We start from the raw sequence: 72,089 nt of genomic DNA on the forward strand, positions 1-72,089 counted from the left end.
TTCTGGGTTGTGGACTTCATAAGTGCTGGAAATAAATTGCTGTCAGGTAGAGATAAATTATTCACTCTGGTGCGAGTGTCCAGCTCAATAGCGGAAAACTGTAAAATTAGAGATATCACATTCAGTGATGAGTGAGGAATCAGTTTCTCACACAGAGGGTAGCAGAAATCTGGAACTCTCTTCCCTACTACGCTTTTGAGGCTGAGAGTCAAATTACAATTTCAAAATACAGATTTGTAGATTTTTGTTCGGAGAGAATATTAAAATTTATGGAATTATCACGGGCAAATCACATATATCAGCCGTGATATACTTAAATGGCAGAACAGGCCCTCCTGTTTCTAATTGCCTATAACTGTAATATGATAGAAATATAAACAGCTGCAAATAAACATTGCATTTTATTCATATTTAACAGCAAAAAATCCGTGCCATCCGCAACAAATCTATGGTCAGAGGCAAATTCTCGAAGCAGCTGTGTGATCTTCTTGTGGTTCCCTTGATTCACTCTCCAATTCCTCCCACACGTTGACATTTTTTAACCTTGTTTTAAATCTGCTGCTCTGGGCTAGTGCTTTCCACAGTTTGTATAAAAACGGTTTTACAGCTTGAAACCTGTATTTATCATTTATGAATCAGCAAAAGGTGCAAAGATAGAGCTTCTGTCGTCAAATAAAGAGGATTCAGTAAAGCATTTGGCATCATCGTGTCGATTTGAACAGAATTGAATCGAAATCTTTCAAGATGAAATATTTTATTTACTGAATCACAATAAACAATATATTTTTACAAATGTTGGGAAATTAGTTCCACTACGTCAGAGGAGGAATTGTGTGATCCCCACTTTTTATTCATGTCGGACCCAAACTCAGGTATCCATTCCGGATCCATTCAGAGATTGACACAGAGATAAAAGCAGCGAGTGATACAGCCAGCATCAGCACAAATGGCGGATTAGACCAGAGAGATGCATTGATGTAAAAACGGTTTCAGAATTCAACCGGTAATGACAGGCATCTGATAGATGTCAGTATCTGGAGGCGATGCATCAAAAGCATGATTTTGACTCTATGACTTAACAGGTTAAAGCGCCTGTCGAGCCAATTAAAGATCCAGGCATCGATTTCTAAAGGGCCTGCTCTTTTCTCTCCTTATATCCCACGATATGCGAATTTCTGACTGTGTGAATGGGCTACAATCATTTTAAATGTAACTACGGCTGCATTAGTTCACATTCTGGATTAACGCTCCAGTCGCTGCGGTGCGTGGGTCGGATCCCACTGCTGCGATCATTTCTGGCGAGGCTCATTCAGGCCTATTCAAAAAAATCGCTGTTTTTTTAATGTTTTGTGAGACTTTGCTCTGTTCAGAGCAGAGTTTCAGTAGATGATATGTGGCGCAGTGATCGTATAGTGGTTCGTAATCTGCATCGTATTCTGCCGCAGCAACCTTGGTTTGAATCCGAGTTACAGCACAGGTTACTTTATAACTTTTGTTCACTGTGGAATCTGCTGATAGAATTCAACGAAATATTTGTCATTACTGCATTAAACAAATACTATTTTGTTGGTGTTGAAAACCTATTTGCTCCTTTAAACCCGCCTCACCTCACAGCTTTTTCTGCCTTCCACAATCAGTAACCCTTTACTCACAATTCGCTCCACAACAATACTTCTGGCGACGGCAGCGGCCGCCTGGCCAAAAGGATAAAGCGCCTGACTTCGATACTAATGAAAAACTGTCGTCGTAATTTAACTCACCCATCAAAAATGTTTCTTCTCTTTTCTGATTCTGTCTCAAAACCGGCCATTTGTGATGCTCCCTCACCTGAAGTAACGGAAGGCCTTTTACTTACAGAAGCTGGTTGCAGATTTTCAATATTGTCGATCAAGGTGCACGGACTGGACAAGCGGAGAAGGAGACTTTGCCACAGCTAATTTAGTTTAGATGCAAAAAGCAAGAAACGGGGTGGCTAATCAAATTTAGCACGGAGAGGAATAGGTTGAGACGTCAAGGCGATAAACTATAAATCATTGTGCTCTGCACGGGTGGCTTCAATTCCCATTTTCGTCATTATTGCATCAAAAATTCGATACCTGTCGTATTTTGTCATTCACCTTAAACCTCATATCCAAATTCACCTTTATATCCCAAGCATGCTACATTCCACTCATATCAAGTTATTAATATTTACATTCAAGGGATAACCTTTTTTGGACCAAGTGGTGTGGGACTCTCAGAGAGCCAGCACAGGTACGATGGGCTGAATAACATATTGCAGCTTCTTCAGAATCTGACATTTCAATCCGTGGTTGCTTTGCTTTATGGGCATGATTCTGTCTTTCTGGATTTCACAGCTGAGTTTCAAACAGTCCCGAATTCAAACCCCGGACGAACGAGGCTCAATTTTATTCAAAAATTAGCTTTTCAAATCCGATCGACATTCCAGAAAACATAAATATTTTAAATTAAATTTACGTGATCTCGTGCGATTTTCCCACGTCGACTGAAGTCCCACATCTGAAGAGGAGCGATATGAAATTCAACTTACTAAGTATGGTTAAATGTTTCCAGCTGTATTCGACTCTGTGTCTCATTGAATGTCTTATACCCATTTTCGATTCCGGCCAAAGCAGCACCTTGACATTTGGCTTTCTGTATTCATGAGCTCGCTGATTTGGGAGAAACTTACATTTAGCTTCAACCCTCTATCTTCACGAAACACCGACTGCCCAGAATTTCTGTCAGGCTGTTTTTTTCTAGCGCTGAAAAGATGTGAGAAGTTGACTGTTGTATTGATCCCATGATGCCGAATACATACCGTACAGGGTTCTATATTGGCCAGGAATCAAACCGGCTTGACCAGGCTTCCTGTACTGAGTAAATGGGTTGCGGACCATATCTTTCCATTCGGCACTTTACAACCTTCCGGTCTCAACAGAAATTTAAATAAATCGTAGCTTAACCTGTACTCCCACACTCGGGCAGCAGATGCAGAAAATATTCTGCTGTTCCCACTAACACCTTCTCTGGAGCAACTTTAGTTTCTTTACTGCCCTATTACCATCCATGTTAGTGCGCATTAAATGCAGGAATATTGAGAATATAAATCTCTCCCATAACAGTAAAGTCAATATTGGGCATCGGCCCAATATGTTGGAAATATAACAGGTACCGAATAATACCAATATTGTCACAAGAGAAATCCCTCCCATCTGAAAAATGAATCAATATCTGGTCATGGGCTGTGCATGTTGGAATGTGAATGTTTACTGAGTGTTCAGCAATTATATTCATAGAATGAAACCATCCCATGTTGGGAAATGTGCTGTGTATCTTGGAACTTCAGTGGGCACTGTGTGTTAGAGAGCACATGTAGAGGAAAAATCTCTCATGCATCAGTAAAGTATCAGAATTGATTATGGGTTAGTTATATTGGAAATATAAAGGTTACTGATGTACAACATGTAATACAAATATTTTTAGCACATAAACTGCCATTCGGTCAATCAGGTCAGTGTCTATGTTTGTGTCCTGCAATGGCCTGCTTCCTCCTATCTGCATCTAACCCCTTCAATGTCAGCAGTCGTATGCGTATATGTACTTCCTTGAATGCATTTATGTGTTTCGGTCTTCCCCTGTTTGTCTTCTCTTAGGCACTCGCTCAGATTCGAGGATGACTTGCTTTCTCACTAATATTTTTTCTCAGGTGAGTGATGAGAAAATGCGAGAACTGCAGTCTTTGTCACCAGTTGGGCAGGCGGTGGTAGAAAGGACGGAATGGTGTGGTCGTTGGGTTGTCGTGGGCTTCTTCCCCTGTTTGCGTTTGTCTTCCGTGTGATTCAAGCGAAGAGACATGAGGTGTTTGGCGCCTTCCCAAATGTTTCTGCCTCACTTTGAGCAGTCTTGGTCCAAAGATTTCCAGATGTCGGTGGGAATGTAGCAATTTTTCAAGGATGTTTTGAGAATGTCCTTGAAGAGTTTCTTCTGCCACCATGGACTTGCTTGCCCTTTTGGTGCTCTGAGTAGAGCACCTTATTTTGGCAGATTAATATCGGATATGAGGACGAAGTCACCTGTCCATCATAGCTGGTGGAGTGTGGTCAATGCTTCCATGCTGGAGATGTTTGCCTGAGCGAATATACTGACATTGGTGTTCCTATGCTGCCAATGTATTTGCAGGAAATTGCCGAGGAAGCATTGTTGCTACTTCTCCAGTGTTTTGAAGGGCCTGCTCTATAAAGGCTATGCCTGTGAAGCATGGAGGAGGGGGAACATTACCGCTGCCCAGGAGGCATTGAGCTTGGTGCCGGGCTTCAGATCCTGCTCATTGAAAACTCACTTCCTCAGGCAACAGAACGTTGCACTGGCACACTGAAGGCGGTGTTGGACTTTGTCTTCGTCGTCTTCCCTTGTTGATATTAGCCTTCCGAGGCATGCAAAATAGTCCACGTTGTCCAAGGCCTCGACATGGTTCTTGATAATAAGATGGCCGTATTGTATGGCGGTGCAGGTTGGTCAAAAACCTTTGTCTTATGGATGGTTAATGTAAGGCCCATGCTATCGTACGCTTCGCTGCTGGTATTGACGAAGGTATGGAGTTCGACCTTCCACTGTGCACAGACGCAAGCATCCTCTGCATACTATAATTAAATCGCAGATGGAGGGACGACCTTGGATCTGGACTGGAGGAGACGCAGTTTGAACAATTTTACACTTATTCTGTAGATTAGCTCAAAAGTAGAGGAGAGCATATTGAGAGTGAGATGGATCATTGCAGAAAGGAAGATCCAGAAGAGCGTTGGTATAATGACTCAGCCTTGCTTGACCCCGGTTCGCACGTGTGTGGTGGATCCGTTGTTCAGCATCATGGCTTGCATGTCATCGTGAAGCAGGTGGTGGATAATGAAAACAATTTGAGAGCAGCTGAAATTGAAGAGGACACTCCATAATCCCTCACCTGTGACGGTGTCGAAGATCTTTTTGAGGTCAAAGTAGGTCCTGTCCAGTGTTCGATGCTGCTCCCTGCGTTATTCTTTAATTTTGCACTAAGTGAAGCTCAAGACCACTGTGCCGCTTAGTGGGCTGAATCTGCACCAAGAATCAACGAATCTTCAGTCACTTGGAGAATTTGATTGAGGAGGATTCTTCGGATGACTTTCCCTTGGGCAGACAGCAGGGAAACGCTTCTGTAATTTCCGCAATAGGACTTTTCACCTCTCTTGAGGATGGCCATGATTACAACGTCTCCTAGATCCCATGGCATGCTCTCCGCATTGCAAATGACAGAAATTATTTCATGCATTCGCACCAGCAGTCATTCCCCGCCATTCTTTAGTGTTGCAGCTGGTTTACCACATGCTCACGATACCTTGTTGTTCTTCAATTGTCGGATGGACTTTGGAACCTCATGCCGGGCTGTGGTTATGCTGAGTTCCTGGTGGGTAGGATGCTGTCGGATGGAATCGAGGACACTTATTTTGAAGAGAGAGTCTCTGATAGAGATCTCGAAATACGGCTTCCAACGGGCACTGACTGCTTCTCTGTCCTTGATTGGGTACGGTTCCGATCCTGACACTCATTGGGGTGCAAACTTCACTGCTTGGATCGTAGTTGGTCTTGACTGCGCCAATGAATCCATGCACACCGTGTTCATCAGCAAGTTGCTGGATCTCCTGTGTTATTTCCCTTCTTCATCTGTTCATTACTTCGCTAGTTTTATCTTGGACCTCGGCCTCCAGATGTCTAAATAACTGCTTTCTTGCTCTCTAATTTTGCTGCTGCTACCAGTTGAAGAATGCCTTGCATTTGTGGGGTGGATTATTAGCTCCTGGATTACCTGCTTATTCTTGTCGAACCAGTCTTGATGTTTCCTGGTGGATTTAGCAAGCGTCTCGACACAGGTGCGAACTTTCGAGGCCTTGAACGCAGACCAGACACTTCGGACACTTTGTGCCTCCAGTTACTGGAATTCCTGAAGTTGGTTGTGGGACATTGTCTGAATAGGGCTTCCTTAGTAGAGTATTTGAGTGCTCAAGCTTTGGTTTTCCTGGGCCAGCGTTTCTGTTCACGCTGCTGTTTTGAGTCTACATTAATTTAAGTAACAGAGTGGATTAGCTGTGGCCCATCCAGCAGTCACCAGCTCCTGTCATGGCGTGGGTGATGTGGACGTCGATGCGATCCATCGTCCAGACGATGACATAGTCATCTTGTTGGAACCATAAACCACCAACCCGGTGAAAGAATTGAATGACAGAATGCCCAGCTTCGGAATCGAGTTATGCCGATTGGTCAAAAGCGGATTTTAAAATATATTCTTTTGCTGAATTGAGCAATTATGGCAGTCAGCTTTCATAAGATCGACAACTAAACTGTTTCAGAATGAACATAGGCCCAGTTTGGCCGATATATGCAGCACCGGGATTACATCGCAAATGGAGCAGCGTCACAGATCGTGATATGACGGGCTGAAACCCATAAATGAGAGTTTTCTTTGCAAAGTGCTTCATGTAACTTTTTAAATGCAATTTGTTTATTGAAATTCATTAGTAAAACCAGGGATCGGGATTGACCTGGAATCGGACGCGCGTCTTCTCTGCTCCATTTTAAATAGCTGCTCCTCACTGCACCCTCCTATAGACATGTTCTGAGGGAGCATCATGGACCTGAAACATAAACTATGTTTTTCTCCCCACAGATATTGCCTGACCGTCTGTGAATTGCCAGCATGTCCTGTTTATACCCTTCTTATAAATGCGATTGCACTTGTCGGCTTTGGAACTTGTGCTGCAATGGTAGTGATTCTGATTCCAGATCAGTCAGTGGGTTTCAATCACGTCTGCATCGCACGTTTTCATTGGGCCAGCATCACTTTGAAAAAAGAGCTATCCAATTTTGCTAAAATAAATATTCTCAGAATCAAGTGATCTGTTCCTATCGATTTTCACACAGTTATTTTTAATTTATAGTTTATATTTCAACAATATATAAGGCATGTGTTACGTTTATTGTTTGCACAATAACGATGTCTCCCGCGTGTCAGGCGAGTATTCTTCCCCTGAATCAGCAAAGCATAGCTTGTTTTTGTCGTGTACAGAAGAACTCCACGAGTCTGATGACAGGGAGCTAAACTTAGTGTGTCCTTAGACTTCTTTATTACAATTCCAGTGTGCGTAAGCAACATGCCAGACAACATTTTATACTGGCCCTGCACGTGTGTGCAGGGGACCATGAGGACTTCAAAATTCGCGCCCTCTGGTGGCAAGTATTACATCGTTTTATGCATAACATCACTCCCACCTTCGGTACAAGTTATTTACAAGTTGAGGCGATCCAGAGCATTTCGCCCCCTGGTTTATAATCTAAGTTAAAACCCTGGACGTGTGAGTTGGACGGATCATTTCTGCGCTGCAACACGGCTGCACTGACCGGACTGTCAGGAACGGTGGATTCATCCTCGTGATTGCCAACGAGTTCGATTACTGGTTGTGTGTGTTTTGGTGGATCGTCGATGGTGATGTCCTCTTCAAGTCGTACCTGGCTGTCAGTAAATCGCAAATTGGTCTGATCTAAATACTTTCTGCACGTTTCGGCATTTAACAGTTTGAGTATAAACACCCTATTGCCTTCCTTGGCAAAAAACAGTGCCAGCAATCCACTTGGAACCATGACCGGAATTCAGGACAAATCGAGGGGCGTTACCATCAATGTCACGTGAATCAGCCACGTGTTCGTGGTACATGTTCTGCCGGTGTCGCCGTGTTTGCACGTGTTAAATTGATCCAGATGGACGAGAGACAGCCTGTTTTTCTTTGCTTTCTTCATTAACTATTCTTTATTGCAACTCCAAAGTGCCTAAACAGCATGGTAGCCAATCTTGTATACTGGCCCTGCCCTTGTCTGCAGATGACCACTTTGTATCCAGCAGTCGTGTCCTCTGATGGCAAGTATAACATAGTTACATACATAGCAGCTTTTTTATTTAATCTTCAAGCCAGCGCAATTAATCATTGCATTAGTTTTAACACAAAGTGAAGCAAAATTATGCACAGCAAAGTACTTCAGATGCTAAAAAAGAATTTCTTCAGCAACTGCTCGAAAACCTCACAGGTCGGGAACTAGGCACTGCAACTCAGCTCTGCTCCTGCTTTGTAAACAGCCGCTCCTCTCTGCTCCCGCTCTGTAACCAGCCGATCCTCTCTGCTCCCGCTCTTTGAACTTCCGCCCATCATGCTCTGCCTCTTCACACCTCCCACGTGTGTAACACATCCAATGAGACACAGAGCCGCAGACACGCGGAATCCAATAACTTTAGTCAATTGGTTTGTTTTAACATTGCTTCTGTGAAGCTGTGTGATTTCGGACGATGTACAAAATACGTGCAAATTCATACATCTTAATTTAAATTCTTAATCTGTTCTGCAGTGGCTTTCGGCTGTGAAAATGTGATTTTTGACTAAACCCTTGAGACAATAGTCAGGGAATTGCACCCAGGATCTGTCTCATTTCAAAGCTGAAAATCCCATAAGCAAGAATCAAATCGGTAAACCAACGAGCCTCCGATAAAAAGAAATAACGCAACTCATTACGTATTCAAATTTCATATTCTGTCTGTAAAGATTTAAATTTAAAGCGCATCCTGCCTGTGCTGTGTCTATGACAGAGCTATCAAATTAGTCCCACTCCCCATAATTCTACATTTTTTTTCCTTTTACTATAAATATTAGTAATTTGTGAAATGACATGAGCTGAGTATAGCATATTTGGAGCAACAGGTGAATTTGGACATTAAGCTTCAGCGATTAACAAAGGAAACTGAAGCATTAAATGTTGAAGGCAATAACAACGAGGATTATATTCGCATCGGCGAATGTAGCCGCACAATGCATTAGCAGACCTTTGCCTGAACCAGTCGGCCACAACATTTTGCTGCAAGATTGTAATCAGTCTCTCAGGTTTCTGGTTTTTGCATTCAAACAGCAATCCCTAGCGAAAAACGGAACTCAACGCTTGTCCTGCCCATGCAGCAAGTTGCAACAATGTTGAAAGAGTACAATTAGCGTCTGTCAGTAAAAGGCCTTTTCTTGCTTCAGGTGAGGCAGCCTCAGAAATGTTACGTAGTGCAACAGTTTCAATGCAGAGAAAAAGAAACGATTGACCGGGGGAATTAAATTCCCACGACAGAACTTCTTTGGTGTTGAATTCAGGCGCCTTTTCCATTCACCCACGCAGCCACTGCTGCCGCCATTACAGTTATTGAAGGGAGCATTTTAAGGAAAGGTCTATTGTTTCTGGAAGGCAGAAAAAGCTGAGAAAACAGGTCCGTTTGAAAGGGTATACATGTTTCTACTGGCAACAAAATAATACATGTTTATGAAAGTAAAGATTGTTGTGCTGCTGTGTTCTATCAGCAGTTGCCGGAGAGGACAAAAGATAAAAAGTAAACTGTACCATAACTCCGATTTGAACCGAAGTTGCTGCGGCTACAACGGAGAGTACTAACGAGTACACGATCAGAGAACCCTACATCAATTACTGCAAGTATGCTCTGAAAAAACAAATTAATTATCAGCACTGCTGGATTATATTGGTCAAGCAAAAATTAGCCCCACCAGAAATTATGGCACCGGTAGAATTCCACCGACACTCTGCAGCGATTATTGTGTCAATCCAGAATGGAAACTGGTGCAGCGGTAGTTATATTTAAAAACCCTTTCACGCGGGAAAAATAACGGCCATTGTGCGTAGTGAAAAAAATTTAGGGCGCATTGAAGGTTGAACCCAAGACTGTCGTGTTAATTATACAAGTGTTTTGACTACTTAAGCCACGGAGCCAAACCACAACTTTACCAGCTTGCCTTCACTGACTAATTTCAGTCAGCTACCTGTCACTACCTTTTGGATTCGGAGGCTGTTTTGGATCTAACCATCTCTCTTGTCTATTCTGCCATCTGACTCGATTCTGCAGCTACCTCTCGCTGCGTTTATCTCAGTTGCAATCTGTGGTTTGATGCTGAAGGAATTCCAAAGTTTCTATCGAACATGAACAAAATGAGAACGTACGAACATAAGAAATTAGGGCAGGAATAGTCCATTTCGCGACTCCAGCCAGCTCCGACATTCAATACGATCATGGCTGCTCTGCTCATGGACTCAGCTCCTCTTCCTGCCCTCTCTCCATAATCCTTTAAACCCTTAACACTCAAAAATCTGTTGATTCCCCATTTAATATATTCAATGACCAAGCCTCCACAGCTCTCTGGGGAAGCGAATTCCTCAGATCCACTACCCACTGAAATAAGACGTTTCTCCTCACCTCAGTTTTAAATGGGCGGCCTCTGATTCTCAGATTATGCCGTCTAGATCTAGTCTGCCCTATCAGTGGAAACATCCTCTCTGCTTCGACCTTGCCAAGCCTCCACTTAATATCATACGTTTCGATAAGCTTACCTTTCATTCTTCTGAATTCCAATTAGTAGAGGCCCACACGACTCAAATTTTCCACATTTTACAATCTCTTCATCTCTGGAATCAACCTTTTGAAACGTATCTGAACTGCCTCCAAAACGAGTATATCCTTTCGTAAATATGGAAAACAAAACTGCACGCATTATTCCAGGTGTGGCCTCACAAATGCCCTGTACTACTGTAGCAAGACATCCCAGCTTTTATACTCCAATCGCCTTTGCAAGAAAGGCCAAGATTCCATTGGCCTTCCTGATCACTTGCTGTGCATGCACACTACTCTTTTTGTGTTTCAAGCATAAGTACCCCTATTTCCGGCTGTACAGCAGCACTTTGCAATAATTCTACATTTAAATAATAAATAGCTCTTAATGTTGCTGCTCTCATACTTTCCAACATTATACTCCATCTGCCCACTCACTTAGCCTGTCTATTTCCTTTTGCAGATTTTGTGTGTGCTCTTCACGCACTGCTTTTCCTCCCATCTTTGTATCGTCGGCAAACTTAGCTACGTTACACTCGTTACTTTCCTCCAAGTCGTTAATATAGATTGTAAATAGTTTGAGCCCAGCACTGACCCGTGCAGCAGGCCCCTGGTTACAGATTGCCATCATGAGAATGAACCATTTATTTCTACTCTGTGTTTTCTGTTCATTAGGAAATCCTCTATCAATGCTAGTATATTACCGCCGAACACGTGAACCTTTATCTTGTGCAGTAATATTTTATGTCGCACGTTGTCAAAGGCTTTCTAGAAGTCCAGATACACCACATCCACTGGATCCCTTTCATCCACCCTGTTCCTTACGTCCTCAAAGGATGTGCCAAAAATGAATTCCCCTGCATGAATCCATGCTGACTCTGCCTGGCCTAATTTTGCTTCTCCAAGTTTCCTGCTGCTGCTTCTTTAATAATGGACTTCAACATCTTCCCATCCACAGAAGTTAGGATAACTGGTCTATATTTATTTGCGTTTTTATCGGCCTCCTTTTTGAAATAGGGGTGTTACATTTGCTGTATTCCAATCTGCAGGGACCATCCCAGGATCCAGGGACTGTTGGTAAATTACAACCAAAGCATCCACTATTCCTGTCGCTACTTCTCTTAATACGCTAGGATGCAAGCCATAGGGTGCAGAGGACTTTTTTGCCTTTAGTCCATTAGCTTACTTAGTGCCACAACGATAGTGATGTTGATTGTGTTCAGTTCCTTCCCCCCTATAGCCCCTTGACTATCCATTGTTGGCATATTTTTAGTGTCCTCGACCGTAAATAATAAAACACAATATTGTTCAGAGTTTCTGCCATCTCCTTGTTTCCCATTACTAATTCTCCAGTCTCGTCCTCTTAAGAACCAACATTTAACCTAGCCACAATTTTCATTTTTATATATCTATAGAAACTCTTGCTATGTGTTTTTATATTTCGGGTTAGTTTACTTTCATAGTCGAGCTTCCCATTCTTAATCATTTTTTTAAATTCTTTGTTGGCTTTTAAACGCTTTCCAATCTTCTGCCTCCCACTAGTTTTGGCCATATTGTCTGTCTTTGTTTTTAATTTGATACCGTCCTTTGTTTCATTAGTTAGACATGGAAGGCTATCTTTTCTTTTTCGCAGTTTCCTCCTCAGTGGAATATATTTTTCTTGAGAGTTGTGAAATATCTCATTTTATGTACACCGCTATTCATCAACCGTTCATCAACCTAATGATTGGACATGCAGTTTGGTTTTATAAAGTTAAAATATAATTAACTAGCGCATCTAGGGCAAGACTCGAACCTGCAAACTTTTGATAACATTCTGATTTACACAAGAATCACACACTTATTATTTAAGTCACATCGTATCTGCAATTAACATTCATGAAATGACGATAATGATAGATTAAAGCCCCTGATTGTATTTATTTCAGTTCCATTATGTACACTCCAACAGCGGAAGTGAACCATTCACTGATTGAAATACGAGAAGTCGAGAAGTCGAACCACAATCAAAGCGTTTCCTCACCGCCTCCTTTCCTGCTTTTCTCCTGCCCTCGGGATATCTATTTTAAACATGACTCCACATAAAACCTTCTAATTCAATTAAATTAATCCACAGCTGAGGCTCTTAATCTAAGCCGCTGAAGGCATTTCACCAAGTCACTCCCCTGTCAGTGCCAATCATTTGACCCGAACTGTCTCCTTGAGGAGTGTCCCCATCCGCAACATCGCCCGACACCGCCGCTACCGTCACCCATCAGCTGCTGAAATCGTGACCATGCCTTCGTTATCTCTGACTTGTCAACTCCACCGCACTCCTTACTGACATCCCACGATCTACCCTATTTAAACTTGAGGTTGTCGCCAAACTCTCTGGCTGTATACAAACTCGCATCAATCCCATTCAGACAGCACCCTGATGGTCGCTCACCGATATTGGCTCGCGCTGAAGCAATGCTTGGATTTCAAAATTCTCATTGTTGTTTTCACATCTCGTCATGGCCTCGCCCCTCCCAATGCCATTAATATCCTCCATCCCCATAACCACTGAAGATATCGGCACTCTTCTAATTCTGCCATCTTGCGTATCCCTGATTATAATCGTTCAACAATCGCTGCTCGTCCCTTCAGCTGCCTGAGTCCTAATCGCTGGAATTCCTAGCTGAAACTCTCCACCTCGCTCCACTACTTTAGGACGCTTAGAATCCTAGCTCTGTGACAAAGCATTTGCTCATCTATTCTTATATCTCCTGATGTGGCTCGATATCAAATTATCGTTTATATCATAAGAACATAAAAAAAGGAGAAGAAGTAGGCCATTTGGCCCCTCGAGCCAACTCTGTCAATGTGTTTGATCATGGCTCATCTGATCAAGGACGAAGCTGTACTTCCCATCACGCACATTGTAATCCTTTGCTCTCTTATCGCTCATAAATGTGTCCATCCCCGCCTTAAATATATATGATGACCAAACCTTCACAGTTCTCTCGGCAGAGAATTCCATAGATTTACAACTCTCTGAGAAAAAAAAAATATAATCTCAGTTTTAAATGGGAGGTCCTTTATTCTGAGACTATGTCCCCTCGTTTTAGTTTCCCTGATGAGTCGAAATATCCCTTCTGCATCACCTTTCGAGCCCATTCATTTTCTTACACATTTCAATATCATCACCTCCCATTCTTCTGAACTGCAATCAGTTTCGGTCCAACCTACTCAGCCTATCTTCATATGTCAACGTTCGCATCTCCGAAATCACTCTGGTGAACCTTCTCTGTATAGCCTCCAATGCAAGTATATCTTTGTAACTAAGGATACCAAAACTCTATGCAGTACTCCTGGTGTAGCCTCACTAATACCTTGCAAATGTGTAGCGGGAACTCTCTGCTTTTATACTTCATCCTTCTTGCAATAAAGGCCAACATTCCATTTGTGCTCCTGATTAATTGCTATATCTGAATACTAAGTTTTTGTGTTTCATGCACACGGTTCTCCAGGTCTCTCCGTACTGCAGCACGTTGCAATTTTTCTCAATTTAAATTATAATTTACTTACCTAGTATTTCTGCCAAATTGGATAATCTCACAATATCCCAAATGATTCGGCACCTGCCAAAGGTTTGCCCATTCATTAGCCTGTCTTTCTCCCTTTGCAGATGTTTTATGTCCTCCTCACAATTTGCGTTCCCAACCATCTTGGTATCATCAGCAAACTTGGCTAAATTACACTCGGTCTCTTCATCTAAGTCATTAATACAGACTGTAAATAGTTGAAGACTCAGTACCCTGCCCCTGCGGCACCCCACTAGTCGGTTTTGCCAACCGTACAATGTCCATTTATTCCGACTCTCTGTTTTTTGTTATTTAGCCAATGCTAATACATTACCGCCAAATCCATGAACTTCTATCTTGTACAGCAAACTATTATGTGTCAGCTTATCGAATGCCTTCTAGAAATCTAATTACACCACGTGCAGTGGTTCCTCCATAACCATCTTCTCGGTACATCCGCAAAGAACTCCTGCAAAATGGCAAGCATGTATTCCCTTTCAGAAAACCATGCCCTCTCTGCTTTATTGCATCACGCTATTCCAAACGTTCCAGTAGGTGGGAACAGGTAAGACAAGGGGAGAAAAATAGAGCTGAGACAGGGAGACATCAGTTCCATGGGGCGCAAACAGACTGAAGCGATTGTTGTATTTTGCTGCGTGAGTTTGGGGAACTATGAGCTTAGCGGCCATGTGGGAAGATCCCCAGATGAGCTGAGATCAGTGACCTTCTTGGTAACGGTGACCTGATGTTCGCTCGTGGGCCATGGTCCAGAGTGAGCAAGGATGAAGTGTGAGACTAATGCGAACAATTAATGACTAAACACCGTGTTAGTTTTTATTTCCACTTATTTCAAAAATACATAAGAATTAGGAGCAGGAGCCAGCCTTTCGGCCCCTCGAGTTTGCTGCGAAATTCAATGTGATTATGGCTGATATTCTACCTCAAATCTACATTCCTGCACTGTCCCATATCCCTTAATGCTCTTAATATCCCCTAATCTTTCGATCGCTGTCATTTATATACTCAAATACGGAGCCTCCACAGTCCTCTGTGGTATATAATTCAAAAGATTCACCACCCTCTGATTGCAAACGTTTCTCCTGATTTCAGTCCTAAAGAGCAGATCTTTTATTCTGAGACAGTGCCCCCTAGTTCTAGACTCTCATGATAGAGCAAACGTCCTCTCTGCATTTGTGCTGTCATGTACTATAAGAATGTCGTATATTTCAATGAGTTCACCTCACATTATTCTAAACTCGAGCGAATATTTTCCTGGTCTACTCAATTTCTTCTCATCGAACAATCGCAACATCCCAGGAATCAGTCTGGTGACCCTTCCTACCTCCCTCTCTATCCTTGGATAGGTTAGGTGAGTGGGCAAATGCATGGCAGATGAAGTATAATGTGGATAAATGTGAGGTTATCCACTTTGGTGATAAAAACAGAGAGACAGACTATTATCTGAATGGTGACAGATTAGGAAAAGGGGAGGTGCAAAGAGACCTGGGTGTCATGGTACATCAGTCATTGAAGGTTGGCATTCAGGTGCAGCAGGCGGTTAAGAAAGCAAATGGCATGTTGGCCTTCATAGCAAGGGGATTTGAGTACAGGGGCAGGGAGGTGTTGCTGCAGTTGTACAGGGCATTGGTGAGGCCACACCTGGAGAATTGTGTACAGTTTTGGTCTCCTAACCTGAGGAAGGACATTCTTGCTATTGAGGGAGTGCAGCGGAGGTTCAACAGACAGATTCCCGGGATAGCGGGACCGACCTATCAAGAAAGACTGGATCAACTGGGCTTGTATTCACTAGAGTTCATAAGAATGAGAGCGGACCTCATAGAAACATTTAAAATTCTGACGGGGTTAGACAGGTTAGATGCAGGAAGAATGTTCCCAATGTTGGGGAAGTCCAGAACCAGAGGTCACAGTCTAAGGATAAGGGATAAGCCATTTAGGACCGAGATGCGGAGAAACTTCTTCACCCAGATTGTGGTGAACCTGTGGAATTCTCTACCACAGAAAGTAGTTGAGGCCAAGTCACTAAATATATTCAAAAAGGAGTTAGATGAGGTCCTTACTACTAGGGGGATCAAGATGTATGGCGAGAAATCAGGAATGGGGTACTGAAGTTAAATGTTCAGATATGAACTCATTGAATGGCGGTGCAGGCTAGAAGGGCCGAATGGCCGACTCCTGCACCTATTTTCTATGTTTCTATGTTTCTATGTTTCCTGAGGGTATGAGACCCCAACTGTACACATTCCTTGCACTGCAAAAAAATCAACGGCTGTGGAACATTCACTGATTGAGAAACGAGAATTCCAAAGTTAATCTCCATTCCAAGCACTTCCTCCTCGACAGCTTTTCTGCTGCCGTCATGGAGTTTCTTTGCTTCTTGAATTCCTTCCAAATCCTCCTCAATCCCATAACTTAAATCATAGTCCATTAAACTAAATCGCTGATTGCATGCAACCAAATCCTTCCTCGTGGCTGCCAAACTTTTACCTCTGAGTTATGGAGTATCCCTCGTGCGTAACATCAGCCGTCTCAACCCTTGCCTTAGCGCATCTGCTGCTGAAATCCTTATCCATACATTTGTTGCCTCTGGACTGGACTATTCCAATGCACTCCTGGGTGGCCACCCACGTTCTACACTATGAAAACTTGTGCTCATCCAGAAAATAGACTGCCTGTGTACTAACTGGCACCAAGCCCGTTCACCCATCGCCCCTGTTCTCACAGACCTACATTCACTCCCAATTAAACAACTCATCGATTATAACATCTCATCCTTGCTTTCAAACCGCTCCATTTCCTCGCCCCTCCCTATCTCTGTCTGCTCCTCCAGCTCCATAAATCCCTGACAAATCTTCACTCCTCTAATCCTGTCTCGTTGAGCACCGCTGATTAATCACTCAACCATTCGTGGACGTATCTTCAGCTGCCTGGGCTGTTAGCTCTGGAATTCCCTGACGAAATCTCTGAACCTTTCTAACACTTTCTCCTGATAGAATAATAAAAATAATACAGCACTGAGGGAAGCCATTTGTCTCATTGTGTCTCTGCCCGCCGAGAAATAGCTAACCAGCCTAACCCGACACCCAACATGAGGACCGTAGGCCTGTAGGATACGGTTCTTTAAGTGCACTTCCAAGTACATTATAAATAATGGTGATGTTTTCTGCGTCTACCATCCTTTCAGCTAATGAGGACCAGACACCCATCATCATCTGGATAAGTTTATTCCCCTTATCTCCGCTCTAATCATAATACCAACTAATTGCATTGATGCGCCTGCTTTTTGACCACTCACCTAAGGCAAATATTCTTTCTAATGTTATTGCTATCCATTCTATCTCAGGCCCTCATTTTTCATGCAGTTCAATTCAATCTTTCATCAGCCTCCTCAATTCCAATCAAAGTAAAACATAGTTCATCCAATCTTTCCTCTTAGCTTCAATTTTCCACTCTATGCAACATCCTCGTAATGTCCACTGTACCCTCTCGAGTGCAAGCTAATATTTGCTGTAATGTAGTGAGCAGAACTGCAGCAGTACTCGAGCTGTGCCTTAACTATTGTTTTGCAGTTGTTCCATAACTTCCCTGCTCTTAGATTCTGTCCCTCGGCTAATAAATTAAAGGATTTCATAGGCCTTTTGAGCTACATAATCGACCTGTCCTTTAAATTTAATGATCTGAGGGCATACACTCGAAGGTCCCTTTGTTCTTCCACACCTCTCAGTATCCTGCTATTTTGTGTGTATTCCCTTGCCTTGTTGCACCTCGCAGATTATATTAGCTCACACTTCCCTGGATTGATTGCCATATTTCTCTTTTCTACACAACTGACTGGTCAATCGATATGTTCTTGCAGTCTAAACTTCCTTCCTCACTGTCAAACCCACAGACATTTTTTGTATATTTTGTCAACTTCTTTACCATGCTCCCTGCATTTATATGTAAATCATTAATGTGAACTACAGAATACAAAATACCGAGAACTGAACGCTACGAACCTCACTGGAAATAGCCTTCTATTCGCAAAAACATACGTGAAACATTTCCTTCCTCCCACTGAGCCAATTGTCGATCCGATTTGCCACACTCACTTAAATGCAATGGGCTTTTAATTTTTTGATCAATCTGCCATGTGAGACTTTGTCAAAAGGCTTGTTAAAATCTATGTGGATTACTTCAAATGCACTGCCCGTATCGGACGTCTTTGTTACCTGTTCAAAAAATTCAATGAAATAAGTCAGGCACGACCTTACCTTAACAGTTCGATGCTGACTGTTCTTTTGAATCAATGTCTTTCAAAATGGAGATTTAAACTGTCTCTCAGCGTTGATTGCAATAATTTACCGATCACCAGGATTAAACTAACTGTCTTTAATTATTTGCTGCTTCAATTTCTCCCTTGTTAAATAATGGTAGAACGTTAACAGTTATCCAATGCTTTTTTTTCCTCTCCTGCACTAGGGAGGTTGCTCAAATGATCGTCAGAGCCTCCGCAATTTCGCCACTTGCTTATTGTAATAGCCTAGGATATATTTCACTGCGTCCTGGTGATTTATTTACATTTGTAGATGCCAAACCCCTAAATCGTTGCTCCCTTGCTATGTTTATCCAATCCAATATTACATTCTCTTCTTCCTTACCTTTAAGGCTGGCATCGTCGCCCTCCTTTATTAAACCCTGCAATACATTCATTAAGTACCATTCCCACATACTCCACATCCACACAAAGATTACCATTTTGGTCGCTAAATGCCATATTCTGCCCGTCGTTATCCTCTTTTTATTTATGCAATTGTGAAATATCTCTGCCTTTTCTTTGATTCAACGTGCCAGTATTTTTCATGTTTACTCTTTTCTTTCCAAAACTCATTTTTAATTTCACCTCGAGGCTTTCTGCAGTACTGGGTTCTCGATTGCTGAAAAAACTTCCTCTCTTTGCCTTATCTTTCACTGTATGCACCTTGTTATCCAGGCAGCTGTAGATGTGGCACGGTTGCTGTATTGCTTTCGAGGAACATGTTGACACTGAACTGGTATCTACTTCTTGAATGTCTCCCACTGCTCTGACACTGATTTACCTTCAATGAGCTGTTTCTCGTCCACTTTTTCTATTCATCGAATCATGGAATCACAGAAAATTACAGCACAGAAGGAGGCCATTTCTGCCCGTCGCGTTTGCACCATCCAATAAAGAGTTATCAAGCCTAATTCCACTTTCTACCTCTTGATCCACAGCCCTGTAGTTTACGCACTTCAAATACACGTCCGAATACTTTCGAAATTTGATGACCGTTTTTGCACTTACCACCCTTTCAGGCAGTGCGATCCAGGACAATTCCCCTCTCACGATCCCTTCCCCAATCAGCACCACCATAATCTGAGTGATGAAAGTTTCTCTCACTCCCCACTAAACCACCTACCAATTACTTTACAGCTATGCCTCCTCGTTATTGACCTCCTCTGCTAAGGGAAAAAGATCGTTCCGATCCACTTTATCTAGGCACCTCCGTTTTAAACACCTTAACAACTTCTCCCCTCAGACTCCTATGGTCCAGAGAAAATAAACCCAGCATGTCTAATCATTCTCCATAGCTAAAATTCCCAATTCGAAGCCACGTCCTGGTAAATCTCCTATGTACGCTGTTTCGTGAAATCACGTGTTTCCTGTAATATGGTGACCAGAACTTCACGCAGTACTCCAGCTGTTGCCTAACTGTTTTATACAGTTCACGTATAACCTCCCTGCTCTTATATTCTATGCCTCGGCAATTAAGGAATGTATTCCGGATGCCTTCTTCACGCCCTTTTCCGCCTGTGCTGCAACATTCATGTGTATGTGGACATACATTAAACATTCCCTTTGTTAGTGCACACTTCTCATTGGACTACCATTTAATGTGTATTCCTTGCAGTGTCAGCCATCCCCAAATATATTACCTAATACTTCCCCGGATTGAATTCCATTCACCACGATTCTGCCCACGTGACCACTTCATTGATAACTAGCTGCATTCAAGAACGTTCTTCTTCATTATAATCCACACAGCCAATGGTTGTGTCATTAGAATACGTTTTAATCATAGCCTCTTTATTCACATCTAAATCATTGATGTATACATCAAAAAGCAAGGAGCCACGAGGAGCCCCACTCGAACAGCCTTCCAGTTGCGAAAACACGTATTACCCTTTGCTTGCTGCCCCAGGATCATTTTGGATACAACTTGCCAATTCGCATTGGATTTCATGGGATTTTACTTTCCTGAGCAGTCTGCCATATGAAACCTTGTCGAAAGCATTGCTAAGATCCATATACACTACCTCAAAAGCGCTACGCTTATGCCAGGAAATGTAATCAATTTAGTCATGCAGGACCTTCCATGAAAACATCTATGCTGACTTTCCTTGACCAAACCGAGACTTTCTGAAAGAATATTTATCCTTTTCCTCAGAATTTTTTCTAATAAACTTTTCATAACCGAGGTGAGGCTGATTGGTCTGTAATCGATCATCGATCCATTTCTCCCTTTTTGAACAAAGATACGACAATAGCAGTCCTCCAGTCCTCTGGCACCACACCTGCAGCCAGAGAGTATTATTATGGTCAGACCCTCTCTATTTCCTATTTTCCTTCTCTTAACAGCCTGGGTACATTCCACGTGGCCCTGTGGATTTTTCCACTTTCAAAGCTGTTAAAGCGCAGAAGACATCCACTCTTATTATGTTTATTTCATTTAATATTTTACGTTCCTCCCCCCCTCCCCCCGATTGAAACATCTGCATCGCCGCTCTATTTTATGAAATCAAATGCAAAGTATTCATTCAGAATCATAAACAAATATTCCACCTCCGCACATAGATTACTTTACGGTCTCTAATGAGCTCTACCCATTCTTTAGATATCATCTTGCTCTTAATATATTTATAAAAATTTGGGTTTTCGTTGATTTTACTTGCCAAAATATTTTCATGCACTCACTTTGCTTTCCGAATTTCCTTTTTAATTTCACGTTTGAAATTCCTATAATCTTCTCGTCTTTCTGACGCATTGATGCATCGCTATGGCATGAGCCCCCATATTTTCCTTTATTCTACCCTGTATTCCCCTTGGTTGCAAGGCTGCTCTGGATTTGCTAGTCCAACCCTCTTTCTTTGAGGGAAGGTACTTGCTCGGAAACATTAGGAACTGCTCCTTGACTGCCTCCAATACTCTGGCACCGTTTTGGCTTCAAATATCTGTTTCCAGTCAACGTTGGCTGAATCCTATCTCTGCTTAACAGAATTGTCTTTTCCCCAATTGAGATTATTTATTCCTTGTGAAAACTTGTATTTTTCCATAACTACACTAAATCTAACTGAATTATGAACTTATGATCACTAGTACCAAAATGCTCTCCGACTTGATACCCCTTCCACCCGTTCAGCTTCATTAACTAAAACTAAGTCAGAATCGCCCCTCCTTTCTTTGGCTTGCAACACAATGGCAAATAAAGATCTGCTGAATGCATTTTAGGAATTCTGCCCCTATATGTAATTCGCACTAATTCTATCCCAGTTAAGATTAGTGTAATTGAAATCGACTTCTATTCCTCCACTATAATTTTGCCAACAATTTTGCTCTTCTCTCTCATTCTGACTGGTAGCGGTCGAAATACCCTCCCAGTAGTGTGATCGCCGCGGTTATGTTGTGGAATTGATCCCATCTGTCTAGAATTGATGATCTATCAAGCATATTATCTCTCCTCAGCTGCAATTGTTTATTTAATCAACAATTGGAAGCATCCCCTCCCCTAGTTTTTGTCCCACTCTCTCTCCCGCCTAAAAATCATATCAGCAGAAATGTTGACCTACCTACCTGCCCTTATTTCAGCCATATCTCTGTAATAGGTATAAAATCATACTCACCACTGGCACGTGGCGTTGGGAGTAATCCGGAAATTACTACATTTGGTGTCCTGCTCTCTCCTTGCTCTCTACAATCTACCTGCAGTGCCTGATACATCTTTCTCCCGATATCATTGGTACAATATGGACCACAGCCTTTGATTGGTCACTCACTCCCCCGAGTATCCCCTGCAGCCGCTCAGTTAAAATCTTGACTCTGCACCATGCAGGCAACATACCATACAGGAATGACGTCTGTGGCCTGTCTGTTCCACTGACAATCGAATCTTTTACTATTACTGCGCTTACACTCTTCTCCCCAAAACACCGCCCCCCTGTGCAGTGGTACTGTGGAATTAGCTATCACTGCATTCTCATGAACCATCGCCCCACCAGTACTGAGAACAGAATGGTGCTAGGGGAGCGAGATACACTCGGGGGACTTCTATAATACCTGGCTGCTCCTCACCTTCTGCCTGATGACCACACATCCATTTCCTGCCTGCACTCTCTTAAGCTGTCTAGTGATCATCTCATGAAACGTGCTATCCAAGAAGGTCTCGGTCTTGCGGAGTCACTGCAGTGATTCTTCCATTGATACCCCTTTCACCTGCATAGGTTCGTTGCCTAAAATGAAGTAAAGAATCGCCCTCTTCCTTGTTGGGCTTGCTACATACAGGCTAAAAAATGTTCTCCTGAATGCAACTTAGGAATTCTATGCTGTCTATACCTTTTACACTGAATGTATCCCAGTTAATATTACAATAAATGAAATCATCCAATATTACTGCAATATGCATCTGTCAGATATTTGCCAACACATTGCTTTATCTATCACCCTCGGATTTTTGGGGGGTCTACTGTACACGCCCAGCAATGTAGTTGTTCCGATTCTTCATAAAGCATCATTTGAAAATAATTCTAACATATCACCCCTTCTCATAGCTGCAATATTTTTAGGAATCAACATTGCCAACGCATCCTTCTTAATACCATCTCTATGTTGTTTGAAATACCAATAACAAGGAATGTTGAGAAGCAAATTCTGCCCCTCTTTATGCCATGTTTCAGTAATTGCGAAGATATCATGCTTCAACATAACAATCTGTGCCGTCAGCTCCGCTGCCGTATTCACCATACTCCTTGCATTTAGGAATATGCCATTGTGCACAGCCAAACTTATGTATTGTCTATTTTCCAACATTGTTTGCTCTGTCTTTCGAACTGCCACACTAATCTTCGACCTTCCAGCTCTAGCTGTGCTTTCCACCTTTCTGATTCTATGCTCATCTTCTAAAGAAGAAGTGACTGGAAGGAAGTTTCCATGGAATTCCGCCGGCCTCAGTAGTAGGTACCTTGCGTTTAGTGCGATATATCAATGCTTCAGACATAAATGTAGGGTTATGATAAAAACGTTTTTAGATTATACTAAAATCGGCTGTGTGGTTGATGATGAAGAGGAAAGCCAGAGATTGTTGGGCAGAACAGTAGAAACATGAATTCAATCATGAGGAGTCTGAAGTAATTTACTTGGGGAGGGCTATCAAGGCAAGGGAATACGCAATCAATGGTAGGGCACTCAGATGTATAAGGGAGCAGGGGGTCCTTGGAGTGAAGTTTCACAGATCCATGAATGTGGAACGACAGTTGTTTAAGAAGGCATACGGAATAATTATTTATTGGGTGAGGCATATTCTATAAGCAGAGAGGTTATGCTTCTACTGGATAAAACAATATTTGGGCCACAGCCAGAGTACTGCTTGCAGTTCTGTTCACCACATTACAGGAAAGATGTGATTGTACGAGAGAGGCAACTTATCAGATTGATGAGTATGCGAGCATCCCACTGCTGAAGCACCAATGTTCGGATTTATACTCAATTTTACTTTCCAAACTCTGCAACTTATATGCAATCATTTTATTTCATATTTGAGCGGGGGACACCTCAGCAACATAAAACGCAATTTGCAGCAGATGCTATATGGAATTGTTCAATAAATAATAGAAACACTCAGCAGGTCAGTGAACATAGTTGGAGAGAGAAACACTGGGTTTACCTCTCAGGCCAATGAGCTCTCGGCAGATCGAAAGTTTTGCGGTATTACTTCAAAGCATTGTGTGAGTTTCCTTTCAAACTATTAAGCAGCTTAAAAACAAGAATAATATACTAGCAACCCCACAAAAAATGTTATCAGCCATATGGGGGTCGAGCCCATGAACAGGGCGTCAGCAACATCACACTGCAGCCAACTGTGGTAAATTTCAGTACTGTGAGCAGCTAAATTCAACACACTTTTGTGCATTCGGCTGAAATTTCAGCGACGATTCAATTCCTTGAACCATCCTTCAAGGACCTGCACGAATCTCTCTGCATACAGCCTGTAATTATCAATCATTCACTCTCCTATCGGCAATTAGGGTGCATATGTTACTGAGTGCCACAAATCGTCACGGCATCAGCGCAGTTCTATGTGCCTGGTCTGCTGTGGATTAAATAGTCATATGCAGACAACGTTCGTGCCTATCTTTAGATGTGGGACGAATCATTGGTGTTGATAGCTTTGCGTTCTGAGAGCAGTGATGTGAGCGGTTTGTGTTCTGTTCCGATCTCGAACCGTGGACCAAATAGTTATTTGTGCATTTTCTTATCGCCATATGCACAAGCCAGCGCTTCTTTCTCCACCATACTATAGTCTCTTTCAGCCTTGGACAAATTTCTGGTTTCAGATGCAACTGGTTGCAGTTTGCGTGACACATTTGCTTGCTGTAACACATAACCGACCGTGTAAAACTACACGTCACTTGCTGGTACCAAACGTTTACATAGTCATGCAATACACGTAATTTCTTGGAGCAGAGCATGTGTCTTGCCTTCTGAAATGCTGTTTCTTGAGATTTACCCCAAACCCAGTAGTCACCCGTGCGTAGCATCTAATGCAAAGGCTCCAGCAAAGTACTCAACCCCGGTAGAAAGTTGACAACGTAGTTGAGGAGTCCAAGGAACGAACGCATCTCCGTCACGTTTTGTGGTCTGCGTGCTTTCTTGAAGGCCTCCATCGTGGAGTCCGTGGGACTGATGCCGTTCATCACAATTTGTTTCACCAGAAAATCGACCTCTTGCACCTGGAAAACATATTTGAATCGTTTCAGCCTGCGTCCCACTCGGTCCAGTCGCTTTCGAACCTCTTCCAGGTTGTGCAATTGATCGGTGGTGTTTCGACCAGTGATCAAGATGTCGTCCTCGAACACCACTATAATAGAAGCGATTTCAGCAGAATCTTCTTGTTCCTCTGAAAGAAGGCCGCTGCCAAGCGAATCCCAGAGGGGCATCTGTGATTCACGAACAATCCTTTGTGCATGTTGATGCACGTCAAATTCTTCGACGGTTCAGCAAGCTCTTGCTTCAGTTAAGTGGAGGTGTGGTCCAGCTTGGTGAACGACCTTCCCGCTGCTAGCGTTCCGAATAAGTCCTTCGCTTTTGGTAGTGGATACTGATCCTGCAACGAGACTCGGTTGATAATCACCTTGCAGTATACTCAGATTCTGACCGACACATCGCGTTTAGCACCGGCACAATTGGACTGGCCCACTCGTTAAACGCGACTTGCGATATGATTCCCTCTGGTTGAAGTCTGTCCACCACGATTTCGACTTTCTCTCGCATCATATGTGGGACTGCACCGACGTTGTGGTGAACGGGCCAATGCCCAGGAAAAAGGTGGATCTCCACTGTGAAGTTGCCGATGCCTGGCTCAAATAGTGCCGGTAATTTCTTTGGCATGTGGGCGCACGGGGTGTCATCCGCCAAGGACACGTCTTTGAAGTCACCCCAGTTGTACTGGAACTTGCCGATCCTGCTCCTGCCGAACAGCGTAGGGCCATCGACTGGTGCAAACCATTGTGGTAAATCATGCACCATTCCGTCATTCGATACTTCCACTGCCGCACTGCCTGTGATAGGTATGAGTTATTTGGTGTAAATGCAAAGTGTAGTGTGAACCGCGCTCAGTTTTGGCCTCCATGCGTTGTTACTCCACAGTTTAGCAAAGGCCATTTTGCTGATTATCGATTGGCTTGCTCCCCTACCCAGTTTCATGGAGACTGGATTGCTGATAAGTTTGACTTTTATCATTATCGGAAGGCTTTTGGTGGTGAAGATATGTTCCCCATGCACATCCTTCTCATCCTCCAGCTGAGTTGCCTCTACTGCTCGTTCAGCGTGGTCTGCACTGGATCCGTCGCTCTCTGCTGATTGTGCCACATTGTGAGTCCAAGGTCGCTTGCACAATCGCTGAAGGTGCCCCATTGTCCAACAGCGACGACACACATTGTGCTCAAAACGACATTGATGGGCTCTGCGACTGTCCCCGTAGCAGCAGTATGGCGTTAATGGATTCACATTAGTGTTCCCCAGCGGGCTTTGAGTCACCCTAGCCCTTTCGTGTACAGTCCTGCCTGCTGAAGGCATTATTTTATGCACAGTACTTTCCGCTTACCTCGATTGTGTGAAGATATCTGCTTCGTATTGTCGCTATTGGATATGAAGGCCTGGGCTATCATGATGGCCTTGCTCAGTTCCAGGAATTTGGCAGACAGCAGCTTGCGAAGGATGCCTTCGTGGCAAATTCTAAGTATGAAAAAACCCGCAACATTTCACTCAAGGATCCTGCAAATTCGCACTGCCCCAGAAGGCGTTTAAGGTCGACGATTAAACTCAACACGGTGCGGCCAACGGAGCGATCGTGCGTGTAAAAGCCATACCTGGCCATCAGGATGCTCTACTTGGGCTTGAGGTGATCCTTAGCAAGCGTGCAGAGCAATGTGTACGATTTATCCGTTAATTTGGCCGGTGCCTGCCAGTTCTTACTGAGGCCATATACCAGTGACCGACATATGGTGAGGAGAATCGGCCTGCGCTTGATCCCTGTTTCAGGCGTGACCTATTTTTTGCCACAAAGTACTGGTCGAGGCGCTCAACGAAGGCGTCCCAATCATCATCCTCACTAAATCACAAAAGAATACCAACGGCAGCCATTTCCGCGTGAAAGTTCGTGGTTGCAACTCGTCGCCAGTTGTTATGTTTGGAATATATCCACGAGGCTGTGTTGTAGATTTAAACCAGTGCGACCTTGGTCTGTTTAATATAACCCCAAAGTGAGGCAGCAACGTGGTGGACTGCCTTTTAATGCCCGGTTAATGCCAGGTCACACACACTTGACTCATAGGTCTTCCACAGGTGTGCCCTCTGGTGGCAAGTCTTACACACAAGTAAGGTCCACATACATAACAATAACCATCACATAATCCCCCACCACCAAGCTTCTCGGGGGCTACCATTCACAACAAACATAACTGGACAATCATCATTTTAGTTAGCCCTCGAAATTCGAGGAAGACTTGCTTCCACTCTAAAAGTGAGTTATTTGGTGACTGAACAGTCCAATAAGGGAATTACACTCTCTGTCACAGGTCGGACAGTCATTCGTTGAAGGTAAAAATTGGTAGTGATTCTGGTTTGCCACACGTTCCATCCACTGCCTCCGCTTGCTTGCTGCATGCACTCGGCGACGAGACTCGAGTTGCTCAGCGCCCTCCCGGATGCTCTGCATTCAATTGGGGTGGTCTTTCGCCAGGGACTACCAGGTTTCGGTGGAGAAGTATCATTTTATCAAGAGGCTTAATGGGTGTCCTTGAAATGATTTATATGCACAACTGTGCTTCGCTTGCCATGTAGGATTTCCGAGATGAGCGCTTGCTTTGGGAGTCTTGCATCAGCCATGTGAAAATGAGGCCTGCTCAATGGAGCTGGTTGATTGTGGTCAGTGCTTAGATGCTGGGGATGTCGGCCTGATCACGGACACGCATGTTGGTGCGTCTGTCCTGGATCATTTGAAGGATCTTGCTGACACACCGTTGGTGGTATGTCTCCAGCGATTTGTGCCGTAAAATGTAACTATTCACAGAAGCAGAAGCTATTTCAGGAGGATAAAGTGGACCATGAATGCCGGCATGGAATGCTTGGGCCAAATGGCCTGTCTCTGTGTCATTGATAATGATGCAGAAAGCTGCAAACTGCAGTAAGAAACCAGTGCCCTTATCAGGTGGGCAGATCATTGGCAAATAGAAACATAGAAACAGAAAATAGGTGCAGGAGTAGGACATTCGGCCATTCGAGCCTGCACCGCCATTCAATGAGTTCATGGCTGAACATATAAGTTCAGTACCCCACTCCAGCTTTCTCGCCATACCCGTTGATTCCCCTAGTAGTAAGGACTACATCTAACTACTTTTTGAATGAATTTAATGAATTGGCCTCAACAATATTCTGTGGTAGAGAATTCCACAGGTTCACTACTCATGGGTGAAGACCTTTCTCCTCATCTCGGTCCTAAATGGCTTACCCCTTACCATTAGACTGTGAACCCTGGTTCTGGACTTCCCCAACATTGGGAACATTCATGATGCATCTAACCTATCTAAAGCCGTCAGAATTGTAAACGTTTCTATACGATCCCCTCTCATTCTTCTGAACTCCAGTGAATATAAGCCACGTTGATGCGAGAGGTCGTGATGAGGAGCAGCAACAAAAGGCCAGCGTGTGTCGGGGAGGCATAGTGGAAGGTAGAGATGCGGACCGGCAGTGTCCCAGGCCTACAAAAGGCCAGCCTGAGTCGGGGAGGCCCATCTGGAGGTCGAGAGGCGGAGCTGCCGAGTCCGAGGCCTACAAAAAGCCAGCGTGAGTCGCAGAGCCTCAGCGGGAGGTCGAGAGGTGGAGCGGCAGCGTCCCAGGCCTACAAAAGGCGAGCGTGAGTCGGGGAGGCACAGCGGGAGGACGAGAAGCAGCGCGGCAGCGTGCCAGGCCTACAAAAGGCGTGCTTGTGCATCTACAGCGGGGCGAGAAAAAAAAAAAGAGTGGAAAGTAATCAAAAGTTGGTAAGTAATAGCTTATCTTTATCTTTTTAAATCTGTAAATAAACTGTTCACATTGTTGTCGCCAAATTAAGTTCATCTCAGGTTTAATTCATGGCAGGAGATCTCGGACACGTGATATACTCCTCCTGTACTATGTGGAATGTGAAGGACACATCCGGTGTACCTGACAACTACATCTGTGGAAATATATCCACGTCCAGCTCCTGACGGGCCACGTTGCACAATTGGAGCTGAAGGTGGATCCACTCTGGAGCATCCACGATGCTGAGAATGACGTGAATAGCACTTGTAGCGAGTTTGTCTTACTGCTGGGAAAGGGTCCACAACCAGATAGGGAATGGAAGACCAACAGGAAGAGCAGTGCAAGGAAGATAGTGCAGTGGTGTACTGCGGTCATCCCCCTGCAAATCAGATACACTGCTTTGAGTACTGTTGAGGGGGATGACTCATCAGGAGAGGGCAACAGCAGCCAAGTTCATGGCACCGTGGCTGGCTCTGCTGCACAGGAGGGCAGGAAAAAGTTTGGGAGAGCGAAAGTGATAGATGATTCAATTGTAAGGGGAATAGACAGGCGTTTCTGCGGCCGCAAAAGAGACTCCAGGATGGTATGTTTCCTCCCTGGTGCAAGGGTCCAAAATGTCTCGGAGCGGGTGCAGTACATTCGAAAAAGGGAGGGTGAACAGATAGTTATCGTGGTGCAAATTGGTCCAAAAGAAAAAGGTAAAAAACGGAATGAGGTCCTACGAGACGAATTTAAGGAGCTTTTGCAAAATCAAAATGCAGGACCACAAAATTAGTAATCTCAGGATTGCTACCAGTGCCATGTGCTAGTCAGCGTAGGAATCGCAGGATAGCTCAGATGAATACGTGGCTTGAGCAGTGGTGCAGGAGGGAGGGTTTCAAATTCCTGGGACATTGCAACCGTTTCTGGGGGAGGTGGGACCAGTACAAACCGAGGCAGGACGGGAACTAATGTCCTCGCAGGAGTGTTTGCTAGTGCTCTTGGGGATGAGTTGAACGAATATGGCAGGGAAATGGGAACCAATGCAGGGAGACGGAGGGAAACAACATGGCCACGTTGCAGCAAAATTCTAAAGTGTCAAAGTGTGTTAAAAAGGCAACCCTTAAGGCTCTGCTCCTCAATACGAGGAGTATTCGGAATGACGTGGACGAATTACCTGTGCAGATAGCAGTTAACGGATATGATGTGGTTGGCACCATGGAGACATCGTTCCAGGATGACAAAGGCTGGAAAGTCAACATTCAAGGGTACTCAGCATTGAGGAAGGATAAAGAGAAAGGAAAAGGAGGCGCGGTGGCATTGCTGGTTAAAGAGGAAATAATGCAATTGTAAGGAAAGTCATTTGCTTGGATGATGTGGAATCTATATGGGTAGAGCTGCCGAATACCAAAGGGCAAAAAACGTTAGTGGGAGTTGTGTACAGACCTCAAAACAGTAGTAGTGATGTTGGGGAGGGCATCAAACATGAAATTAGGGGTGCGTGCAATAAAGGTACAGCAGTTATAATGGGTGACTTTAATATGCGCACGGATTGGGTTAACCAAACTGGAAGCAATACGGTGGAGGATGATTTCCTGGAGTGCATAAGGGATGGTTTTTTAGACCAATATGTCGAGGAACCAACTAGGGGGGAGGCCATCTTACACTGGGTGTTGTGTAATGGGAGAGGATTAATTAGCAATCTCATTGTGCGAGGCCCCTTGGGGAAGAGTGACCATAATATGGTGCAATTCTGCATTAGGATGGAGAATGAAATAGTTAATTCTGAGACCATGGTCCAGAACTTAAAGAAGGGTAAATTTGAAGGTATGAGGCGTGAATTGGCTCGGATAGATTGGCGAATGAGATTGAAGGGGTTAACTGTGGATGGACAATGGCAGACATTTAGAGACCGCATGGATGAACTACAACAATTGTGCATTCCTGTCTGGCGTAAAAATAAAACAGGGAAGATGGCTCAACCGTGGCTATCAAGGGAAATCAGGGATAGCATGAAAAGCAAAGAAGTGGCATACAAATTGGCCAGAAATAGCAGCGAACCCGGGGACTTGGAGAAATTTAGAACTCAGCAGAGGAGTACAAAGGGTTTGATTCGGGCACGTAAAATGGAGTAGGAGAGGAAGCTTGCAGGGAACATTAAGACGGATTGCAAATTTTCTATCGACATGTAAAGAGAAAAAGGTTAGTAAAGACAAACGTAGATCCACTGTAGTCAGAATCATGGGAAGTCATAACGGGGAACAAAGAAATGGCGGTCCAATTGAACAAGTACTTTGGTTCGGTATTCACTGAGGAGGACACAAACAACCTTCCGAATATAAAAGGGTTCGGAGGGTCGAGTAAGGAGGAGGAACTGAGAGAAATCCTTATTATTCGGGAAATTGTGTTGGGGAAATTGATCGGATTGAAGGCCGATAAATCCCCAGGTCCTGATGGACTGCATCCCAGAGTACTTAAGGAGGTGGCCTTGGAAATAGTGGATGCATTGACAGTCATTTTCCAACATTCCATTGACTCTGGATCAGGTCCAATGGAGTGGAGGGTAGCCAATGTAACCCCACTTTTTAAAAAAGGAGGGAGAGAGTAAACAGGTAATGATTGACCGGTCATCCTGACACAGGTAGTGGGTAAAATGATGGAATCAATTATTAAGGATGTCATAGCAGTGCATTTGGAGAGAGGTGATATGATATGTCCAAGTCAGCATGGATTTGTGAAAGGGAAATCATGCTTGACAAATCTTCTGGAATTTTTTGAAGATGTTTCCAGTAGAGTGGACAAGGGAGAACCAGTTGATATGGTATATTTGGACTTTCAGAAGGCTTTCGACAAGGTCGCACACAAGAGGTTAATGTGCAAAGTTAAAGCACATGGGATTGGGAGTAGTGTGCTGACATGGATTGAGAACTGGTTGTCAGACAGGAAGCAAAGAGTAGGATAAATTGTGACTTTTCAGAATGGCAGGCAGTGACTAGTGGGGATCGAAAGGTTCTGTGCTGGGGCCCCAGCTGTTTACACTGTACACTAATGATTTAGAAGAGGGGATTCAATGTAGTATCTCCAAATTTGCGGATGGCACTAAGTTGGGTGGCAGTGTGAGCTGCGAGGAGGATGCTTTGAGGCTGCAGAGCGACTTGGATAGGTTAGGTGAGTGCGCAAATGCATGGCAGATGAAGTATGATGTGGATAAATGTGAGGTTATCCACTTTGGTGGTAAAAACAGAGAGACAGACAATTATCTGAATAGTGACAGATTAGGAAAAGGGGAGGTGCAACGGGACCTGGGTGTCATGGTACACCAGACATTGAAGGTTGGCATGCAGGTAGAGCAGGCGGTTAAGAAAGCAAATGGCAGGTTGGCCTTCATAGCGAGGGGAATTGAGTACAGGGGCAGGGAGGTGTTGCTACAGTTGTACAGGGCCTTGGTGAGGCCACACATGGAGTATTGCGTACAGTTTGGTCTCCTAATCTGAGGAAGGACATTCTTGCTATTGAGGGAGTGCAGCGAATGTTCTCCAGACTGATTCGCGGGATGGCGGGACCGACCTATCAAGAAAGACTGGATCAACTGGGCTTGTATTCACTGGAGTTCAGAAGAATGAGAGGAGACCTCATAGAAACGTTTAAAATTCTGATGGGGTTAGGCAGGTTAGATGCAGGAAGAATGTTCCCAATGTTGGGGAAGTCCAAAACCAGGGGACACAGTCTAAGGATAAGGGGGAAGCCAGTTAGGACCGAGATAAGGAGGAATTTCTTCACCCAGAGAGTGGTGAACCTGTGGAATTCTCTAGCACAGAAAGTTGTTGAGGCCAATTCACAAAATATATTCAAAAATGAGTTAGATGAAGTCCTTACTACTAGGGGAATCATGGTGAGAAAGCAGGAATGGGGTACTGAAGTTGCATGTTCAGCCATGAACTCATTGAATGGCGGTGCAGGCTAGAAGGGCCGAATGGCCTACTCCTGCAACCTATTTTCTATGTTTCTATGTTTATTTAAGAGAGGATTGATTATCAATATAATTGTGCGAGGCCCCTTGGGGAAGAGTGAGCATAATATGGTGGAATTCTACATTAGGTTGAAGAAAGAAACAGTTAATTCAGAGACCATGGTCCAGAACATAAAGATGGGTAACTTCGAAGGCATGAGGCATGAATTGGCGAGGATAGATTGGAGAATGATACTTCAGGAGTTGACAGTGGATGGGCAATGGCAGACATTTAGAGACCGCGTGTATGAACTCCAACAATTGTACATCCCTGTCTGGCATAAACAATAAAAAAGGGAATGTGGCTCAACCGTGGCTATTAATGGAAATCAAGGATAGTATTAAAGCCAAGTAAGTGGCATAAGAATTGCCCGAAATATCAGCGTAGCCGGGAACTGGGAGAAATTTAGAACTCAGCAGAGACGGACAAAGGATTTGATTAGGGCAGGAGAAATAGAGTACGAGAAGAAGCTTGCAGGCAACATTGACATGTACTGCAATAGCTCCTATAGATATGTAAAGTGAAAAAGGTTCATAAAGACAAACGTAGGTCCCCAGCAGTCAGAATCAGGGGAAGTCATAACTGATAACTAATTGAATCAATTGAACAAGTAATTTGATTCTGTGTCCACTAAGGAGGACACAAAAACCTTCCGGATTTCAAAGGTGTCAGAGGGTCTGGTAAGAAGGAGGAACTGAGGGAAATCCTTCTTAGTCATGAAATTGAGTTGGTGAAATTGACGTGATTGAAGGCTGATAAATCCCCAGGGCCTGATGGTCTGCATCCCAGAGTAATTACAGAGGTGGCCTTGGAAATAACAGATACATTGACAGTCATTTTCCGACATTTCATAGACTCTGAATCAGTTTCTATAGAGTGCCAAAGTAACCACACTTTTTTAAAAAGGAGGGAGAGAAAAAACAGGGATTTATAGATCGGTCAGCCTGACATCGGTCGTCGTTAAAATGATGGAATCAATTATTAAGGATGTCACAGCAGCGTATTTGGAAAGAGGTGACATGTTAGGTCCAAGTCAGCATGGATTTGTGAAAGGGAAATCATGCTTGACAAATCTTCTGGAATTTTTTGAGGATGTTTCCAGTCGAGTGGATAAGGGGGAACCAGTTGATGTGGTATATTTGGACTTTCAAAAGACTTTCGACAAGTTCCCACACAAGAGATTAATGTGCAAAGTTGAAGCACTTGGGACTGGGAGTAGTGTGCTGACATGGACTGAGAACTGGTTGGCAGAAAGGAAGCAAAGAGTAGGATTAAATGGGTACTTTTCAGTATGGCAGGCAGTGACTCGTGGGGTACTACAAGTTTCTGTGCTGGGGCCACAGATGATTACCTTGTACATTAATGATTGAGACTAGGGGATTAAATGTAGTATTTCCAAGTTTGCTGATAACACAAATTTGGGTGGCAGTGTGAGCAGCGAGGAGGATGCTATGAGGCTGCAGAGTGATTTGGATAGGATAGGTGAGTGGGAAATGGCCTGGCTGGTGAAGTATAATATGGATAAATGTGAGCATATCCACTTTGGTTGACAACACAGAGACACAGACTATTATCTGAATGGTGACAGATTAGGAAAAGCGGAGGTGCAACGAGACCTGGGTGCATCAGTCACTGAAGTTTGGCATGCAGGCAGAGCAGGCAGTTAAGAAAGCAAATGGCATGTTGGCCTTCATAGGGGATTTGAGTACAGGGGCAGCGAGGTGTTACTAAAGATGTACAGGGCCTTGGTGAGGTCACACCTGGAATATTGTGTACAGTTTCGATCTCCTAACTTGAGGAAGGACATTCTTGCTATTGATGGAGTGCAGCGAAGGTTCACCAGACTGATGGCCGGGATGGTGGGATTGACATATCAGCAAATAATTCAATTCGGATAATTGTGAGGTAATGTATTTGAGGAGGTCTAACAAGGCCAGTAAAGAAACATTAATTGGTACGATGCTGAAATATGTAGGCGGGAAAAGGGACTGCGGAGTGCAGATCCACAGATTCCTGAACATAGCAGGCCAGGTAGATCATGTGGTTCAGAAGGCATGTTGAATATTTCACTATATTTCTCGCGGCATTGAATACAAGAGCAAGGAGGTTATACTTGAACTGAATAAAACAGTTGGAGTACTGTGTTCAGAATGTTGCATGGACTGGAGAATTTTGCTTTAAGGAAAGATTGGAAATGCTGTTCTGTTTGATATGGAACAGAGGACGCTGCGGCGAGACCTTATTTAGGTGTATAAAATTATGAGAGACCAAAAAAGAGTGGGTAGGAAGGACTTGTTTCCCTTGGCAGAGTGGTTAACAACCAAATGGAAATATATTTAATTTTATTGGGGAAGTTTAGCTGTTGCGACAAGCTATGAGTTTGTCGTGGGAATCTGGAACTCGCTGCCTGATTGGCTGGTAGCTGCAGGAACCCTCATTAAATTTAAAAATACTTGCATGAACATTTAGAATTGCAGTAACCTGCAGAACGGACATCGAGCTGGAAAGTGCGATTCATGCTGGGAAGGTCTTGGTCGGCCGGCACCTGCACGATGGGCTGAAATGTCGTCCTTCCATGCTGTCATTTTTTGCATTTCCTACATGACAACAGTGACCACAATTTAGATGTACTTAATTTGCTGTGAACTGCTTTGGGAAATCCTGAGGTGATAGTCGCCGTAGAAATTAAAGTTTTCTTTCTTTCACAGTGTCTCAAAAAATTGCATATTAATAAGGCGGGCGAGCTCTATTTTTGGAGCCTGCTGCGAACCATGCCAAAGTAGCGGGTTTTATTCACGTACTGGCTATTTATTTTATTCTTCGTGTTAAGGTGACAGTAATTTGTAGCAGCTTAAACATTTCGGAAAACATCTCACATGGGACCTTGCAATACACTGAAGCAATGCTGCAAAACATTAGTTCTGCAGAGAGCTCATGGACCTACGGCGTGTTTGCAGCATTTAATGGACGTTTGCTTATCATCCGCGGCTTTACTCCGTCTCGTATTTCAATCACAGAATGGCTCACTGCCGGTGATTGGTCTGCAGTGGAAAATATCAAACAGCAATAAATACAATACCGGTGTGTAATCCCTCATTCTCAGCATTACGCTGCTCTGAACTGCAGCGAGCGCGCGGCCATTTGGCTAAGGCGTCTCACTTTGGTGCAAACCCTAATGTTATCAGAAAATTGCAGATTTGAGGCTTGTGCTGGTGCTTTTGTAAAATGTTGTTCAACTTTAAAAACAAAACCATGTTCACACTCATTAGCTGAAGGTGATTTCCTTGCAGGGCTCTTTATTAAATGGTATTTTTTCATTCTGTTTCCTGAGTATATTTCTCACTGATCTTTGCAAATAGTTTCCAACAAACCAACCAGCACTAATTAATGCATGTAAATTAATAGTGTTGACAATTCGAACATCAGATCCGCATCAATCAGTGTATTAAAAGGCAGTGGAGAGAAGTGTGATCAGATTCATTGATCAAATCAAAGAATGAAACATTTCCTTTTGAATCGCTGCGAGCAGGGTTCGAACCTGCGTGGGGAAACCCCATTGGATTTGCAAGTCCAACGCCTTAACCACTCGGCCATCGCAGCTACACGGTGGATTTGTTATAAGAGTCGAAAGATCGCTGCGAAATATCAGGCAAATAGACTTTTAGTTAACGTTGTATCAGGCATTCAAAAATTGTGCGATTGATTCCCACCAGAGACGGATTTTAGGTCAGGATTGATGTTTCCTGGGGAAAACAATCAAATTTTCAGCAAATCAATACTTCAGAGATGTGAAACTGCGGCCCCTGGACTTGCTGTTCCACAAAGGCTCCAATTATCCTCTGAATTATCTGGGCGCACTGGGTCATTTGCACAGTAACAGGAGCAGGACATCGAGCCTCTGACAGGTTGAGTCCATTAACCGCTCAAAAACTTGCAAAGGACACGTGGAAGAACAGTGGAATTCTGTTCTGTCGCGCGCAGCTGCTCCATAGATGACGAGAATGGATTGCCAAACCGACGGACCTGTTGCATAGAAAGAGGAGGAGGCCATTCAACCATTCGAGCCTTTTACATAGGACCAGGGGGATGACATTCCGTCCCTGATCGTGATGCACAGTTATGCGTGAGTTATCTGACACCAGAGTGCAAGACAAGAAAACGGATCTTGTTCTTAACCGAAGTAGGAATCAAAGAGACCGGGTAACCACACGAGGCAGTTTATAATAAAGGACTCTTGTGTTATTACACACAAGGAGAGGAGGAGTCATTCCGAACCTCGAGGACATTAAACAGGTGGAGGCAATTAATAGTGACATGATGGTTCAGTCACCGGACCAGGGGGTTGCCATTCCTTACCTCCAACTGTTGCCCAGGAACAGGTGGAGTCATTCAACCCTTCGAGCACATTACACAGGCGGTCAATCATAGTGGTATGATTTTTATTATGCTGAACTAGTATTCCAGAGACAGGAAATTACAGCCCACCATTTGAGTAGGGTAAATTAAATTCAATTAAATAAATCTGGCCATTAAAATGTATCAATAATGGTGACCATTTTCGTAACAAACCCGTCTGATTCACTAATCTCCTTCAGGGAAGGGGATCTGCCGACTTTACCAGTCTGGTCCTATATGTGACTCCAGACCCACAGCAACGTGGTTGACTCTTAACTGCCATCTGAAATGTCAAAGCAAGCCATTCAGCTGCATATGGTTGCTCACCAACACATTAACAATGAAATTAGGTGTGGGCAACAAATACTGCCCTTGCTAGCGATGAACACATGCTTGAATTAATCAAATAGAACACTAGGACTTCTAGATTGTTAAACAGAAACAATAAGAGGCTCAAGCCAGGTCACAATACTGAGTGGAGTCAACTAGAATGCATAGCTAGCTGGCTTCAATACATAAAGCAGAGAGTTGGGTTAAAAGGGAGCTTACATAGTGGCAGAAGGTGGATAGTGGTGTTCCACAAGGATCGGTGATGGGACCACTGTTGTTCACAAGTGATATTGACAACTTGACCGAGAAAGTGAAAACATAATGTCGAAATTTGCAAGTGACATCGATTAGGCGGGTAGTCAAAAGTGAGGAGGACTTCAACACATTAGAGGAGATCATTAATAAACTTGCAGTTTGGGCATATCATTGGCTTTTGAATTTCAAACCATATAAATGTGAGGTGTTAAATTTTGTTAGGAAGAATAGGGAGCTCACTTATTATTGGATGACACCTGTCTGGGTGGCGTAGAAGATCAAACGGAAGGCGAATACACAAAACTCTAAAAGTTAAGACACAGATTAGCAAGGTCATAAAAATGCAAAACCAAAAAGCACGTATTGTATAGAATGTAGCGAATTTATGCTAAACCTCTTTTTAAACTTTGTTAGATCACACAGGGTAATGTGTACATTTCCATTCGCCATATTATAAAAAGCATATAGAGGCATTGTAGAGGATGCAGAGAAGATTTACAAGGATGATAACAGAACAGCCAATGTACACATATCAGCAAAGGAAGAACAGGCAATATCTTTTTTGGATTGGAAAACGGAGGCTGAGGCGTTATCCAGGTTTGGTGCTCTGTTTACAAGGTAACGGTAGATGGGGTATATGGTTGGACATTAGTTTACAGATTGTACAATTCAGCTGCTGCTGTTGTCCTGCAGCACCTCAAGGATGCCCAGCGTCGAGCTGCTCCATCTGTTCAGAATCGATCCAATTTAGCACGGTGGTGGTGCCAGAAAATACGAAGCAGAGTGTCCTCCGTGTGAAGACAGGACTTAGTATCCACAAGGTGTTTCCAGTATTCGCTGCTACCTATATTGCCATGGACAGTTGCATCTGCGACAGACAGTTTGGTGATTAGAAATTCAAGTAGGTTTTGTAATATCGGAGCGGCAGTTGTGAGGGAGCACAGCACTGTCGGAGTTGCTGACTTTCGGTTCAGATCTTAAATCGAGACCTGTCTGCTCTCCGAGCTGGACGTAAAATATCCCATGCTCGCTATTCAGAAGTAGAGCAGAAGAATTCACCCCGGTGTTCTGGAATCAACTTTCATCCTACAAACAACATCTAGTCACTTTAATCGTGGGTTCTTGCAGATGCAAATCTGCTTTTGCATTTCCTACATTAGTGACCAGACTGTAAAACTACTTAACTAGCTGTGAACAGCTTTGGGAAGTCCTGAGATGAATGTCCCTGCAAAAATGCTTATGTTTTTTTTATCGTTAAATAAAAATACACAATAGCAAGGCCGGTTGAATCAAATGATTAAGCATGGCGCTGTTAACGCGAATGCTGCGCTTCCGATCCTCGTAAGGGACCTCTTTTTTTTGTGTGGGGGAGGGCAGGGTTACGTGCATCTTAGCTTTGTTATTTTAGAGCAGCTTAAACATTTACGAACGAAACTGACAAGGACCTGCAATACATTCAAGCAATGCTGCAAAATCTTAATTCTGCCAAGAGCTCATTGAACTGCGGAGACTTTCCAGCATTTAATGAACAATTCAATTATCTCCGAGAATTTGGGACATCTCGTATTTCAATCAGTTAATGACCCACTGCCGCTGATTGGTTTGCGGTGCTAAGTATGGAACTGAAATAAATGTAATTCCTGTGTGTAATCCCTCATTCACGGCATTAGCCAGCTGTGCACTGCAGGAACAGCGTGACTGAATGGCTAAAGTGTCTGACTTCGATATGAACACTGATGTTATCAGAAAATTGTAGGTTTGTGTACTGCCGAATCCTATTCAGCTGAATATGACTTCAGTCTAAAAATTGCAGGGCTCTTTATTAAAATGCATTTTTAATGCTGTTTGCTGTGTATATTTCTCACTGATCTTTGCAAGGTTTACAACAAACCTACAATCGCTAATTGATGGCAGTATTTATTAGTGTTTCCAATTAGAAAAATAGGTTTGCATCAATGATTGCAATAAAGGGCAGTTGAGGGAATTCTGTTCAGTTTCGGCGTCTGTCATCTCGTCAGCGAGCTGATTAAAACAAATAAAATGTTCACTGTAAGCAGGGCTCGAAACTGCGCAGTAAAACCCCATTCGATTTCAAGTCCAACGCCTTAACCACTCGGCCATCGCAGCTATGCACGCTAATTATTTATTAATCTACGGGTCGGTGGAAAATTTAAGACAATTGCCGGCATGCTTGCCCTGTTGTATTTCCCAGTCGATGTGAAAACTAAATCGTAGAATCATTGAATTTCACAGCACAGCAGGAATCATTTCGGCCAGAACTGGAAGCATTTACTTTCGTGAAAATCTAAACAGACTGGGGAGCTTTTCTCTGTAAAAGCCAAGGCAGATATTGTCTCTAATATTATGAAGGGATGTGATAGCGCCGACGTGCAGAAAATATTTGCTATTATGCAGGAGTTCAGAATTAGAGGTCATAAATATAAGACAGACTCCGATGACCTCAGAAGGCAATGCAAGAGTAACATCTTTGCCAAAGAGTGATTAGAATGTGGAAGGTGCTACAGCGTTCTGTAGTTGAGGCGAATACAACAGAGGCATTAAAGAGGGAGCTACCTCAGCACATGAGTGAGAGAGTAATAGAAGGATATGCTGATAGGATGAGTTGAAGTAGGATTGAAGTGATCCAGGTCTGGGGAACTATCTCCTTTCAAATCGACTAAAACCCTGAATCCTTCCTCTGTCACTATGTTTATTTCATCCAGAAAATCACATTCCTCCTCGATAGCAGTATCTGCATTGCCCCTTTCCTTTGTAAAAACAGACGAACAGTATTCATTAAGAAATTACCAAAATCTTGCGACTCCACACAAAGATTATGCTCAAGGTCGCGAAGATGTCCTATCCTGTATTTAGTTACAATCTTACTCTTAATATATTTACAAAACATCTGTGGGTTTTCCTTAACTTTAGTAGCCACGAATTTTTAATGCACTCTCTTACCATTCCTAACATCATTTTTAATTGTGTCTCTTAACTTTCTATATTTCGCCAAGGGTTCATTAGTATTTAGCCGGTGGTATATGAAAAAGCGTCTCTTTTTTTCTTAATCCTCCCCTGTAAGTCCTTAGACATGCAGGGGGCTCTAGACTTATTTTCTCAGCCTTTGACTTTATGCGCACATGCTTGGCCTTAGCCTTCATGATCTCCTCCCTTGAATGCCTCCCACTGTTCCGACAATGATTTACCTACAAGTAGCTGTTTCCTGTCCACTGCGGCCAAATCACTTCGCAACTGAGCAAAATAAGATTTTCCCCAATTTGGGACTTTTATTAAAGCAGTTCATTTTCCTTAGTCACAGCTAACATGAGTCTGACTGAATTATAGTCACCGGCACTCAAGTGTTCTCAAACTGATACACCTTCAACCTGCCCAGCTTCATTTCTCCCAGAAACATCCAAAACCGCCACATCTCGTCTTGGGCTTGTTACATACTGACGAAAAGAAGTTCAGTTGAATACATTTTAAGAATTCTGCACTGTTTCCCTTTCACACTATATAGGTCCCAATATTTGGATATTTAAAATCCCTACTATTACTACCCTATGGTTTATGCACCGCAGCTATTTGCCGACATATTTTATCCGCCATCTCCATCCCACAGTTTGGGGGTCTATAATACATTCGCAGCAGTGTGAACACTACTTTTTTATTTTTCAATTAGACTAATATGACCACATTTGATGATCCTTCTCACATATCATCCCTCTTGTATTCTATGCCTCGGCAAAATGAGGAAAGCATTCCGTGTGCCTTCTGAACGAACTTTTCTGCCTGTTCGGCTACATTCACGGATTTGTGGACATGCATTCAAAGTTCCCTATGTTCCACTACACTTCTCATTGTCCTGCGATTTGACGTGCGATCCTTGGCCTGGTTCGCCCTACACAAATGCATTACCTCACGATTCTACGGATTGGTTTCCATAAGCCATAATTCTGCCCTGCTGACCAGTTCATTGATATTTTCCTGCATTCAACAACTTTATTCTTCATTATCAACCACAAAGCCAATTTTTGTATCATTTGTATAAGTTTTAATCATAGGCCTTCATTCAAGTCTAAATCATTAATACATACCACAAACAGAAAGGAATCTTCTGCGCAGTCTTACGGATCCTGACTCGAACAGCCTTCCGGTTGCAACAACACCTAATGTTCTTTGCTTCCTGACTCGGAAACAATTTCGGATTCAACTTGCCACTTTGCCTTGGATCCGAATGGCTGGTTACTCTCCTGAGCAGTCTGTCATATGAGACCTCGTCATAAGCCTTGCTAAAAGCCACATGCACTGCAAATGAGTGCACTACCCTCATCGGCACTTCTTGTTATCTCCTCAGAAAATGAAATCAATTAAGTCATAAACGGCCTTCCCTTAACAAATTCATGCTGACTGTCCTTGACTAATCTGTGTCTTTCTAAATGAATATTTATCCTGTTCCTCAGAATCTTTTCAAATAATGTTCCAACAACCGAGGTAAGGTTGACTGTTCTTTAATTGTTCATCGATCCATTTTGAAATAAATGCACAACATTAGCAATCCTCCAGTCCTTTGACACGACGCCTGTAGCCAGAGAGTATTATGATGGTCGGATCTTGTACTATTTCCTCTTTTGCTTCTCTCGGCCCTGTGGTTTTTCCACCTACAAAGCTGTTAAATTGCTCAATACTACCTTTCTCACTATGTTTATTTCAGTTAATATTTCAGACTTCTTACCGATTGCAACGTCTGCATCGCCCCTCACTTTTGTGAAAACAGTTGCAAAGGATTCATTAAAATCATACACAAATATTCTGCCTCCATAAACAGATTACCTTTATCGTCTCTAATGATCCCTACACTTTCTTTTGGTATCCTTTGCTCTTAATGTATTTGTAAATCTTTGCATTTTCCTTGATTTACTTAGCAATATGTTTTGCTTTTCTCTCTTTGCTTTCCCAATTTCCTTTTAAATTTCAACTTTCCACTTTATTTTCTCCTCTAGACTTTCTGAACTATTGAGCCCAAACTTTGGCATATGTTCCCCTATTTTCATTATTCTGCGCTGCAAGCACCTTGACATCCAAGGGGCTTTAGATTTGTTAGTACCACCCTTTTCCTTTAAGGAGCATATTTGTGTTGAACCCTGAGGATCTTCGCATTGAATGCCTCCCAATGCTCTAACACAGTTTTTGCCTTCAAGTAACTGTTTCCAGCCCACTTTGGCTAAATCCGATCTCTCTTTGCCAAAATTGTCTTTTCCCAAATTAAGATTTTGTATTCCTGGTGTAACTGTCAATTTCCATAACTACACTAAATCTAACTGAGTTATGATCACAAGCACTAAAATGCTCCCATTGATGCATCTTCGACCTGCTCAGCATCATTCGCTCAACCTAAGCCCAGAACCGTCCCCTATCATGTCGGTCTTGATATATATTGGCTAAAAATTATCTGCTGAACAAATTTCAGGAAGGCTGCACCCGCGATACTTTTCACACCAATTCTATCCAAGTTAATATAAAGGTAGTTGAAATCGCCTACTATTACTGCCCTCAAATTTCAGCACTTCTCAGACCCTTACCAACATATCTTCTCGTCGATCTCCCTCTGGGCGTCTATAGTACACTCCCAGCCCATTTTATATTCTTCAATTTATCTAATATACCCTTAATTGTAGACACTTCTAACACATTATCTTACCTCACAGCTGCAATTGTTTACTTAATCAATACTGCGACCTCCCCACTACCTTCGGTTTTATCCCCCATCTCACGTGTCTGACAAACATGTAACCAGGAATGTTGACCGATCATACCTGCCCTTCTTTCAATCATGTCACAGTAAATGCTTCAATATGATTCTCCTCGCTGGCACGTGGCACCGGGCGAAATTATTAACTTTGAGGTGCTGCTTTTTTCATCATCTTAGACGTTCTCTCGAACAAGGATGACTTGTTACAAAATGAGTTCACAGTTATTTCAATGAAGACCCGATAATTCAGTCCTGAACTCCAATTGAAGGAGTGGAAGATGTCTGCGCGTAGATGTTTTTAATGTGTGGAGACCCTTGCACCTAAGCCACATATAGCGACTTGACAGAGCTAGGAGTTTATTTCGTGGCAGGATCACTGGAGAACTGCTCTGCTGCATGGACCTAGCGCACACACATTTGGCATTGTGGGCTAACCCCTGCTGCCCCTGGGCCGTCGACAATTCTGCGCCCCGTATCCTCATTTATCGCACTTCTGCCACGAACTCTCACCACTCCTCCGCCATAATCATTCACTCCATTTCCATCGCGATCTCTGGCCTTATCTCCACCACGATTTCTTGCCGTTCCTCTGCAACAAAAGCATTCGCTGCACATCCGCCACGATCTGTCACTGCTACTCCGCGAAAATATCTGGCCACTTCTCCGCCACACACATTCGCTGCATCTCCGCCATGATCTCTCGCTTCTCCTCCACCACAAAAAATGTGCTGCACCTCATGCTTTTTAATCCCTATCCGAGCTCCCACAAATCAGCATGCAGTGCTTCATCTCACTTGCGACCTGTGTCATTGGTAACATAATGGATCAAGTTCTCTGGCTGTTCACCCTATCCCCCCAGCATCCCCTGCATCCGCTCAGTTATATCTTTGGCCCTGGCACCATAAACGCAACATATCATTCTGGATTGATGTCTGCAGCGTGTCTGCACGGTTAACTATTCAATCTTTTACCAATATTGCTCCCACTCTTCTTCCTACCTCTTGGGCAGCTGATCCGGCAGTGGTGCCATGGACTTGGCTCTGGTTGCATTCCCTGAAGAACCATCCCCCCGCCCCCCGCCCCACACCAGTACTCAGAACAGAAAGCTGGGTGGAGAGTGAGAAGCACTCAGGTGATTCCTGAACTATCTGGCTGTTTCTACTCTTCAGTCTGGCGGCCACACATTCATTGTCACCCAGCACACTTTTAAGTTGCGAGGTGACCACATCAAGAAACGTGCTATCCACGAAGTTCTCAGCAGTGACTCTCCCACTTACATGCTTTCCATCTGCCCAATTAATTCCGAGAAACTTAGTACAAAAGCGCAACCTTCATTGTTGGGCTTGCTATTAATTGGCTAAAAAAAGTTATCCTCAATGCAAATGAGCTATTCTGTGCCGTCTATACATTTTACACTACTTATATCACAGTTAATATTAAAGTAATTGATATCCCCATAGTACAAACCAAAATGAGTGAACTTTCAGATATTTGCTAACACATTGCTTCTTCGAGCTCCCTCGGATTGTTTGGGGGCCGACAGTACTTTTGCCCCTTTTTGTACATATGTTGAAATCATTTAGCTTCATGTTAAGCTCCTTCTAACATATGATTCCTTCTCACAGCTGTAATTGTTTATTTAGCAAAAATTGCCACCCCACATTTTTATGCCCATCTTTATCTTGTTTGAAAACCATGTAACCAGGAATGTAGAGATGCCTATCCTGCCCCTATTTATGCCATGTTTCTGTTATCGCTAATGTATCGTATTTGAAGGTGTGTATCTGTGCCTTTAGCCCCTCTGCCTTTTTCAACTGTTCCTCGCGTTTGGAAGATGCCATCATGCACAGGCGTGGCTGGAAGTATGTTTCTTGTGAGTTTCCCCAGGGCTCAGTACCAGGCCTCTTGCTTTTTGTGGTACATGGCAATGATTAGACGTGAATGCAGGATGTATGATTAAGAATTTTGAAGATTATACATAAACTGGCTGTGTGGTTGATAATGAAGAGGAAAGCCATAGACTGCAGGAATATATAAATGCACTGGCCAGGTGGGCAAAACAGTGGAAAATATAAGTCAACCTGGTGAGGAATGAGCTTATGCATTTTGGCAGGGCTAATAAGGCAAGGGAAAACACAATCAGTGGTATGGCACTGCAAGACATAGAGGAAAAAAGGCTTCTTGGAATGCATGTACTCAGATCCATGAATGTAGAAGGATACGTGGTTAAGAAGGCATACGGAATACGTACATTTAGCAGGAGAGACATTGAATACAAGAGCAGGGCGGTTATGTTTGAAATGTTATAAATACTAGTTGGAACACAGCTAAAGTACTGCATACAGTTCTGGTCACCACATTACAAGAAAGACGTTATTGTTCGAGAGAGGGTACTGCTCAGATTTAAGAGTAGGCGAGCATTCTACCGATGAAGCACGAATGCTCGGATTTATATTATTTTCACTTTCCAGACTCCAACTGATTTTCGAACAATTCTTTCATAATAAAAACTGCGACACGGCTCCAAAATAAAATGCATAGAGGAGCAGATGCTGCATATGGTATTGTTCAATAAATGCTGGAACATAACTCGGCAGGTGAAGTACCAGCTGTGTCCAGAAAAACACAGTGCTAAGCTCTTAGGTTTTTGAGCTCTCGGCAGAAGTAACATTTTGCAGTATTACTTCAAAGTATTATATATTCTCCATGAGTTTCCTTACAAACGTTTAAAGCTGTTGAAAAATAACAAAAAGAAAATACCAAACGCCGCACAAAGAAATGTCAATGTGCCACAAGGGGTTCAAACACACGACTTAACTAATAACACCACGTTTTAACTAAGTGAACTAAGCAGCCTTGCTGTGAACCGCAACATTCAAGATACTTTTATGTTGGAAGCTGATATTATCCAGCGTCTTCAAATCCTTTACTATCCATCAATTATAACATAAGGTCATAAGAAATAGGAGCAGGACTATGTCATTTGGCACCTCATGCCTGCTCCACCTTTCAATACGATCATGGCTGATCTGATCATGGCCTCAGCTCCACATCCCGACCCGCTCCTCATAACCCTTTACTTGCTTATCTCTCAAAAATCTGTCTATCTACGCTTTAAATATATTCAATGACCCAGTCTCTTCTGCTCTCTTGGGCAGAGGATTGCATAGATTTACAATGCTCTGAGAGAGAAAAAAAATCCTCATCTCAGTTTTAAATGAACGGTCCCTTATTCGAACACGATGTCCCCGGCGGCTTTAGTTTCCTCAATGATGTAAATATCTTCTCTGCATTCCCCTTTTTCGAGTCCCCTTATTATCATAAGTTTCAATAAGATCACCTCTCATTTTCTGAACTCCAGTTTGTATCGGCCCAAACTACCAATACTTTCTTCAATTTTCAACCGCCTCAACTGCGGAATCAACCTAGTGACCCTTTTGTGAGCAGTCTCCAATGCAAGTAACTCCTTCCTTAAATACGGATAGCAAAACTGTACGAAGTACTCCACGTGTGGTCTCACCAATACCCTGTGCAGCTGCAGCTGGAGTTCTCTGCCTTTTTACTCTATCCCCCTGTTAACAAAGAGCACAATTAAATTGGGCTTCCTGATTACCTGCTGTCAATGCATACTAGTCTTTTATGTTTCATGCACAAGCACACCCAGGTATCACTGTATTGCAGCACTTTGCAATTTTTCTCCATTTAAATTAAAAATTGCTTTCCGATTATTTCTGCCATAGTGGATAACCTCATATTTTCCCACATTTTTATCGATCAGCAATTTTGTTTTCCCACGCAATTAACCAATCTATATCCCGTCGCAGGTGCTTTGTGTCCTCGTCACAATTTGCTTTCCCACCCATCTTTGTAACATCTGCAAACGTGGCTACATTACAGCCGGTCCCTTCATCCAAAACATAATTCTAGATTGTAACTCGTTGTCCGATGCCGCATCCCACTAGCCAATGTTTACAAACCGGAAAATGATCCATTTATCCAGACTCTCGGTTTTCTAATAGTTAGCCGATAATTTATCCCCGACTCCCTGATATTGTACTGTGTGCAGCAGTCTCTTATGTGGCATTAATCGAAAGTCATCTAGATATCCAAATACAACACATCTACTGGTTCCCCTTAATCCAGCTGCTCGTTCGATCCCCAAAAACACTCCAGCAAATTTGTCAATCATCAATTCATTTTAATAAAACCATGCTGATTCTGCTTGATTGAATCATGCTTTTACAAATGCCCCGCTACTGCTTCCTTAATAATGGACTCCAGTATTTTCCCAACGACAGATTTTAGGCTAACTGGTCGATAGTTTCCTGCTTGTTAGCTGCCTCATTTTTATAAATAGTGGCGTTGCATTTGCAGTTTTCCAAGCCGCTAGGAGCGCTCCAATATCCCTGTCATTTTCGTAAGTAACAACAAGGCATTCACTAAAATAAAGCAACTCCTCTTAATGCATTAAGTTCCTCTCTACATATCGCCCCTAGTTTTTCCACTATTCGGATGATTTTAAAGCCTCCTTCCTTCGAACTTCGGCCTTTGACCGAAACATAATATGTGTTCAACCACTATGCCATTTCAATGTTCTACATTATTAATGTCTCAGTCTCATCTTTCAGGGGACAAACATTTAGTTTCGCAAATCTTTTCCATTCAATGTACCTTTAGAAATTCTTACTGTCTGTTTTTTCAATTTTTACATGTCGTGCTAGTTTACTTTCATGAACCTTCTTCACTCTCTTAATCGTTCTCTGCTGGCTGTTAGAATTTAACTTCACGAATCTCTCTCCATACAAGCTGCATTTATTAATCATTCACTATCCAATCAGCAACTACTCTGCATATGTTAATTTATGCCACAAATGTACATATCCAGCAGATTATTAAATTCGCATCACATAGGTGCCAGGCAATGACTATCTCTGGCAAGCGATAGTCAAACCAGCGCCATTTGGCATTCAACGTCATGACCACCACCAACAACATACTGATGGCCACCATTCATCTCGAAATTATCTGGATCAGCCAAGTCAAATGTAACTATTCACATTGGCAGAAGATGAATGGTGGTGATCCACGAGGATCAGTGCTAGTACATCATTTATTTTAATGATTCAGAATAAATTCCTAACTTTGTGCGTGATTCAACATTGTGTGGCGGGGGGCGTTCGTGGGGATAGTGAATACCGAAGGGGAATGCAAGAAATTACAGTCGGACATTACTAAACTTGCAGATTGGCCATATAATTGAAAAACGAAGTTCAACAAAGATAAATGTGAGATGGTATATATTGTAGGAAAGATAGAAACATAGAAATATGGTGCAGGAGTAGGCCACTCCGCCCTTCGAGCCTGCACCGCCATTCCATGAGTTCATGGCTGCACATGCAACTTCAGTACGCCATTCTTGCTTTCTCACCAGACCCCTTGATCTCCCTGGTAGTAAGGACTATATCTAACTCCTCTTTGAATATATTTAGTGAATTGTCCTCAACAATTTTCTGTGGTAGCGAATTCCACAGGTTCAGCACTCACTGGGTGAATAAATTTCTCATCATCTCGGTCCGAAATGGCTTACCCGTTATCCTTAGGCTGTGACCTCTTTTTCTGGACTTCCCCAACATTTGGAACATTCTTCCTGCATCTAACCTGTCCAAGCCCGTCAGAATTTTAAACGTTTCTATGAGATCCCCTCTCATTCTTCTGAACTCCAGTGAATACAAGCCCAGTTGATCCAGTCTTTCTTGATCTGTCAGTCCCGCCATCCAGGGCATCAGTCTTGTGAACATTCGCTGCACTCCCTCAATAGCAAGAATGTAATTTCTCAAATTTGGAGACCAAATCTGTACACAATACCAAGGCTCTGTACAACTGTAGCAACACTTCCCTGCCCCTGTACTCAAATACCCTCGCTATGTAGGTCAACATGCCATTTGCTTTCTTAACCGCCTGCTGTACCTGCATACCAACCTTCAATGACTGATGTACCATGACTCCCAGCTCTCGTTGCACCACCCCTTTTCCTAATCTGTCACCATTTAGATAACAGTCTGTCTCACTGTTTTTACCACCAACGTGGATAACCTCACATTTATCCACGTTATAATTCATCTGCCATTCAATTGCCCACTCACCTAACCTATCCAAGTCAATCTGCAGCCTCATAGCATCCTCCTCGCAGCTCACACTGCCTCCCAACTTAGAGTCATCCGCAAAATTGGAGATACTATATTTAATCCCCTCGGCTAAATCATTAATGTACAATGTAAACAGCTAGGGCCCCAACTCAGAACCTAGCGGTTTCCCACTTGTCACTGCCTGCCATTCTGAAAAGTATCCATTTACTCCTACTCTTTGCATCCTGTCTGACAACCAGTTCTCAATCCATCTCAGCACACTACAACACACTACCCCCAATCACATGTGCTTTAACTTTGCACATTAATCTCTTGTATGGAACCTTGTCGAAGGCCTTCTGAAAGTCCAAATATACCACATGAACTGGTTCTCCCTTGTCCACTCTGCTGGATTCATCTTCAAAAAAATTCCAGAATAATTGTCAGCATGATTTCCTTTCCATAAATCCATGCTGACTTGGACCTATTATGTCACCTCTTTCCAAATGCGCTGCTATGACATCCTTAACAATTGATTCCATCATTTTACGCACTACTGATGTCAGGCTGACCTGCATATTATTCCCTGTTTTCTCTCTCCCTCCTTTTTTAAAAAGTGTGGCTACCTTGGCTACCCTCCACTTGATAGGAACTGAAGAGAGTCTTTGGATGTTCGAAAATGACTGTCAATGCATCCGCCATTTCCAATGCCACATCCTTCAGTAGTCTGCGATGCAGTCCATCAGGCCCTGGGGATTTATCGGCCTTCAATCCCATCAATTTCCCCAACATAATTTCCCTCAGTTCCTCCTTCTCACCAGACACTCTGACCCCTTTTATATCCGGAAGGTTGTTTGTGTCCTACGTAGTGAATATCGAACCAAAGTACTTGTTCAATTGGGCTGCCATTTCTTTGTTCCCCGTTATGACTTCCCCTGATTCTGACTGCAGGGGACCTACGTTTGTCCTTACTAACTTTTTTCTCTTTACATATCGATAGAGACTTTTGCAGTCCGTCTTAATGTTCACTGCAAGCTTCTCTCGTAATTAATTTTCCCTGCACTAATCAAACCCTTTGTCCTCCTCTGCTGAATTCTAAATTTCTCCCAGTCCCCAGGTTCACTGCGATTTCTGGTCAATTTGGATGCCACTTCCTTGGCTTTAATACTATCCCTGATTGCCCTTGATAGCCACGGTTGAGCCACCTTGCCTTTTTTATTTTTACGCCAAACAGGGATGTACAATTGTTTTAGTTCATCCATGTGGTCTCTAAATGTCTGCCATTGCCCATCCACATACAACCCCTTTAGTATCATTCGCCAATTTATCCTAGCCAATTCACGCCTCACACCTTCAAAGTTCTGGACCATGGTTTGTGAATTAAACTGTTTCATTCTCCATCCTAATGTGCAATTCCACCATATTATGGTCACTCTTTACCAAGGAGCCTCGCACAACGAGATTGCTGATTAATCCTCTCTCATTACACAACACCCAGTCGAAGATGGCCTCCCCCCTAGTTGGTTCCTAGACATATTGGTCTCGAAATCCATCTCTTATGCACTCCCTGAAATTCTCCTCCACTGTATAGGTTCCAGTTTGGTTAGCCCAATCTATATGCATATTAAAGTCACCCATGTCACTGCTGCACGTTTATTGCATGCATCCCTAACTTCCTGTGTGATGCCCTCCCCAACATCACTACGACTGTTTGGAGGTTGTACACAACTCCCACGAACGATTTTTGCCCTTTGGTGTTCTGCAGCTCTACCCATATAGATTCCACATCATCCAAGAAGAAGAGGGAGATCTCTTATTATTTTGAGGATGCGATCCACTGTTGTATACAAAAAAAGAGAGCTCGTAGTACAAATATACAAATCAGTAAAAGTACCATACAGGTTAACAAGTTCAATAAAAGCAAATCATGTGTGAGGCTTTATTTCTCGAGGTATAGCTTTGTGACTCAGGGAAGTTTCCCTGCGTATCCTTTCCCTTGAAAAAAGAAGGTTGAAGGGTGATTTAATAGAGGACCTTAAGATTATGAAGGGTTTTGATAGAGCAGATACAGAGAAAATGTTTCCGCTTGTGTGGAACAGCATAAGAAGACCTGATGATTGTAAGACAGTCAAACCAGAAATCCAAAATAAACTTACATACACAAATATTTGTGGAAATGTGGAGCTCGCTGCAACAGGGAGTGATTGGAGCAATTAGCATAACTGCATTTAAGGGAAGGATACACACGCATATGAGGCAGAAGGCAATAGACGGTTATGCTGATAGATTTAGATGAGGAAAGACGAGACGTGGCTGTATTGGATCATGTCATGAATGATGGCATTGAATGGTCGGGCATACTGGCCGGTTCCTTTGCCATTGATTGTGAAGATGAACGCTGCATATCGCAGGAAGATATGAATGTACTGGTGTCGGGTTATAAATCTACATCAAAGAACAAGATTCGAGTCATCCGTCTGCTTTAATTGGGAAAGCACACAAGTTTAATATACGTATTTGTAGACGTGGACACATCCGAGATCTTTGCTAAGGTTCTGCAACCCAAAACGCCAGAAACTCCCCGACTGGCCCAGAGTGCCCCATATTTAAGGTCGCATACTACAACTGCGTGTGTCATCAAGGTTGGAACAGAACAATAGGCACATTCCGCAACAAGATACACGAGACCCTGTGGTCATTGTTTAAATATTCAGTTCCCATTTATCAACAGAAAGAAAAGCAAATATCAGAAAGAACAAATATGCAGCTGTGTGCCCCCTCCCTCCCTATCTTGTCTTGCTTCCCCTCTCTTCATGACACAAGGTCAGCGGATGTTGTAGACCAAATTAGGTTCATAGCAGGAATTTCCAAAACATCCCCCTACAATATCACTCCTTTTGTTCCTTGGCTAGTCCAATTGATCACCTTTGTCAATCCGGTTCGCATTTCCCTCTCCCCTGGTGTGGTGATCAGCTGTTCGGTTGGGGAGAACTGTGATCCAGAAGTTTCTGATTTATATTCCTGAAATCAATAATTTCTTTACATCCAATACACTAGTCATCGTTCGCTTCTTTGCCCTGCGGGGTTTATAAGATGCCCAACAGAGAAACAAGTATCCCAATGCCGAAACCAATTGTACAGCCACTAATATGTGTGAGATTATTCATATTCAAGGGTGTATATTAACATTCAGTCCATAGTTCCACAGTACTCATACCAAGGCTTATATTGATGGCTTTTTGCAATATCTTTGTCCTATATACGAAGCTCTTTTTCGATAACGTGGTATCGTTTTATGCTTGCCAGCGGGGGCTATTTTATATACTTCACCTCCTCAGGCAGGTGAAACATAGAATCATAGAAACGTAGAAACAGAGAAAATAGGTGCAGGAGCAGGCCATTCAGCCCTTCTAACCTGCACCGCCATTCAATGAGTTCATGGCTGAACATGAAACTTCAGTGCCCCCTTCCTGCTTTCACGCCATACCCCTTGATCCCCCGAGTAGTAAGGACTTCATCTAACTCCCTTTTGAATATATTTAGTGAATTGGCCTCAACTACGTTCTGTGGTCGAGAATTCCACAGTTTCACCACTCTCTGGGTGAAGAAGTTTCTCCTTATCTCGGTGCTAAATGGCGTACCCCTTATGCTTAGACTGTGACCCCTGGTTCTGGACTTCCCCAACATTGGGAACATTCTTCCTGCATCCAACCTGTCCAAACCCGTCAGAATTTTAAACGTTTCTATGAGGTCCCCTCTCACTCTTCTGAACTCCAGTGAACACAAGCCCAGTTGATCCAGTCTTTCTTGATAGGTCAGTCCCACCATCCCGGGAATCAGTCTGGTGAATCTTCGCTGCACTCCCTCAATAGCAAGAATGTCCTTCCTCAAGTTAGGAGACCAAAACTGTGCACAATACTCCAGGTGTGGCCTCACCAAGGCCCTGTACAACTGTAGCAACACCTCCCTGCCCCTGTACTCAAATCCCCTCGGTATGAAGGCCAACATGCCATTTGCTTTCTTAACCGCCTGCTGTACCTGTATGCCAACCTTCAATGACTGATGTACCATGACACCCAGGTCTCGTTGCACCTTCCCTTTTCCTAATCTGTCACCATTCAGATAATAGTCTGTCTCTCTGTTTTTACCACCAAAGTGGATAACCTCACATTTATCCACATTACACTTCATCTGCCATGCATTTGTCCACTCACCTAACCTATCCACGTCACTCTGCAGCCTCAGAGCATCCTTCTCGCAGCTCACACTGCCACCAAACTTAGTGTCATCCGCAAATTTGGAGATACTACATTTAATCCCCTCGTCTAAATCATTAATGTACAATGTAAACAACTGGGGCCCCAGCACAGAACCCTGCGGTACCCCACTAGTCACAGCCAGCCATTCCGAAAAGTACCCATTTATTCCTGCTCTTTGCTTCCTGTCTGACAACCAGTTCTCAATCCACGTCAGCACACTACCCCCAATCCCATGTGCTTTAACTTTGCAGCAGTTGGTGAGAAGGTAGCGACCTATAAAAGCCCAGCGGGAGATCGAGAGCCAGCAGCAGTTGGTGAGAGGGGAGCGGCCTATAAAAGCCCAGCGGGAGATCGAGTGCCAGCGGCAGTTGGTGAGACGCGGGAGCGACCTATAAAAGCCCAGCGGGAGATCGAGAGCCAGCGGCAGTTGGTGAGACGCGGGAGCGACCTATAATAGGCCCAGCGGGAGATCGAGAGCCAGCGGCAGTTTGTGAGAGGCGGAAGCGGCCTATAAAAGGCCCAGCGGGAGATCGAGAGCCAGTGGCAGTTGGTGAGAGGGGAGCGGCCTATAAAAGGCCCAGCGCGAGATCGAGAGCCAGCGGCAGTTGGTGAGACGCGGGAGCGGCCTATAAAAGGCCCAGCGGGAGATCGAGAGCCAGCGGCAGTTGGTGAGAGGGGAGCGACCTATAAAAGCCCAGCGGGAGATCGAGAGCCAGCGGCAGTTGGTGTGAGGGGAGCGGCCTATAAAAGCCCAGCGGGAGATCGAGAGCCAGCGGCAGTTGGTGAGACGCGGGAGCAGCCTGTAAAAGCCAAGCGGGAGATCGAGAGCCAGCGGCAGTTGGTGAGACGCGGGAGCAGCCTATCAAAAGGCAGCTACAGCGGGAGAGAAAGCAAAATAGAAGTAGAAAGTAATCAAAAAGTTACGTCACAGCCAATGGGGTAAGTGATTGGCTGGTGATTGGTGATTAGCTTTTCTTTTCTTTTTTATATCAGTAAGTGAACTGTAACATTGTTATTAGCAATTTAAGGGTATCTAACGTTAAGACATGGCAGGAGAGCTCGGCCATGTGATATGCTCCTCCTGTACCATGTGGGAACTCGGGGCACTTCCGGTGTCACTGGGCGCTGCATGTGTGGAAAGTGTATCCGCCTCGAGCTCTTGACGGTCCACGTTGCGGAATTGGAGCTGAGGGTGGATTCACTCTGGAGCATCCACGATGCTGAGAATGACGTGAGTATCACGTTAAGTGAGTTGGTCTTACCGCAGGAGAAGGGTCCATAGCCAGATAGGGAATGGAAGACCAGCAGGCAGAGCAGTGCAAGAAAGATAGTGCAGGGGTCCCATGTAGTCATCCCTCTGCAAAACAGATACACTGCTTTGAGTACTGTTGGGGAGGATGACTCATCAGGGGAGGGCAGCAGCAGCCAAGTTCATGGCACCGTAGGTTGCTCTGCTGCAAAGGAGGGCAGGAAAAAGGTTGCGAGCGCGATAGTGATAGGGGATTCGATGGTGAGGGGAATAGATAGTCGTTTCTGCGGACGCAACCAGAGACTCAGGATGATATGTTGCCTCCCTGGTGCAAGGGTCAAGGATGTCTCGGAGCGGGTGCAGGACATTCTGAAATGGGAGGGAGAACAGCCAGTTGTCGTGGTGCACATTGGTACCAACGACATAGGCAAAAAAAGGGTTGAGGTCCTACGAAAAAAATTTAATGAGCTAGAAGCTAAATTATAAAGTAGGACCTCAAAAGTAGTAATCTCGGGATTTCTACCAGTGCCACGTGCTAGTCAGAGTAGGACTCGCAGGATAGCGCAGATGAATACATGGCTTGAGCAGTGGTGCAGCAGGGAGGGATTCAAATTCTTGGGGCATTGGAACCGGTTCTGGGGGAGGTGGGACCAGTACAAACCGGACGGTCTGCACCTGGGCAGGACCGGAACCAATGTCCTGGGAGGAGCATATCACATGACCTAGTCGAAAGCCTTCTGAAAGTCCAAATATACCATATCAGCTGGTACTCCTTTATCCACTTTATTGGAAACATCCTCAAAAAAGTCCAGAAGATTTGTCAATCATGATCTGCCTTTCACAAATCCATGCTGACTTGGACCTATCATGTCACCATTTTCCAAATGCGCTGCTCTGACATCCTTAATAATTGATTCCATCACTTCTGAGGTCATGCTGACCGGTCTATAATTCCCTGCTTTCGCTCTCCCTCCTTTTTGAAAAAGTGGGGTTACATTGGCTACCCTCCACTCGATAGGAACTGATCCAGAGTCAATGGAATGTTGAAAAATGACTGTCAATGCATCCGCTATTTCCAAGGCCACCTCCTTAAGTACTCTGGGATGCAGTCCATCAGGCCCTGGGGAATTATCGGCCTTCAATCCCAACAATTTCCGCAACACAATTTCCCGACTAATAAAGATTTCCTCAGTTCCTCCTCCTTACTAGACCCTCTGACCACTTTTATATCCGAAAGGTTGTTTGTGTCCTCCTTAGTGAATACTGAACCAAAGTACTTGTTCAATTGGTCTGCCATTTCTTTGTTCCCCGTTATGACTTCCCCTGATTCTGACTGCAGGGGACCTACGTTTGTCTTTACTAACCTTTTTCTCTTTACATACCGATAGAAACTTTTGCAATCCGCCTTAATGTTCCCTGCAAGCTTCTTCTCGTACTCCATTTTTCCTGCCCTAATCAAACCCTTTGTCCTCCTCTGCTGAGTTCTGAATTTCTCCCAGTCCCCAGGTTCGCTGCTATTTCTGGCCAATTTGTATGCCATTTCCTTGACTTTATTACTATCCCTGATTTCCCTAGATAGTCACGGTTGAGTCACCTTCCCTTTTTTATTTTTACGCCAGACAGGAATGTACAATTGTTGTAATTCATCCATGCGGTCTCTAAATGTCTGCCATTGCCCATCCACAGTCAACCCCTTAAGGATCATTAGCCAATCTATCTTAGCCAATTCATGCCTCATACCTTCAAAGTTACCCTTCTTTAAGTTCTGGACCATGGTCTCTGAATTAACTGTTTCATTCTCCATCCTAATGCAGAATTCCACCATATTATGGTCACTCTTCCCCAAGGGGCATCTCACAATGGGATTGCTAATTAATCCTCTCTCATTACACAACACCCAGTCTAAGATGGCCACCCTCCTCGTTGGTTCCTCGACATATTCGTCTAGAAAACCATCCGTTATGCACTCCTGGAAATCCTCCTCCACCGTATTGCTTCCAGTTTGGCTGGCCCAATCTATGTGCATATTAAAGTCACCCATTATAACTGCTGCACCTTTATTGCAAGCACTCCTAATTTCCTGTTTGATGCCCTCCCCAACATCACTACTACTGTTTGGAAGTCTGTACACAAATCCCACTTACGATTTTTGCCCTTTAGTGTTCTGCAGCTCTACCCATATAGATTCCACATCATCCAAGCTAATGTCTTTCCTAACTATTGCATTAATCTCCTCTTTAACCAGCAATGCTACCCCACCTCCTTTTCCTTTTATTCTATCCTTCCTGAATGTTGAATACCCCTGGATGATGAGTTCCCATCCTTGACCATCCTGGAGCAACGTCTCCGTAATCCCAATTAGATCATATTTGTTAACATCTATTTGCACAGTTAATTCATCCACCTTATTGCGGATACTCCTTGCATTAAGACACACAGCCTTCAGGCTTGCTTTTTTAACACCCTTTGTCCTTTTAGAATTTTGCTGTACAGTGGCCCTTTTTGTTCTTTGCCTTGGGTTTCTCTGCCCTCCAGTTTTCCTCATCTCCTTTCCGTCTTTTGCTTTTGCCCCATTTATGTCCTCCTCTGTCTCCCTGAATCGGTTCCCATCCCCCTGCAATATTAGTTTAACTCCTCCCCAACAGCATTGGGGCAGCCAGTTTACTGTCATATTGGTATAAACCTTGCTGAATTTCATCAGTCAGGTTCAGTGTAATATTTTCTCGAGCATGGATATACGTCATATCTGCGTGTTCGTTATCGGTAGCCTCGGGGTGTGCAAATGTTGGGGTGAGGAATGTTACACTGATAAATACCATAATCATAAGTTAGTTGGCTGGTTACCACACAGAATTCCCCTTTTCCACAGTAGGCTGAGTGAGTGGGCTCTAACTCTGATGGGCTCATTTCTAAGACATATCCCTTTGTCTGATTAAATCCAAACTCGTCCTTACTCCCCCAGTGCACTGGATGTGTTCAAATCTTTCGGCATCCTACCCTGCGGCAACCTGATAATGAGACCCCTCTCGTGGTTCCGTTCCATTTGATCGCATGTTGATCCATCGGATAATACCTCATGTTGTTCTCAACCCTGATCAGCCCCAGGTTCTCTACCTCAAACTGCGGATAAGGTCCATACTTCCCCTTTGATATTATCGGAATCATTAGGACCATCCCCACCAGGGCAGAATGGGAACCGTTGCATCTTCCTGTCGATGGAAAGATCCTTGTCATTCCCTTCATAGTGCATGCGTCGAGTTTCACCGGATGCTGTGCCAGGCGGAACAGATGTGTGCTATTAATCCAGTCCGGAACTTTGCCCCTGTATATTTGGTCCAGGTCATTCTTGACCGGCCAGATCATCCATCCACCGTCATCGTGGCAATGGTCTCGCTGTAACTCGTCCTTTTCTTTATTAAATTCTCGGTTAAGCAGATGATTATTGGTGGCAGCATGGCCGTTCCGGACTATAATCAATTTAACTAAGCTCCCCATCGCACCTCATTCGTTAGCAAGTTCCTCGGTGTTTCCTATCCCTTTCTATAGCAGAAACCGGACTGTGTCTTTGACCCGCTCTGTTTTTGCTTGTAGAGTTTTTATATCTAGTGCGTTAACAGAGGAGGTTCCCGTGTTTACTCCTGTCAGGATATCATTGATCAAACCCTGTTTACACCTACGTGTCTGGCTTGTCTTGAAAGAGTCTAGAAACCTGGATGCCCCTGAGGCATCCCGATAGTCTTCCAATATCTCCTGCAGCAAACGGGTGTATCGCGCCTTTCCTTTCGGGTCACACTTTTCTGGCGGTCCTAAAGTGTTTATATTTACTATTATAGACATAATTCATGGTATACATTCTCATACAGCGTTATTCCTTTCGACTCGATACTACACCGTTTGTGATCCCTTTCGTTTGGGTTGGGCAATAGTTCGGGAGTGGGTCGCACGGGACTATTCTCCAGGTCACTCCCCAAATGCAGGTATGGATATTCTGAGTTATAAACTTTGTGTCGCTTGACTCTCTACGCTTTGTATCTACTGACGCTGCTACCTTGTCGATACACAATAGCTTAACTTCGTTCTCCGAATTTCCAGGGTGTAATTGTACTATTTGCCAGTGCGAGATCGTATGAACTTTTATTTCTAGCTTATCATCAATCCATTTTATCCGTTCTATTTCCCCCACACCGGACCGTGTACCATTCAACCGATCTACTTGCCACCTGATTTTAGAATTATTTAGGCAGACCATCTGCACTTCGTTCCCCGCCCCCACTCCGTTATCATCAATCCATCTAGTCCCGCAAAACTTTCCTTTCTGTCTTTTCCCCCGAGTGGGTTGCGACAGTCAATAGTTGTCGTATTGTGCGAGTGTTCCTTTGGTTCTGTTTTCATTGCGCGGTATGCAGGATCCATCGTTGGGCATTGTTTTCGTTTGATGATAATATAATAGCTCAATCGTCTGGTGCGGTGGCGTTTCTGACGTCGTCACATCCATTTTGGGCAGTGTTCCTTGCCATACTGAGTAGACATGAGGAGTCGCAACTCCAACGTCCCAACGAGGAGTACAGCAGGTTTCCAATCATCTAATCTGAATAAGGTTTTAGTTAGGACCAATGTTTCCACCGTCATATCCTGTGTATATCTACACAAGCGCAGGAATCCCCACGTAGGGTCCTCAACATCACCTCGTGAATCTCGTTCTTCCTCGCAGGACCTTAACTATTAAACTGTCCCTTACATCAGGGAGATCCATGGGAGCTCCCACTTCGCTTGTTCGTCTCGACCTGCCTGATGTTTTCTCACTACCCGCTGCATCCCCTTAAGCAGTTTGCTTATCTTTTTAAATTATATTTTTGTTCTGACTATCATACTATTTCCTCTGTCTGTTAGGTGAGTCTTTTTTCTTTTAATAAGAAATCGAAATTAAGAATTTCAAGTATAAAACATCTATCAATGGAAGGGATAACTCACTACAGCTTTGTAAGAAGGCCTGACGTCCTGACTTGACTTCGCATAATGGACTGAATTTTTTTCCAAGCCTTTCTGGTTTCAAAACTTGCTTAGAAATGGGGTTAATCTGTTAGACCAGCGGAAATGATTAGTAACGGTATCATAATAAAATCTGCTCGTCGGGAAAGACAGCATTTAAGATTAAACGCCAATTACTCTAAACTTCCAATTCAAATCCATGCCAAAGATTTATTTTCCATTGATTTAGAACGAGACGACACATTTTTAATAGCATTTTCTTTTACTGAAATCCAATTTCCCACAAGGTATATAGATTCCAGCATTTCGTTTTTGTGGTCCCGTTCATTGAGCAAATCTTGTGTTTTATTTCTCTACGCAGAAAATCTAAACTTCCGTGCTGGTTCCATCTTTCTTAAATAATTCTCTACTTCACAGTTTTTCTTTCCTTCCTTTGCTGAGTTCGCATAACTTAGATTTATCCCCTTTTGAATTCGAACTTAATAATTTAAATTTCGTTTCTTCAAATTAGCTTTTGCATTTTGATGATCTTCTTCCAGTCAATTTCCCTAACGAACTTTGTTTCTCTTTCTCTGCGTAAAACTTGTGTGTCGGGTTTAACTCGTAAGTTTTTATATTTCAAACAATATCCTTTTCACAGCCAATTTACCTCTCCCTTCTTCAAGTGACGTTTTGTATTTTGATGAACTTCCTCCAGTCCACTTTCCTGAAGATTTTGTTTCTCTTTCTAGCAGCTACAGCTTTCAAGGTCTCATTGTTAGCTTTTTATTCCACCATTATTCTTTGTATTAATTTTCCATTATTCGCAGCTAACATTTTATCCCACTGGCCAGTTTTCCTCGTACCCTGGGGTCCCACCCGCTTTTTAGGTTGTATTCCTTTTTGTTTGTGCTGCGCATGATCAATACCAGCTTCTCCGTGTTATTACTGTGTCACGGTTCGGGACATACACCTTATTTTAACAAACATCTTTGTTTCTCTTTCCAGCAGCTGCAACTTTCAACGTCAATTTTTATCTTTGGACAAAAGCAAGCTGTCCTTTGTAAATTCAACGTGTTTTTCCAACATATTGCTTTTCTTTTATTAATTTTCCTTTTCCTTAGCTACTTTATTTCTGTGCTTGACAGTTTGAATTACTCGATGTTTGGTTTCAATCTACCACTGCATTGCAGAAATTTCCATACTATCATTACTCCCGCTTCGTGAGCACGTTTGTTTTTCTGCTTTTGCCACCAGGAATTTTGGTCGGTGGGATACTTCTTTGGATCCCATCCATCCTTAAGCATCTTGTTGATTAAGTCCTTCCAGTCGCCTGCATGGAATATAGTAAGGATGCCTTCCTCACCCAATCTAATTCCTTCACTGACGCCACACTTTGATCCGACTATGGGCAGTCACACAGCCCCAAGATTTCCCGCTTCTTCGAACTGCTTACTTACAATTATTAAGCGGTCCTTTGTGGCAACAACAATGTCGCTAACTTATAATTCCTCATTTAAAATGTTTACTGTATGACACCGATACTTAAAATTGTCTCTTACCCACACAACAGATCTCACTTGATTCAGATGTGTGCCCGAGTTTGACCTTCGACTTCCGGGCGACCGAATTTGTGAGTGGTATTTAAAAGTTACTCACCCTTGTTGTGACTCCTCCAGCGGGTCTCACCCGTGCCACAAAATACTGCCGACAACGCCAAAAATGTTGGAGTACAAATCTATGTCAAAGAACAAGACTCGAGTCAGCCGTCTGCTTTAAGTGGAAAAATACACACGTTTAATAAACGTATTTGTAGACGTGGCCACGTCATCGATCGGTGCTTAAGTTCCGCAACGCATAACCACAGAAAGTCCCCGACTGGCAAAGAGTGCCCCATATTTAAGCTCGCATACTACAACTGCGTCATCAACGTTACAACAGAAGAATAGACACATTCCTCAACAAGGTACGTGAGACCCTGAGCTTGTTGTTTAAACATTCAGTTCCCCATTATCAGCAGAAAAACAAGCAGATATCAGTAAGAATACACGTGCAAATGTGTGCCCCTCCATCCCTGCCTTGTCTTGCTTCACCTATCATCGTGACTCACGTTCAGCGGATGTTGCAGTCCAAATTAGGTTCATAGAAAGAATAGCCAAAAAATGCCACTATAACTGGCCAGGTGGGCAGAACAATGGCAAATGGAATTCAATTCGGATAAGTGTGAGGTAATGGATTTGGGGTGGTCTAACAAGGCAAGGTAATAAGCATTAAATGGTACACTACTGGAACGTGTAGATGAACAAAGGCACCTTGAAGTGCAGGTCCACAGACCCTGATGAAGCCTGGCAGATAAGTTGGTTCAGAAGGCATGCGAAATACTTGCATTTATAAGATGAGGCATGGAATACAAGAGCAAGGATATTATACTTGAATTATCTAAAACACAGGTTATGCCGCAGCTGGAGTACTTTTGGTAGTTATGTTCACTACATTTCAGGAAAGATGTGATTGCATTGGAAAGGATGTAGTGGAGATTTTCCAGAATGCTGCCTGGACTGCATACATTTGGTTAAGTTAAGATTGCAGCTGCTACTGCTGATTTCTTTGAAATGGAGCATGCTGAGGTGAGACCTTATTGAGTTGTATAAAATTATGAAGGGCGAGGATAGAGTTAACAGGAAGCACCTGTTTCCATTGGCAGTCAGGACAACAAAGAGGGGTCATAGATTTAAAGTAATTGGAGAGGGTTACATGAGTTATGAGGCACATCTTCTCCACCCAGAGCATCGTGGGAGCCTGGAACACACTGCCAGAGAGGGTGGTATAGGCAAAGGTCCTCACCATATTTAAACAATACATAGATGTGCAATTATTGTGACGCAACCTAGAGTGCTACGTACCAAGTGCTGTAAATTGGGATTAGGCTCGATAGCTCTTGGTCGGCAGTTGCAGACACGATGGGTCGAAATGCTCTCGTCTGTGTTGTCAATATATAAGATTCTATTATTCTGTATCCTATGTAATCCTATGTAACACCATGTAATCCGATATAAAATGCGGGCAGAGGGTGGATATGCTGCTGTTAGTTTCTCACCTCCGGCTTCCCAACACTTTCCAACATCTACAAGGCACAAATCTGGCGTGTTTTGGAATACAGTTACTGATATGGATCTGTGTAGCTCGAACGACCACTGAAGATGTTCGACAGCTTTCAGGACAAAGCAACCCGCTTGATTGGCCTCATCCTTCACGTAAAACGTTCACTGCCTCCACCAGCGGCTCACAGTGACTGCAGTGCATACCATCGAGAATTGCACCTCAGCAACTCGCAAAGGCTTCTTCAACAGCATATTCCAATGCCGCAACCTCTACCACCTTGAAAGGCAAGGGCAGCAGCTGTAGGGGAGCAGCATCACCTCCAAGTTACACATCATCCGGACTTGAAAATTGATCACTGTAACTTCATCATCACTGGTTCAAAATCCTGCACGTCCCTCCTTAACAGTACGATCAACACATCGACAGTCGTGGCTCAAGAAGGCTGCTCACCACCACATTCTGAAGGGAAATTAGGATACTGCAAAACATGCTGGCCTTGCCAGCGATGCCCAAATCCCAGGAATTAATTGAATTAACTTAAAAAATGAATGGCTATATTTGCAAGATTGTAGAGCTTTGATCTGATCCGTCGGTTGTTGGATCACTTAGCCGTATCGATAAAATGCTATCCCGCTGTTTTGTGTTTTGTGTGTATAGCGTCCTGTGTTCTAATGTCCTGAGGTTTTCACCTCACGATCAGAAGCCTGGTTCTGCTATTGGCTTTCTCTTGTGCCCTTTTCATTGAACCAATGTTGGTCCTCCGTTCAGAAGATGAAGATAGAGTGAGGTATATACTGGTCCATAAGATTACAGATTGTGTGGAATACAATACTGCTGCTGATGTCCGACAGCAATTCGTGTACGACCAGATTTGAGCTGCTGGATCGGATCACAATCTGTCCCATTTAGCACAGTGATAATGACAGCAACACGATGGAGAGTGTCCTCCGTGTGAATAAAGTATTTGGTGTCCAGAAGTACTGTGCAGTGCTCACTGCTATCAAAACTATTAGGGACAGATGCAAGTGCGAGAGACAGATTGGTGGGAACGAGGTCAAATAGGATTTTCGCTGTCGGAGAGACAAAGCTGAGGGAGCTATGCATTGTCGGAGTTGCTGTCTTGTGGATGAAATATAAACCGAGGCCCGGTCTACCCTCAGAGCTGGACGAAAAACATCACAAGGCCATTATTTGGAAGAAGAGCAGGGGAGTTCACCCCGGTCTCCCGGGGCCAATATATATCCCTCAACCAACTATCGCATTGTGCATTTTTCATCGTGCAAATCTGCTGTTGCATTCACTACGTTACAACAGTGACCATACGTTAAATGCCCTTCATTTGCTCTGAAGCACTTTATGACATCCTGAGTTGAAAGTCCCTGTGGAAATTCAAGCTTTTTTTCTATTATAGCATCTGAAAAAATAGATGAGAAAAAGGCTGATTATCTTAGTTCGGTAGAGCGTGGTTGTAATAATGATAAGGTCATGGTTTCGATCCTCGTGTTGAACATTTATTTTATTTTTTGTGGTACGTTGCTGGTATCTTGGTTTTATTATTTCAGACCAGTTTAAACATTCTCAAAACGGAGCTCACACGGGACCTGCAAAACCTTAGTTCTGCCGAGAGCTCATGGACCTGCGGAGTGTTTCCATCATTAAATAAACAATTCCATACCCTCCAGGACATTGTGCCTTCTCGTATTTCAATCAGTGAATGGCTCAGTGCCGCTGATAGGTTTGCTGTGAAAAGTGTGCAACTGAAATTAATACCATTCCGGTATGTTCACTCATTATCACCATTCGTCTACTGTAAACCGCAGAGGCCGTTTGGCCGAAAGGGTAAGGCGTTTCACTGAACTGCAAATCTTCGATGTTATTAGAAAGTTGCAGATTCGAGTCATTATCTTGGTCGTTGTGTTAAATCTCGTTCAATTTTATGAAAACAAATCACATTCGCCCGAATCATCTGACGGTGATTTCCACCTAAACATTGCAGGGTTCTTTGTTAAAATATATTTGTTTCATGATGCTTTCTATGTATATTGCTCACTGATCTTTGCAAACAGTTTCCAACAAACTAATCATAATTAATCCCGATAAGGTATTCGTTTTTCTAATTCGAACTATTGCTTCGCGTCATTAAAGGGAAATATAGGGAACGGTGATCACATTCTGGTCCAGTAATATCCACAGAGAACCCATTAAAAAAGTGTTTGCTGTACAATCGCTGCGAGCAGAGCTTGATTGTGCGCGGGGAAACCCATTTAAACTTCGAGTTTAACGCCTTAACCACTCGGCCATCGCAGCTCCACAATGGAGTTGCTCAATAGGCCAATCGGCGGTACGGAATATCAGGCAATTGGACGACATGCTTGCCGAGTTGTATCTCCCAGTCGATGTAAAAATTACAGTATTGTGGAATCTCACAGCACAGAAGGGAGCTGTTCCGCAAGAACTAAAATAATTTACTTATCAGGAAAGACTGAACAAACTGGAGAGCTTTTGAATAAAAAAGACAAGTCAGATACGGACTTTACCATTATGAGTGGTTTTGATCGGGTCGACGGAGAGAAAATATTTGCTATTGTACGCGAGATAAATTCAGTAGTCCATTCAAGAGTAACTTCTTTACCAAAGAGTGGTTCGAATGCGGAAAATGCAACAACAAGCAGAAGTTGCGGCGACTAGCAAAAATGCATTTAAGAGGGTATTATCTAAACACATTTGTGAAAAAGTATTCGAAGAATATGCTGATAGGATGAAATTAATTAAGGCACGAAGGCGCTCGTGAGCCGCATTAACTTCTGCAAAACCTGTTGGGGAAAATGTTCTCTTTATATGTTGCAGGCTCTATACAACGTTACCTAACAGCACTTTTAAACATCAACAACAACACGCTCATAATTCGCCTTTAATGCAGTGAAACGTCACAAGGCGATTCACAGGAGTATTATGCAATAACAAGTTGACACCGAAGAGCAAAATTAAAAATTGGCGCAAGTGTAAAAACTTGGTAAACTCTTATGGTTCATATTGTGGAAGAAAGCTTTCGACTGCTGGAAGATATCAATTAATTAGCCAGGTGTTCTGGAGAGTGGCTAATGGAAATCAAGTCGGAGAATTGTGAGGTAATATATTTTGTGAGGGCTAACAAGGCAAGGGATTAAACATTTAATCGTCGGAGACTGAGTAGGGTAGAGGAGCAAAGGGACCTTGGAGGGTATGTCCACAGATCCCTGACGATAGCAGGCCAGGTAGATAAGTTGGGTAATAAGCAACACGGAATGCTTTCCTTTATTAGCTGAGCCACAGAGTACAAGAGTGGGGACGTTTAATTTGAACTGCATAAAACACTAGTGAGGCCTCAGCTCGAGTACTGCTTGCTGCTCTGGTCACCGAAATGCAGGAAATATCTGATTGGAATCGTGAGGGGGCAGAGTCATATTATGTGAATGTTGCCTGGACTGGAAAATTTGGCTATGAGAAAATATTGGATACGCGGACTTGTTTTTTTGGAACAGAGGATCCTGAGAGTGGACCACACTGAAGTGTATAAATTATGAGTGGATCAAATAGTGTGCATAGGACGGATTTATTTCCCTTATCACACTGATCAACAACCAGGGGGCATTGATTTAAAGTAATTGCTGGGAGGCTGGAGGGGATATGAGGGGGAATGCTTTCCTCAAGATGGTGCTGGTGGACTGTACATCACTGCCTGAAAGGTTGGGAAAAGCAGAAGCCATCACCAAATTTACAAAGTATTTGGATGTGCCCTTCATGCGCCATAATCTACAGGGCTGTGGACCAAGAGCTTGAAAGTGTGATTTGACTGGATATCTCTCTGATGGACTGCGCGGACACGATGAGCTGAAATGACCTCCTTCCGTGCTGTGAATCTCTATGAGTCTCTGACAGGACGAGGTGAAGTCGGGTAGAATGGGGCTCGAGTGGAGCATTAACTCCGGCAAATCCAGTTGGTGAAAATGTTCCCTTTCTCTGCTGCAAACTGTAAAAGATAAAGTAACTCACCTTAGATACAACAACAACAAATTGTATTTATACAGCGCCTTTAATGTAGTGAAATGTCCCAAGGCGCTTCACAAGAGTATTATAGGATAAAAAAATGAGTGCGTGCCTCATAAGTAGAAATGAGCACAGGGGGCTAAAAGCTTGGTCAAACAGTTATGCTTTATAATGATCAAGAAAGCTGTAGACTGCAGGAAGATATCAATGAACTGTTCAGGCGGGCATAAAAGATGCTAATGGGATTCAACCTGAGCAGTGAGAGGTAATGAATTTGGGCAGTGCTAATAAGGTAAGGGAATACCCATTAAATGGTCGGTAACTGAGTAGCACAGAGGTGCAAACGGAACTTGGAGTACATTTGCACGGATCCCTGATGGCAGTCAACAATGTAGCTAATGTGGTTAAGATGCATCACGGAATACTTGCCTTTATTAGCTGAGCCATAGAATGCAACAGCGGGGAAGTTAAGCTTGAACTGTGTAAAACACTAGTTGGGGCATAAGTGGAGCACTGCATGCTGTTCTGGTCAGCGCATTGCAGGAAAGATCTGATTGCACTCGTGAGTGTAGAGAGTCGATTTACATAGATGTTGCCGGCAATGGACAATTGAGCTGTGAGTTAAGATTGCATAGGCTGTGGTTGTTGCCTTTGGGAGAGAGGAGGCTGAGGGGGGTCATTATTGAAGTTAATAAAATCATGAGTTTCGAGATAGAGTGCATTGATAGGATATATTTCCCTTAGAAGAGCGGTTAACAACCAGAGGGCACCGATTTAATGCAATTGGAAGGACGGTAGAGCGGATTTGTGCGGCAATGTTTTCACTCAGAGGGTGATGGGAGTCTGGAACTCGCTGCCTGAAAGGGTGGTAGAGGCAGAAGGCCTCACCACATTTAAAAAGTTGATGGATGTGAACTTGAAGCGGTGCAATCTACTAGGCCACGGTCAAAGAGATGGAAAGTGGGATTCGGCTGGACAGCTGTTTTCCGATAGTGCCAAATTATGGGCTGAAATCGACCCCGTCCGTGCTGTAAATTTATCTGAGCCAATGACAGCACATCATTTTAAAATAGACACAGAATGATCCAGGACTGACGGAACATCCCGTTTAAACAGACACAGAATGATCTAGTTGCAATGAAAGTTCATCGACCTGAAACGTGATCACTGTTTCTCTCTCCGCAGGTTATTCCTGGTCTACTTAGTTTTTGCAGATTGTTCTCTTTTTATTCAGGTTTCCGGCATCAACACTATTCTACTTTTGTATTCGCGGATTTTGGGGGAGCTGTGTGGCGCAATGGATAGCGCATTGGATTTCTCATTAGAATGTTTGCACAGCATTGAAAAGTGGAGGGTTCGAGTCCCATCAGAGTCAGATTTTGCCTCAGGATTTCTTGCTTTTGGGACGCACAATGAATTTTGCAGCATATCAACACTTCAGAGAGGGAAATTGCTGCCCGTGCACATCCTCTAACACAATTGTTGCTGTTCCTCTGAGTTCTCTTAGCGCCCTGACTCTATTACAAAGGAGCAGGAGCAGGCCATCGAGATCTTAACACATGGACAGCAGGAGTCCATTAACCACTCAAGCTAGTTGCAATGCACAGGAGGAAGCAATTCAGCTCTTTGAGACTGTTATACAGGGACAGGAGGAGGCAATTAACGCTTCGGGAGTGAGGCATAGGACAAGCAGAAGTCGGTCAGCTCCTTGAGCTATTCCTACAAGAAGCGTGGAAGTCCATTTAATCCCTCGAAATTGTTGCATAGAATGAGTACGAGGCATTTCAGAACCACGAGTCTGTGATCCAGGAAAAGGAGGAGTCATCGAGCACAGTACACAGGCGGGGGCCAATCATAGCAATGTGATGTTGATGTTAATGGCATACTAATCCAGAGAGAGGAAATCACAGCCCAACACGAGAGCAGTGACATTTAAATTCAATAGCATAATGCCAGAGATTTAAAAGTATCAGTAATGGTGACCATTGTCGTAACACACCCATATGGTTACCAGTCTGCTTTCGCGTAGGAAAGCTGCTGTTTTTTCCGGGAAAGGCTTATATGCGACTCCAGAACCACAGCAATGTGGTTGATACTTAACTGCCCTCGGAAGTGCCCCAGTGAGTTACTAAGTTGAATACGGTGGCTCACCACGATCTTCACATGGGCATTTAGAGATTAAAAACAAATACTGCCCTCACTAGCCTTGCCCATGTGCATGAATTACATTGAAAAATAGAAACATAGAAAATATGTGCAGGTGTAGGCCATTCGGCCCGTCGAGCCTGCACCGCCATTCAATAAAATCATTCCTGATCACTCCCTCAGTACCACTTTCCTGATTTCTCTCCATACCCCTTGATCCCCTTCGCCATAAGGGCTATATCTAATTCCCTCCTTCTTAATGTAGCAGTTGTTCGCGCAGAATTGAAATTATGTTTGTTGTTTATAATAACCAGACCCTTTCTCTAAACTCTGTCTCACTTTTTTACCAGTGGCAGTTTAATGTTACAATGGACATTCTGAATCAGACGCCTGGCGTACAGCATGTAAATTGGGATATGGTTTAACAGTTAACATGCAAAGCACAGAAAACATTGTTAAATGATCAGCTTTCCCTCAGTTAGCATTAAGTTTACTATGCAAAATTAACTGTTCAGTAATTAATTATGTTGGCCCGCGAAAGCAACATGAAATTTAATCAAAGTGATTGGTTCATTGTTGGGCTCGAACCCACGGCCCTGAGATTAAAAGCTTCATGCTGTATCAACTGAGCTACCCAAGCTTATGTGCAATTCAGCTCTTGGCCGTTGATTGCAGACAGGCGCCTCTTGGTTTAGCCCTATTTCCCGGTGATTTCCCATTCTGTCTATCTCGCTGGCTCTATTCAATGTGTATGATCACTTCCAATTTGATTTTGAAACAATATCTGTGTCTGTGTCTTGAGTAAAGCAGAACATTCTGGAAACACTCAGCAGGTCAGGCAGTATCTGTGGACGTCGGAAAGTGGATTTTTTTCGGCTTTGGCCTTCTGTTGTGAAGTGAGGCAGGGATGCAGGATTCTGTTTTGCGAGATACTGCCCGAAATAGTGGTGTCCGTAATATAGCAGTTACCACATTCGGCGCTCATGCAAAACGTCCTCGATTCAAGCCGGGACAGAAACCTTGTTTTGTCGAATATTTTTCCGTGAAATAACTGTTCAGAATGTAGCACCAGATTCCTGTCTCAATCGCGATGAACATTTTAACTCATTCTCCTAAAATACAGTGTGTGTAAAATCAGATCAGGGGTAAACCTTCATCAAAGATTCAAGTTCCTTTAATCTTTAAAAGTTAGTTATTAAATTTATGATCAATTCATTGCATAACCATAAAGTAAGTGTGTGAGATGATCTGCTTTAATCGTTATTGACCCCATTAGTTTATGTTATAGACGGAGGTTACAGGCTCTCTTGCATCGCAAAGTGTTGAGATTCGTGTGAGTTGATTTGGGCACATCTTTCCCACCATTATAAGACTTCATCGGTACTGAATTGACATTAATGCGCTTTGGGATATCCTGAGTTGGTGAAAGGCACTTTAACAAGGCACGTCCTTCTTTGCAAAAGTTCTAACTGCAATTTCAAAAACCGCGGGCAAATGAAAGGCTCACTCAGGATTTGTTCAGGCACCACGACAAAGTCCTTTGAATTGTAATTCAGCAGTTCAGCTGCTCGCTTAATAGGTCCGCTGAACTGGTATTGAAAGTGGAGATGTTTCTGCAGTGTAGCAATTAACATGTTCGCCGCTCACGCGAAAGCTCCCAGGGTGTAAAATGTTGTTGGAAATGTCCCCTCATCATGTTCAGGGATGAAGTTGTTCTGCAGTGAAAGGACATAAGAACGTATGCATTAGCAGCAGGAGTAGGACATTCGATCCATTTTTAAGTTTTCAATATGTATACACTCAGTTCAGAGCCAGGCGAACGTGACAACCACTACAGTACGGAAATACTGTAGCAGATGATGTCTCAGGAACATAACTAGCGCTCTAACCGAAACAGCCGGCCTGCACTTCAGGAGCTTGTTTTCTGATCACAGAATGACCGTGCTATGTTTAGGAAGGCTGTGAGAGTGGCAGCAATTGGTCAAGTTTTCCCAGGCCTTACACTTCGGAACACATGTTTGACATTTACCAGGGAGTGGTTAGGATCTGGAATACACTGCATGAATGACTCCATCTTATGTTTCCAAATGGAACTGGATAACTATCTGAGGCACAATACATCTGTAGCGGTGCGGGTAAAGGTCGGGTTAGTGGGGCGAGCTGAGGGTCGGCACGGGTTCGACGGGGCGAATGCCTTTCTTGCGTGCTGGAAACATGCAATGATTCTGTGATTGGATTCGTTAATGGCACATATAATTTGAAAGGAAGACTTTTGACTTGTGCAGTTTCGGTCAGAGTCAGGTTTGTGAAAATATTTTTTTTACACAAAAGTATTGAGCATTTCACCTTCTGGCTTAGCACTTCTCTCTATGTGTGGAGAAAACGAGTGGTTTCCATAGTGTAGCGGTTATCATGTGCGGTTCAAATGGGATAAGGTAGAAACACTATTTTAGAGAATATTTTTGCTGTGAAATATATACATTTAACAAATGTAACTCCAGGGTCCTTGCCACATGACCATGGAGAGGAAAACTGAAAAGGGATATTAAATGAGTGGTCAAAATTGGAGGCATCTGACTCTGAAGATTCGGGGAACGTGGAAATTCCGGAATTTAATGACTTTGAAAGGAAGACTTTTGACTTGTGCA

General features: G+C 43.4%; 2 non-coding genes across 2 annotated transcripts; both read right to left on the bottom strand.

Moving 5' to 3' along the window:
• Positions 1-36,352: 36,352 nt before the first annotated feature.
• Positions 36,353-36,435, bottom strand: trnaa-ugc (transfer RNA alanine (anticodon UGC)). The gene has a single exon. It is a non-coding gene; the product is annotated as a tRNA-Ala (tRNA).
• A 3,425-nt stretch (positions 36,436-39,860) lies between these two features.
• Positions 39,861-39,942, bottom strand: trnas-uga (transfer RNA serine (anticodon UGA)). The gene has a single exon. It is a non-coding gene; the product is annotated as a tRNA-Ser (tRNA).
• Between the last annotated feature and the right edge of the window lie 32,147 nt (positions 39,943-72,089).

This window comes from Pristiophorus japonicus, unplaced genomic scaffold, assembly GCF_044704955.1.
Source record: "Pristiophorus japonicus isolate sPriJap1 unplaced genomic scaffold, sPriJap1.hap1 HAP1_SCAFFOLD_52, whole genome shotgun sequence".
Taxonomy (NCBI): Eukaryota; Metazoa; Chordata; class Chondrichthyes; family Pristiophoridae; genus Pristiophorus; species Pristiophorus japonicus.